This window comes from Capricornis sumatraensis, chromosome 11 (genome assembly GCF_032405125.1).
Source record: "Capricornis sumatraensis isolate serow.1 chromosome 11, serow.2, whole genome shotgun sequence".
Lineage (NCBI taxonomy): Eukaryota > Metazoa > Chordata > Mammalia > Artiodactyla > Bovidae > Capricornis > Capricornis sumatraensis.
The window spans coordinates 56876394-56948482 of NC_091079.1; positions in this window are offsets into that span (position 1 = coordinate 56876394).

Consider the following 72089-nt stretch of genomic DNA (forward strand, 5'->3'; position numbering starts at 1 on the left):
GACAAAGACTAATAGAGTTTTGCCAAGAAAATGCACTGGTCATAGCAAACACCCTCTTCCAACAACACAAGAGAAGACTCTACACATGGACATCACCAGATGGTCAACACCGAAATCAGGTTGATTATATTCTTTGCAGCCAAAGATAGAGAAGCTCTATACAGTCAACAAAAACAAGACCAGGAGCAGACTGTGGCTCAGATCATGAACTCCTTATTACCAAATTCAGACTAAAATTGAAGAAAGTAGGGAAAACCGCTAGACCATTCAGGTATGACATAAATCAAATCCCTTATGATTACACAGTGGAAGTGAGAAATAGATTTAAGGGCCTAGATCTGATAGACAGAGTGCCTGATGAACTATGGAATGAGGTTCATGACACTGTACAGGAGACAGGGATCAAGACCACCCCCATGGAAAAGAAATGCAAAACAGCAAAATGGCTGCCTGGGGAGGCCTTACAAATAGCTGTGAAAAGAAGAGAGGCAAAAAGCAAAGGAGAAAAGGAAAGATATAAGCATCTGAATGCAGAGTTCCAAAGAATAGCAAGAAGAGATAAGAAAGCCTTCTTCAGCGATCAATGCAAAGAAATAGAGGAAAAGAACAGAATGGGAAAGACTAGAGATCTCTTCAAGAAAATTAGAGATACCAAGGGAACATTTCATGCAAAGATGGGCTTGATAAAGGACAGAAATGGTCTGGACCTAAGAGAAGCAGAAGATATTAAGAAGAGGTGGCAAGAATACACAGAAGAACTGTACAAAAAAGATCTTCACAACTCAGATAATCATGATGATGTGATCACTAACCTAGAGCCAGACATCTTGGAATGTGAAGTCAAATGGGCCTTAGAAAGCATCACTAAGAGCAAAGCTGGTGGAGGTGATGGAATTCCAGTTGAGCTATTTCGAATCCTGAAAGATGAAGCTGTAAAAGTGCTGCACTCATTATGCCAGTGAATTTGGAAAACTCAGCAGTGGCCAGAGGACTGGAAGAAGTCAGTTTTCATTCTAATCCCAAAGAAAGGCAATGCCAAAGAATGCTCAAACTACCGCACAATTGCACTCATCTCACATGCTAGTAAAGTAATGCTCAAAATTCTCCAAGCCAGGCTTCAGCAATACGTGAACTGTGAAATCCCTGATGTTCAAGCTGGTTTTAGAAAAGGCAGAGGAACCAGAGATCAAATTGCCAACATCTGCTGGATCATCAAAAAAGCAAGAGAGTTCCAGAAAAACATCTATTTCTGCTTTATTGACTATGACAAAGCCTTTGACTGTGTGGATCACAACAAACTGTGGAAAATTCTGAAAGAGATGGGAATACCAGACCACCTGACCTGCCTCTTGAGAAATCTGTATGCAGGTCAGGAAGCAACAGTTAGAACTGGATATGGAACAACAGACTGGTTCCAAATAGGAAAAGGAGTACGTCAAGGCTGTATATCGTCACCCTGCTTATTTAACTTCTATGCAGAGTACATCATGAGAAACCCTGGACTGGAAGAAACAGAAGCTGGAATCAAGATTACCAGGAGAAATATCAATAACCTCAGATATGCAGATGACACCACCCTTATGGCAGAAAGTGAAGAGGAACTAAAATGCCTCTTGATGAAAGTGAAAGAGGAAAGCGAAAAGTTGGCTTAAAGCTCAACATTCAGAAAACGAAGATCATGGCATCCGGTCCCGTTATTCCATGGGAAATAGATGGGGAAACAGTGGAAACAGTGTCAGACTTTATTTTTGGGGGCCCCAAAATCACTGCAGATGGTGATTGCAGCCATGATATTAAAAGATGCTTACTCCTTGAAAGAAAAGTTATGACCAACCTAGATAGCATATTCAAAAGCAGAGACATTACTTTGCCGACTAAGGTCCGTCTAGTCCAGGCTATGGTTTTTCCTGTGGTCATGTATGGATGTGAGAGTTGGACTGTGAAGAAGGCTGAGCGCCGAAGAATTGATGTTTTTGAACTGTGGTGTTGGAGAAGACTCTTGAGAGTCCCTTGGACTGCAAGGAGATCCAACCGGTCCATTCTGAAGGAGATCAACCCTGGGATTTCTTTGGAAGGAATGATGCTAAAGCTGAAACTCCAGTACTTTGGCTACCTCATGCAAAGTGTTGACTCATTGGAAAAGACTCTGATGCTGGGAGGGATTGGGAGCAGGAGGAGAAGGGGATGATAGAGGATGAGATGGCTGGATGGCATCACGGACTCGATGAACGTAAGTCTGAGTGAACTCCCGGAGTTGGTGATGGACAGGGAGGCCTGGCATGCTGCGATTCATGGGGTCGCCGAGAGTCAGACACGGCTGAGTGACTGAACTGAACTGATGGGCTGAATGGCTTCTTTCTTTACCAGGTTCTTAAATATACTATTTCTGTGCCTCTAAGCTTGGCTGCCTCTCACCTGAAATAGAACACCTTGCCCGTCCATTTAATAAGTGACTTCTCATCTTTCAAGGTCTTTTGCAAATGTCACTCTTCTCTGAAAACGTGCTTTATTAGGAACTGGAAGGACTGTCTTACCTTTTATAGATCTTTGTTTTACTCCTTCTATAGCATGCATCACTGATAATTTGGTATTAATATTATTGTTAGTTTAAAAATTGGGATGCTTAAAAAATTCCTGTGATATCATGTGTGCATGCTAATTTGCTTCAGTTATGTTTGAGTGTGATCCCATGGACTGTAGCCTGACAGGCTCCTCTGTCCAAGGGGATTCTTCAGGGAAGAATACTGGAGTGGGTTGCCATTTCCTCCTTCAGGGGATCTTGCTGACCCAGGGATTAAACTGGAGTCTCCTGTGTCTCTTACGTTGGCAGGTGCGCTCTTACCACTAGTGCCACCTGGGAAACCTACATGCTATCATGGATCCCCTTACATATGGAATAACACCCTATCACTTTTGTGTACAAAGGCTCACACGATGTGGCTCTTTTCCAGCTTCTCTGATGTCATAGAGATGATTGTCTCCCCTCAGTATGCCGCAGCCTAATAGGCCTTACTTACATTCTTCAGAAAACCCAGCTTTTCCTGCTCTTGATCAGCCATTGTCATTTGCCTATGAGACCCTGGTTCCATATCTTCCTATGGTTGATCTCTGCTCATCATTCATTGTAACATTATTTATCTAAGGTCCGTTCTCAAAGACCTGCCCTGATAGTTAAGTTGGTAAAGAATCCGCCTGCAATGCAGGAGACCTCGGTTTGATCCCTGGGTCAGGAAGATCCACGGAAAAGGGATAGGCTACCCACCCCAGTATTCTTGGGCTTCCCTTGTGGCTCAGCTGGTAAAGAATTGGCCTGCGGTGTGGGAGATCTGCATTTGATCCCTGGGTTGGGAATATCCCTGGAGAATGGAAAGGCTACCCACTCTAGTATTCTGGCCTGCAGAATTCCATGGACTGTATAGTTGTAAAGAGTCAGACATGATTGAGCAAATTTCACTTTTTCTCAAAGAGGCCTTTAAGGTCATCCTACCTAAATTAGCCCCTACCCTCACCCTGGAACCCCTATCATATACTATGTTATTTTCTCTGTAGAATTTTCAAGTGTCTTGCATTACTATGTTTATTTGTTTCTGCTTGGATGTCTTTTCTGCCCCTTCTCCCAACTGCACTAGATAAATAGTTCAATGATGGGCAGGATCATTTTTGTCTTGTTTCATACTGTATTATATCACATAGAACAGAGGCTGGGCTTCTCTGGTGGCTCAGAGGCTAAAGAATCTGCCAGCAATGCAGGAGACCTGGTTTGATCCCTGGGTCAGGAAGATCCCTTAGAGAAGGGAATGGCTACCCACTCCAGTATTCTTGCTTGGAAAATCCCATGGACAGAGGAATCTGGTGGGCTATAGTCCACAGGGTCTCAAAGAGTAGGGTACAACTGAGTGACTAAGTATGCATGCATGCACTGTTCTAACTTTAAATTCATATTTTACTAGACTTCAAGCCAACTAGTCTGCATTTCCTGAGAAGTCTGGGAATTGAGCTCAATAGGTACGGTACTTGATGGAAGGAAACTGCTGTGATGTACTACAAATAGTGAAATAATGCAAGACTTAGGCCACTTGTCTTTAGGACATGTGTCTTTCGTTTATTTTTATTTTGCTATGAAAGTGGCAGATTTATGAATATATAGTTTTATGGCTTTATAGGTCTATCTTGAGTTTCATTTAATAAGGGTGTATCATGGATATACAGGGAAGCCTGGCATGCTGTAGTCCAGGGGGCCTCAAAGATTCAGACAGGACTGAATGACTGAACTGAACTGAACTGAACTGATGGATATTAAGCTATTGATGAAGAGCATATGCATTTAGCAGCTGATAAATAGGCTGGCTCACTTTTGGTTTCCTTTTGTTCTAATCTTTGAACTACTGGGGCATAAAACAAAAAGATTGCATGAGAGAGCTATGTGAACATTATGGCCATGTGCTAATGAATGGAAGTAATTTGAAAAGATTAATGAGATGGGGCTCATTATAAAAACAAAATTGGCACAAACTTTGTAATAGTTCTTACTCTAAATGTTTCCCATCGAAACATCACAATTTCTACATTTTGTTATTCTAACCCCAAGTTGGAATTATCCTTATCATAGTTTTTAGGGATTCATAATTTAAATTTTAATACAAGAATTGAAGCTAAAGTTATGTTCTAAAGTAGGATTTCTGTTGATGGGGAATTATGAATCTTTCTAAACGATTTAAGGCTTGCTATGAGAATTTTACTCACTGTGAAAAATATCTCTGTTTAACAATCTTTCAGTTGTGTTACCTTCATTCATAGATGTAACTGCTATTTAAACTCATACACTCTCACACCCACCCACCGTATCTTGATTTATCAGGTTGAAATATGAAGTGGTAGAAGTATACTTTCCTATTTAAAATTTCAGAGTTCTTTCTTTTTGTTTAAGTTCCTTCATCATGTCCTGTAATTTCATGCTACCATTTTAAAACTTATGTTACAGATTAAAAAAAAAAAAACAAAACTGAGCAAAATAAGTTAAAGGATCATTTTCATAATAATGTGTTACCTCCGGCTAGGATAGCTGCATTTCAAAACACAAATGGTGATGCCCACAGTAATCACAAAGGATGAGTCTGAATGGGGGGGAGTCAGGCACTTTTGAAGGGATGTGGGGCATTCTGTGGCTATTCAAAGCCTTAGTTCTACTCTTGGCTACATGCTACGTCCAGTTTTCCCTTTCTAGTCTTATGCTGTGGTGCCTTTCTCTCCCTCTACATTTACTCTACTGAGGAGTCAATGACATGCAGAGCTTCATCTTTAGGTTTTTCTCACACTTCTTTAACTCCAGTGAGTAGTCCAGTATTGAACTTCAGCATTTTTACTGCTCAGTTTGCTTAATGTTTAAACTGTCAATTCCATTCCTGAGGCCACAACTTGATTGAGGACCCAAACTTTTCACTAATTGATTCCTTAAATGTGAAATGGAATATCTTCTGCCTTCTCAATAAATAAGGATGTAACAGCCATCAGTGATTTGGGGTCTCCAAGTGTAAATGAGGGCTCCCCAAAGGGAAAATAATACCTGGGATCCAGCAGATACTGGCAAAATGCCCCTCTCTCCCCACCCCAGTGATTGCTTGGGGGTGGGGAGGGTGGGATGGGGAGAGGATGTGAGAAATTAAAAAAACAAAAAAAACAAAAAAACCAGGATGCTGGCTACAGATAGCTGAGATGCATATGACAGGAATGACTTCAATAATCCAGACTCTTCCGTAATTCCATACATATGCATAGAAGAGCACTAAATTCCTTAACTTGAGCTATCTGGTTTTCCTTAGTGTTAGTCCTTCCTTCCTGTTTGACTCTTTGCGACCCCATGGACTATAGCCCGCCAGGATCCTCTGTCTATGGGATTCTCCAGGCAAGAAGAGTGGGTTGCCATGCCCTTCTTCAGGGGATCTTCCTGACCGAGAACTAGAACCTGGGTCTCCCGCCTTGCAGGCAGACTCTTTACCGTCTGAGCCACCCCCACTCATTAGCAGTAATCTCTTCTGTTGAAACTGTCTGTCCCCCTTTGTTACAAATGTCCATATCCTGTGACTCCCTCCCTCGGAGTAGTTTCTTAGGGCTACCTGAGATACTGCCTCCCAGGTTTGAAGTCCTAAACATTCCCATTGAATTAAATACTCTTTGCTTTCAGGTTGTGACTTATTTTTCAGTCAACAGAAACTAAGCATAATTTGAATTAGTCTCCAGTGTATCACTACACAATTTCAATATGTGGAGTCCAAGCAGAACCCACTGCCCCAAACCTTTGGGTATGATTATTTATTTAGAGAATAAGCTGAGAGAGACTTCTTAAAACAGTAAGTTCTCTGGTGATTACAACTGAAATATTCGAGGTTGTGAAAAGAGCAGACATGAGCACAGGAGAGGTAATGTAAAGGTAAAATAAGGGAAGAAGAGCCTAAAGTCGTAGGCTTTAGGAGAAGTAGCAAAGGAAGTGAAGTGAAGTGAATTTGCTCAGTTGTGTCTGACTCTTTGTGACCCCATGGACTGTAGCCCGCCAGGCTCCTCTGTCTATGGGATTTTCCAGGCAAGAATACTGGAGTAGATTGCCATTTCCTTCTCCAGGGGATCTTCCCGACCCAGGGATCAAACCTGGGTCTCCCACGTTGGAGGCAGACGCTTTAACCTCTGAGCCACCAGCAAAGGAAGGTTGCATGCAAACATGCAGAGTCAAAAGTTCAAAATGTGTGCATTTTTCAGATTATCCAAGCACTAATGTGGCAAGTGGTGTATAGGGTTGCAATTAGCATGTGGTCATCAAAACTCTCGGATTTTACCTGTTTTGTCATCCTTTCATTGTCCATTCATCCACTGAAGCAAACAGAACACCTCATTTGATCTGGATCTCTGCCAGACATTTGTTTTAAAAAGGTATTTTTCCTCTTCAAGGGCTTAGGGCCAGTTTATAAACATGAAAGCAGGGGTTGATTTATTTATAGAGAAACAGGGTGATTTCCTATGTGGACTGGGGGACCAGGGAGAGGCTTGGTAGTATAGGAAGAAGAAAAAAGCCTAGTGAGCCTGGAATCTTTGCCTGCCAAGTCAAGAACAATCTTAGAATAATGAGTGGATTATTGAAGGCTGGCTTTTTAAGTGTTGGGTTTGGGCAAAGGGCAGATTGTAATGAACTTTTTGTTAGACTAGTGCAGTGAGAGCTTCAGTACAGTGAACTAAGTCAATTTAAGGAACTGTCTTTCCACCCCCGCTCCTCCATTGGTAATAGGTCTGTCTCTTCTACTTTTTAAAAGACAATGGTGATAGGTAGTTTAAAAAAGATTTTTGAGAAGAGTAGTATCATCAAAATGGCGATATAGAAGACCTAGTCTCTGTCTTCTGATGAAAATCAACACTTATCTATCCACAAATAAAAACAGCTCTGAGAAAACTGGAGAGAAATTTTAGCAACACAGAGGAATAAAAAACCCTGAGAATAACTGCATAAGAAAAAAAAAGACAACTCCATTTTGCAACTTCATCAACTTTATCACCCCATCCTCAAAATCAGAACTGCTCAGCAGAAGGAAGGAATTTCCCAGCTAGAATGACTTCCCCTCACCAGGAAAGTAAGAAAGAAGTACTGCACGAAGGTCTCATTTTGGTTCACCCCACCCAGACCAGCAAAGTTGAGAAATAGAGAGCTAGGAACAAGGAAGAAAAGCAGGGGCTACCAAGAGCACTTGCACAGCGGGAGGGATCACGGTTCACAGTGACTTGCTCTGCAGACAACCCTAGCAGATTTCACCAGCTCGGGCTGACTTTTGGCTGTGCTGGGCTTTCACTGTTGCTCAGGTGGGCTTTTCTCTAGTTGTGGCGAGTAGGGCTACTCTCTAGTTGCTGTGTATGGGCTTCTCATTGCAATGGCTTCTCTTGCTACAGAGCGTAGGCTGTAGGTGCATGGGCTTCAGTAGTTGTGGCACATGGGCTCAGCAGTTGCAGCTCCCGGGCTCTGGAGCACAGGCTCAAGAGTTGTGGTGCATGGACTTAGTTGCTCCGCAGCATGCTGGATCCTCCTACATTAGGTATGGAACCTATGGGTCCTGCATTGGAAGGCAGATTCTTTATCACTGAGCTACCAGGGAAGCTCTGCTTCTTGCACTCTTGAGTTTATAGCCAAGATTTTTATCAAACATACACACACACTTCAGCATATCGATGCCCTTTCCCTCTCTGCTGACACAAGGTTATTTCCACCTTTAATTGAAGATATATTAAGCATAGATGCAGCATGTGGCATTTAGCACGGTCTGGTCTTTGAATAAAACTGCCAGAAAACTTCTTGAGATGAGGGATGAAATCTACATGAGAATTCGGGGTTGGCAGTACTCATTGAACTTCTCCTTTCAGTTCTAGGGTATTACAAGTCCAGAAGAAGTTTCTAGTAAGCCAATACTAACAGCTGTGGTCAGTTGATGGGTAAGAATTGAAAAGAAGAATTAGAGAATGGTGATTTTACAACTAAATAACTTCAGACTTGAATTTTGGTCACATTTATTTCAATTAAAGATCTGTATAATTTCCAGCTCTACACAGTGTTAGAAAAACTCAGCCAAAACTGAAGGGAAAAAACCCCCAAGAAATAAAACATATGTTGGGTTATGATTTTGCATGAACTATTTTGAAATTAAAAGTGCTAAATGATATATTTTAGATGAGTGGCATTTCTTCTTTAAGACTTGAAGTAGAAAAATACTTAAATTAGATTGCAAATTAAATTAGTGTTAAGGATTGGAAATATTTGAGGATATCCTTCAGGGATAAATACATATTCCATTTCCCCTGTTTTTAAAAGGCTTCTACTGATTACTCTTATCAGAAAGCACAAATTGCCATTTCTAGTCAAGGAATACTAAAATGATTAGTTTGCTTCTGTGGTTCTGGATTTCCAGAGAACTGACATATTGACAAATTTCTCTATTGTGTCATAAGAAAATTTATCTCCCTTGTTTGCCTTCGTGTATTTTGGGATGTCAAGTTCAATGTATTTTAGGGTGTCAAAGTCAATACACACGTCTTTTGGGGATCTACATTAAGCTGCAACGAATCATAGAATCATAAGGTTGAAAGGGCATCTAAAGGTAATTTGATCCTATCCTTAACATCCAGGCAAGATTTAAGAATTGTGCTTTACCCTGTTTATAAAATCTGAAAGAAGAAAATAAAATAATCTAGAATAGATGATTTTGAAATATTTATCATAAATTGTTATTGTTGAATCTCTTATAGTCTTTTTTTTAATAATCAATATTAACAAATAAAAAATAGGTGAAGTTGTTTGATTTCCTTTGCAAACTAAAGAGTTAACATATTAGCTTGGGTGCTTCTTAGCAGTCCATTTAGCAAGACAATGTCCTAGCGTCTTCAGCCAAGCCAGTACTAACTGCCTAAAACCCATATGATCATTGCTGTAGTTGAACAGTCCACATTCTTATCTATATACAGTCAGTTTTCCTTTAGATAGTTTATAATTTTTCCTACGTACTGATCCTATACAAACATGCTAATTTACACCATTTAAAAAAAAGACTAACAAAATTTTCTCCATCATTCCAGTTACCTCTTTAATATTTTCATTTTCTCTAAAAGAAAATTGATTGAGAAGAGTAACTAAGGACATATACCATTTGCTATAACCCACAGAAACTGAACATTATACAAGTAGATCTATATAGACTACAAGATACTTTGTAGTCACTACAGTTTAAGAAGACACCAAATCAGATACTGTTCTGAATCAAAGACAGTCTTGAGTGTCAGAGTCTTTTCAGTGTGACATTTCAACATGAGTATCACATTCAGTTATGTTGAATGAAACAGAGGTATTAAGAACAATTTTAAAAGCAACTTTTATCCATTACCCTTTAGAGGAAAGATGCTGGTTTTTAGATTCAAAAGAACTTTAAATTTCTAATCAATTTTTTCCAAAAAAAAAAGTCAAAAACCCATCTGACTTGAATGACTGAAATAAGTCTCCTGCTGGTCCGACCCTGGATAGATCCATTACTGTAAGAAGACCGTGACCCAAGTAGTGGATTAAGACAGATGATTGCAACACCAATGTCCTGGAGACTTTCAAAGGAGCAATTTCTTCTTTTTTAAAATGCTTTGATATGTAAATAACATGAAAAATAGCCCTCACTTTTTTCTAGGGTATTTCTTTGGGTAACAGGGAAATAATAAGACAATGGAAAAAAAACAATCAATTTTCCCCCTCTATTGTGATGCACTTCTTGGCATCCAGGGATCTGGAATTTGTAATGTAGAAATGCTGAACTATCTGTGATGGGTGCTTCATGCCAGAGAGTATGAAGTATCTACTTTTTCAGACCACAAAGCATCATTTGATAGAATTTATTCTGAGGAAACTTCTCTTAGAAAGAGTTTAGCTTGTCATGTAAAATCTCCTGAAAATTGACATTAGAGTACCTGCTTTATAGATCAAAGTTATAGCTTCATTAAAAACCTATCTACATATGGAATAATTCTCACTGAAAACTAACTGAAGACTGGCAGAAATCCTTCCTATAACCAAGGCTATAGGAAGGATTCACATGGAATCAGGTAGGAAGGGAAGAGAAACAATCAGTTCAGGACCTATGCCCCTAGGAGGGGACTCAGACAAAAAGGGACATTATGCAGACAGAGAACCTCCTTGGGGACTGAGCGGTTCAAGTCACATATGGGGTGCCCCAGCCCTGGAGTCCTACATAGGGAATATAGGCCCTTTTAGCTGATTGGAGGGCCTGTGGAACTAATAGGAGGACTGTGGAAAGCCTGGCCTCTACCTCTGAGGCACACATGCGTGCTTGCTCACACCTGAAGCAGGGCGAGAGGGTGGATTGAAAACCGGAGTGACTGGTTGGCCCTTTTGTATCTGCCCCAGTGCCTGCCCCAAGCTGAACCAAGCAAATTCTTCAGCTCCAATTGAGAGCTTGTCTGTGAGACACAGAGGCAACTCAGACCTGAAGTGTCATCCAAGGAGGGTGGGGACTGCCACCGCTGGCACTTACACAGGCAGTACATCAGAAGCAGATCTCTGTCCACAGCTGGAAAACCACAGCCTAGGCCCCAACACACACCTAGTGCTCACACCAGCCCCTCTTGTTCCAGCACTGCTCTCCTCTGGGGCAAGGATGCTGGTCAGGGAGAGGGAGAGCACACATTTAAAGGGAAGCCCCAGCTCACACCTGGTTGCAGCACCAGACTCTCCATCCTTAGCACCATCTCCTACCAAAGTGATAGTTGCTGGTACACCCTGAGAAAGACCTGACTTGTGTTTACATCATATCCAGGTCTCCCACCAAAGCCACTGGACATCTGTAGACTGTATAGAGACACTCCCACATAAGGACACCCCTTTAAGACCACAAGAGGTAACTGCTTACCATAGAGATAGTAAAAGTTAAGCAAAATGGAGACAGAAGGATTTGTCTCAGTTGAAAGAGCAAGAGGAAATACCTTAAAAAAAATAATGAAACAGAAACAATTTATCAGACAAAGACATTACAGGAAAGAAGCTTATAGGCAAATATCTCTGATGAATATAAATGCAAAAATCCTTAACAAAATATTAGCAAGCCAAATTCAACAATGTATAAAAAGAATCATACACCATGATCAAGTGGGATTTATTCCAGGTATGCAAGGACTGTTCAATATCCAGAAATCAATCAATATATATGCCACATTAACAAAAGCAATAGCAAAAATTATACAATCTTGATAGAAAAGGCATAGCTTTTATTCATTCAGGATGAAAGCTATCATGATAGTTGATATGAGAGATACCTCAGTGAAACAAAGGCCATTTATGATACAGCTAACATCATATTCAATGGTGAAAAGCTGAATGTCTTTCCTCTAAAATTAGGGAAAAGGCAAGGTGGCTCACTTTCACCATTTCTATTTAACATCATATTAGAAGTCCTAATCAGCAATCAAGAAGAAAAGAAGCAAAAGCAATTCTTTTGGAAGGGAAGACTGGAAGGCAAGAAGTAAAATTGTTACTATTTGCAGATGATGTGATATTCTATACAGAAAATCCTAAAGCCTGCACCAAAAAGCTATTGATATAGATAAATTCCGTTAAGATGCAGGATATAATATTAATATACAGCAATCTGTTGCATTTCTATTCCTGAATAATGAACTATCAGAAAGAGAAACAATAAGACAATCATGTTTAAAATTGTATCAAAAGGAAGAAACTACCTAGGAATAAAATTAAGGAGGTGAAAAACTCACTGAAATCTATAAAAGATTAATGAAATTTGAAAATGATACAAAGAAATGGAACAATATTCTGTATTCTTGGACTGGAAGACTTTTGTTAAAATGTCCATACTACTCAAAGCAATTCATAAATTCAATGCAATCCCTATCAAAATACCCATGACATTTTTCACAAAACTAGAACTCATAACACTAAACTTAAAATGGAACCACAAAAGATGCCAAATTGCCAAAATGATCCTGAGAAAAAAGAACAAAGCTGGAGGTATCATGTTCCCTGAATTCAGACAATACTACAAAGCTACAGTAATCAAAACAGCACAGTACTGGCACAGAAAAGACACATAGCTCAGAGGGACTGATTAGGAAGCCCAGAAGTAAACCTATACCCTATGATCAATTAATTCACAGAGAAGGAGTCAAGAATATACAATGGAGAAAAGACAGTCCCATCAATCTGTTGTGCTGGGAAATTGGATAGCTACATGTAAAAGAATGAAATTAGAACGTTTCCTCACATCATATATTAAAGACCTAAATCTAAAACCTGAAACCATAAAACTTCTAAAGGAGAACACAGGCAAAATACTCTATGACACAGATCATTGCAGTACTTTTTTTTGGGATCTGTTTCTTAAGGCAAGAGAAATGAAAGCAAAAATGAAAAGGCAACCTACTGAATGATAGAAAATATTTGCAAATAATGTGACCAATAAGATTAATATCCAATATATATAAACAGCTCATACAACTCAACAACAATAAAGCAACCTGATTAAAAAATAGGCAGATCTGAATAAACATTTTTGCAAAGAAGACATATAAATGGTCAATAGGCACAGTAAAATATGTTCAACATCAGTAATCATCAAAGAAATGCAAATAAAAATCATAATGAGATATCACCTGACACCTGTCAGAATGGTTATCATCAAAAAGATCACAAATAACAAATGTTGGCAAAGATGTAAGAAAATGGAATCCTCATACACTGTTGGTTACAAATTACAGCCACTATGGAAGACTGCAAGGATAAACTAAAAATAGGACTACCATCAGTTCAGTTCAGTCAGTCGTGTCCGACTCTGTGAACCCATGGACTGCAGCATGCCAGGCTTCCCTGTCCATCACCAACTCCTGGAGTTTACCCAAACTAATGTCCATTGAGTTGGTGATGCCATCCAACCATCTCATCCTCTGTTGTCTCTTTCTCCTCCTGACTTCAATCTTTCCCAGCATCAGGGTCTTTCCAAATGAGTCAGTTCTTCGCATCAGGTGGCCAAAGTATTGGCATTTCAGCTTCAGCATCAGTCCTTCCAATGAATATTCAGGACTGATTTCCTTTAGGATTGACTGGTTGGATCTCCCTGCTGTCCAAGGGACTCTCAAGAGTCTTCTTCAACACCTCAGTTCAAAAGCATCAATTCTTTGGCACTCAGCTTTCTTAATAGTCCAACTCTTATATCCATACATGACCACTGGAAAAACCAAAGCTTTGACTAGATGGACCTTTGGTGGCAAAGTAATGTCTCTGCTTTTTAATATGTTGTCTAGGTTGGTCGTAACTTTTCTTCTGAGGAGCAAGTATCTTTTAATTTTATGGCTGCAGTCACCATCTGCAGTGATTTTGGAGCCCCCCAAAATAAAGTCTGTCACTGTTTTCCCATCTATTTGCCATGAAGTGATGGGAACAGATGCCATGATCTTAGTTTTCTGAATGTTGAGCTTTCAGCCAACTTTTTCACTCTCCTCTTTCACTTTCATCAAGAGGCTCTTTAGTTCTTCTTCACTTTCTGCCATAAGGGTGGTGTCATCTGCATATCTGAGGTTATTGATATTTCTCCTGGCAATCTTGATTCCAGCTTGTGCTTCCTCCAGCCCAGCATTTCTCATTATGTACTCTGCATATAAGTTAAATAAGCAGGATGACAATATACAGCCTTGACGTACTCCTTTCCCAATTTGGAACCAGTCTGTCGTTCCATGTCCAGCTCTAACTGCTGCTTCTTGACCTGTATGCAGATTTCTCAGGAGGCAGGTCAGGCAGTCTGGTACTCCCACCTCTTTAAGAATTTTCCACTAAGGACTACCATATGATCTAGTAATCCCACTCTGGGTATATATCCAAAGAATATGAAAATACTAATTTGAAAAGATACATGTATTCCATTGCTCACTGAAGTATTATTTAAAATAGCCAAGATATGGAAACAACCTAAGTGCCCATCAACAGATGAAGGGATAAAAAATGTATGTATATATATACACACAATATAATATTGTTATTGTTTAGTTACTAAGTTATGTCTGACTCTCTTGTGATCCCATGGACTGTAGCCCACCAAGCTCCTCTGTCTATGGGATTTCCCAGACAAGAATACTGGAATGGGTTGCCATTTCCTTCTCTAGGGGATCTTCCTGACCCAGGGCTGGAACTTGAGTCTCCTGCATTGGCAGGAGATTCTTTACCACTGAGCCACCAGGGAAGCCCACAATCCACAAAAAGAATTAAATTCTGTCATTTGCAACAACATGGATGGACCTAGAGAGTATTAACCTTGGAGAAATGGCAAAGATAAATATTTTGCATTATGACTTTTAAGTGGATTCTATAAAACAAATCAGTGTACATAACAGCAAAACCCAGAATCACAGATACAGAGAGCAAACTAGTGATTACTAGTGGAGAGAGGGAAGGAGGAAGAGGTAAGATTGGGGTATGGGATTAAGAGATACAAACTACTATGTATAAGATAGATAAGCAACAAGGATATGTTGTACAGCACAGGGAAATATAGTCTTTATTAGTAATGACTTTAAATGGAATATAATCTATAAAAATATTGAATCACTATGTTGTACACTTGATACTAATTTAACATTGTAAATTAATTATACTTCAATTAAAAAGATCAAAGTACAATCCTGTATTTTCCAAGTTACCATTTTAGAAAAGCTTTCAAATTTCTCTTTTGGTTAAAAAATGAAGAAGGAAGGTAGTATAAACTGAGCAACTATTCTGTGTCAGGCTCACATAAATGTAGTATTTTTGTATAATGGAACATTATTCATTCATAAAATGGAATGAAGTACTATATATACTACAACATGGATTATGCTTCAAAGCATTATGTTAAGTGAAAGAAACCAGACACAAAAGACCACATATTAAATGATTCCATTTGTATGAAATGCCAAGAATAGGCAAATCCATAGAGACAGAAAGTAGGTTAGTAATAGCAAGAAGCTGGGGGGAGGGGGAGTAGGGAGTGACTACTAATGAGTGCTGGGATTTTGGGGAAATGATAGAAAATTTCTGGAATTAATGGTGATGACAGTACAAACTTGTGAACATACTAACAACCACTGAATTCCACACTTAAAAATGTGAATACAACTTTTCTACTTGGGTCTTCTTTCACACTACTAAATAAATTAGCTGGAATGGAAAAAGATTGGACCAGAAAGGAGCTATGTCTTTAAGAATTTAAATATCTCTTATAGGTGATTAACATATAAATTAATTACTTAAATACATGCTAGACTAAGATAATTATCATGAGGGTAAAACACACCAACATTTTATAAAACACTTTTTGCTTTGTGTCTTCCAATTATAGTCTTCAAATAATGTAATAATTTTGTTACAGGTGCCAGTATGTCTTTCTCCTTAACATAGTTATTTCATGAAATTGGCATAAAGTTCATAACTATTCAAGTTGAGAAATGGGTAAATGGAGTCCCTTTTCTATTGCTTGTACTTTTATGTTTATGTGAAATTTTCTGTAGAAATAAAGGTATTACCTATTTGGGAAAAGCATTATTTTCCTAAGTAACTTGGTGTATACTTTACTTTCCTGCATTTTTTTATAATAAAGGTAAGATTTTTTCAGAGAAATGCACAGATCTTAAAATTACTTCCTTCACCTTAGAAATTTCCCAACCAATCATTCTCTCTCATAAGCAACCACTGTTCTGATTTGTCACTGTAGATTTGTTTTTCCTGGTTTTGAATTTTTTGTAGATGGATGTACAATATGTTCCCTTTTATGTCTGGCTTATTTTATTCCGCATAATATTTCTGAGATTTTCCCCAGTTGTTCTATGTATCAGTAGTTCATTTTTTTTTAAGAGTCGGACATGACTGAGCGACTGAACTGAACTGAACTGAACTGAACTGAAGGGGTATTTTATTAAATGAACATGTCATAATTTGCTAATCTGTTCTCCTATTAATGGACATTTGGACAAGTTTTAACGATTTTTTAAGAACTATTATATTTCAGTACTAGTCTTTTTGTGAATATATGTTTTCATTTCTTTGGGTATTTATGATAAAGCTATTCATGATTCTGCAAAGTGTTATATGAACTTACAATCTTACCAGCATAGTGACCGAGTGTTCTAGTTATTCCATATCCTCACTAACACTTAGTTTTGCCAGTCTTACTTATTCTAGCCAAACTAGTGGGTATGAAATGATACTTAATTATGGTTTTACTTTTCATTTTCCCGATGACTAATGATTTTTAATATCTCTTTTTAAATTTTTAGTATCTTTCAATGTACTTATTAGCCACATGAAGTGGCTTTTCATGTCTTTTGCTCAGTTTAATAATCTGTCTTGTTATTTGTAGAAGTTCTTCATATATTCGAGATTAATTTCTTTGATAGATATATGTATAATAAATGTCTTCTTCAACATGTAGTTTGCCTTTTCATATTTTTAATTCTATCTTTTGATGAGTAAAGACTAATTTTTATTAAGTCCAAATTAGCAATGAAAAAATGTTCAGTGCTAAACAATCTTTGACTATCTCATGGTGGCAAAGATTTTCTTGTTTTATTTTCTTCTAGAAGCTTTATAGTTTTAGCTTTTCAGTGGAGTCTAGGCCATTTCAAGTCAGTTGTGCAATGTATTTACTTTCCTCCATCCAGCTAAATTGAAGTCAAGAGATGTTTTAGTTCCAGGTTTATCACTTTCTCCTCTCCTCAGTATATTTCATGGCAAGCCATTTCCTCTTTTCATTTCTGTTTCCCATTTATAAACTGAGAGCATTATAATAGGTGAATACAGTCTGATTATTTTCTAAAAATTGAAGTAGTCCCACATGTAGAAACTATTTTAGCCCTGCACCCCTACCAAGATGTTAATGGAGAAGTTAGATTATAAGGATTGCAATCAGTGTAGACAGTCCTTGCTATCTTACTATCTACTCATATGAAGAAAATACATGTGTAAGGAACTGTTCTAAAATCTCAGGGAAAATGCCTTCTAGAGCCAAACCTGGAAACCAAGATATTTATTAAGTGCAGTATGTGAGTAAGAATTACTGGAGTTAATCAGCTAATTCTGTTTTTGTCCTGTGATTTACCAAATATTTACTTGGCATTTGGGCCTGTGGTTAAACTGTTGTTGTTGTTTTTAAATAAGAGTTGGATGAGGGGAAAGGTTTGCCAAATATGAACTCCTCCTCCTGGGAGGAGTTCAGAGTAGTGAGAAAGGAAGTAGGGTTGGGGGCAGGAGAATCAGAAATGGAAGTGTATGCTCTGTGGATCAGAAGTGTGCATAACTGGGCTTTGGCTTCCAGTGTTTGTGGAAGAGAGGGGCCAGGTTGAAGAGAAGGAGCCAAAGTGTGAGGATTTAAAGCCAGAAGCAAGCTAAGTTTAGAGTGTAGACATTAGAGATGGAAAAGATCCACAGGATAATATTACCAAACTCATTCCTGGCCAGCTCCGGATACATTTAAACAGAAAGATCGGATACAAAAGTGACACAACCAAAGGCCAGTGCTCAGCCATTGCTCTGGGCCTTAAAATAGTGATGTGAATGAAGTTTAGTTTAAGTGGATACTATTCAGATTCAATCTAACACCTCTGCCTTCTTAAAAGAAGCTGGGATAGAGGTTTTTTGATGCTTGAAATCAGGAAAAAAGTATTCTGCAAATGTCTCTACATTCTCTAGATAATATAATTGCCATGTTTTTGCTCCTAATGTCTATTAGGAACAGAGGTGTGAATGAGTGTGAATGTTTGTGCAACAATATCCTGGAAAAGTGATTCCAAAATTGTGGATCATAGATTGATACAAATCCACAAAAGGGGGGAAAATAAGGACAATGTGTATTTTCCATACTTAATTTTACTAAAAGTAAAGGATTAACCTTAATTCTAAGATTAAGATCTCTCTATATTTTCACTTTTAGACTATCTTTTTGGAGAAAGAAGAGATAGTATTGGTATGTGTATTTTTAATCACCTTTCTTGACAAAATGAAAATTGATAAATAACCCTATATAAATCCCTTTGTTTAAAAAAAAAATGAGTCTATGATATTTAAATTCAAGCTGCAGCTTCTTCAGAACAGTCTGAGTGCATCTAAAAAATGAAACAGGAAAGTCATGATGAAAATAGGTCTCTGTTGATGTAAGACAACCTATTGTTTTAGATACAACTAAATTAGAAAACCTAGAAAACATATCAAGTAATTATTCATGCCATCAGTAATAAGGCACATCCTAATATCAGAATTTTTAATATATGAAAACATATGGATATGACCCTAAGTATCTGTGAAATATAGTGTATCATTTGCATAAAGACAATTAATTCATTTAACACATAATTAACGATTATTCATATTCTTCCTGAATACTTATTCATTGTACAAAGTACCTGAGTCCAGGCTTTGAAGAGTTTCTGAGTGATCCATAAAATTATATCCCATATTCTTCATTCATTTTCTAGTGCAAAATTTTCTTCACATTTTGAAGGTATTTCTCATTTGATACCTATATGTTTGGCTTTGCTAATTACCATTCTAGAGTTTCAACCATTCACAGCTCTGTGTACAAATAGCCAAGTGAAAACTCACTGTAATGTGTGATATGCCTCTTAAAGTTTGGCAAGGGGGACCTAGTGCTGCTTGATGCATTCATAAGTATAGTGTTCTTTCTGATAAGCCAAAGTGTAACAGGGGATATGCTTAGGGATCATAAATAGGAAAGATAAATTCAAATTTCTGTTCACCCTAAATATCCCCTTACATATTTCTCAAAAAGAGTTGCTAAAATTCTTTAGAAATCTCTGTCACATTCTTTAGAAAGCAAGGCAATCTTTTCCTTAAGCTCAGTCCTTGAACATTTCTCATCACTATTTCACTTTGGTATTTCACCCTAGTGACAGGCATTTTATTGGTCTTGTGTTGATTTTCAAATTCTTTAGTACAATTACAGTTTTTGGCATTGCAAAATACAAAGAAATCAACTTGAAGTTTATAAAAATTCTATCACTGGGGGAATAGGTGGTTGATAAAGAGGTAGTTTTGGAATTTTTTATAAAGCAATTTCCCTTGTACTTGAAAAGCCCATGTGCTAGTAGACTGTTATAGTGAGGTTTCACTGAACTAAGAACATTTCTCTACTAGAAACATAAAATAGCTATTCATCAATACTTAAATTTCCCCACTGCTTAGTATCCATTGTACAAGTACATAGAAGCAGTGCATGTTAGGTTAAATGAAATTAAGATCTGGATTGAGAAAACTGGGTAATGACCCACACTAGAAAAACTCACTTTGGCCCCTTCTTTTTTTTGTTGTTTTTGGCCCCTTCATTTTTAAATGTCTTCTTTGGATGGTCTTAACACCTCATCAGAGATAGTAGAGAATCACTTATAATGTTTTATGAAAATATTAATAGACATAAATAGGAAACAGCCTTAGCTGTTTCTTGGAGAGAGTTAAAATGAATAGTATATTTGCTGTCAACTGTGCACATTAACACTGAAAAACAACTGATAGGATAACTACAACACAATTATAAGACAAAATAATGATGATTTTGAAATAGTGGTATTGCTTGTGCCACAGGGTCAGGAGTAGGAAAGAATTTTAATATGCTTAGGATACGGGGTTTGATTTGACATTCTGATGTGTGATGAAGCTGAAAATATGTAACTTGGGATAAGAAAATGATCTGCAAGGAGAGGGGAAGGAAATTTGTGGCTTTTTTTTTTTTCCATTTGCAAATAATTATGGTTTCCTTTAGCCAACTCCAGGAGATTTAATAACTTTTTGTATTAGAGAAGGGTGGCCTCTGCCATATGGCTACCCCCTGGCTTCTGTGTTCAAGTTACAAATAGCACAATTTGGGAGCCCAGGACAATTTGTTCATTGTAAATTTATGCTATGATTCTTCTTTATGTCTTAACATTATATCTGAGACCCTTCCTGTCTCTTGGATTGCCTTAAACAATGACAACTGGCCAGTGTCTAGGGCAATAATTTCTAAGTGAGTGACAGAACACTATGCCCTTTCCACAGTCCATTTTAAAACAAGCTTTGATGAGTCCACAATCCATTTTAATTACCTGTGCAAATACCCTATTTCTAATATTGTGACCAGTGAATGAGTGGCCTTGTAACTCTGTAATTGCTTTGCACTATTGCTGCTTAGATATAGTAACGATTTATAAGGGGCACCTATTCAACCACAAGATTAAAGGCCATAGTATTTCAAGTTTTGAACTAAGATTCAGCGATTTAACCTTGGATAATTCCAGTTTTCCTCTTAAATTCTCTCTCTGAGAGAAAAAAAATCATGATTTCAGAATGTTATCATATTGTTTCTAGAATTTATCACATCATTCAATTCATGAATGCAAATAAAAATTGATTTCAACAGATATAATGATTAATGATGTGGTTATAGTATTCTGCTTGATGGAAATAGGAAAGTATAGGATATATGCTAAACATCTTTAGTTTTTAAAACAAATAATATTTAAATAATTTTATAGAGATTTTTGTTTTGTTTCTTTCCCAAAATAGACTCAGGGGAAATTTATGGCTACTTGGCGATTGACAAAAGTGTTTAGTGAATGACCATAATTACTTAGGTTCACTTTGATTCTGAGTAGTGTTTTGGCTAAAAGGCATTATACCTCAGGGATTAGAAACAAATATCTGAAGTTATCAATCTCTTCATATTTATTTTTCTAAACATGTAATAATGATTACCACCAGATTTTCTGTAAAATCCTATGTAGTCCTTGGAAGTAATATGCTACTTATTTGAATTATGGTAATTCCTTCTTGCCAGGAGAACAATAACCTCAGATATGCAGATGACACCACCCTTATGGCAGAAAGTGAAAAGGAACTAAAAAGCCTCTTGATGAAAGTGAAAGAGGAGAATGAAAAAGTTGGCTTAAAGCTCAACATTCAGAAAACAAAGATCATGGCATCTGGTCCCATCACTTCATGGGAAATAGATGGGGAAACAGTAGAAACAGTGTCAGACTTTATTTTGGGGGGCTCCAAAATCACTGCAGATGGTGACTGCAGCCATGAAATTAAAAGACGCTTACTCCTTGGAAGGAAAGTTATGACCAACCTAGAGGAGCCTGGTAGGCTGCAGTCCATGGGGTCATGAAGAGTCGGACATGACTGAACTTCACTTTCACTTTTCACTTTCATGCATTGGAGAAGGAAATGGCAACCCACTCCAGTGTTCTTGCCTGGAGAATCCCAGGGACAGGGGGGCCTGGTGGGCTGCCATCTATGGGGTCATACAGAGTCGGACATGACTGAAGTGACTAAGCAGCAGACAGCATGTTAAAAAGCAGAGACATTACTTTGCCAACAAAGGCCCGTCTAGTCAAGGCTATGGTTTTTCCAGTGGTCATGTATGGATGTGACAGTTGGACTGTGAAAAAAGCTGAGCGCCGAAGAATTGACACTTTTGAATTGTGGTGTTGGAGAAGACTCTTGAGAGTCCCTTGAACTGCAAGGAGATCCAACCAGTCCATCCTAAAGGAGACCAGTCCTGGGTGTTCATTGGGAGGACTGATGCTGAAGCTGAAATACTAATACTTTGGCCACCTCATGCGAAGAGTTGACTCATTGGAAAAGACCCTGATGCTGGGAAGGATTGGGGACAGGAGGAGAAGGGGACAATAGAGGGTGACATGGCTGGATGGCATCACCAGCTCAATGCACATGAGTTTGGGTGAACTCTGGGAGTTGGTGATGGACAAGGAGGCCTGGTGTGCTGCGATTCATGGGTTGCAAAGAGTCGGACACGACCGAGTGACTGAACTGAACTGAATTTTTTCTTCATATGGTACCATCCATTTTCATTAAAAAATTAACTGACCACTGTCCCTAAATGAACTGCTACTATTATCTCTAAAACATGGAGTTGAGAATATCCCTACAGTTTTAAGCAGAGATAATAAACATAATACTGATGTCACATGCTCATTGCTGTTGCTCAGTCCCTAAATTGGGTCTAACTCTTCATGATCCCATGAAGTGCAGCACATCAGGCTTCCCTGTCCTTCACTGTCTTCTGGAGTTTATTCAAAATCATGTCTATTAAGTCAATGATGCCATTCAACCATCTCATCCTCCGTTGTTGCCTTTTTCTCCTGCCTTCGTTCTGTCCCAGCACCAGGATCTTTTTCAGTGAGTGGGCTCTTCACATAAGGTGGTCAAAGTATTGGAGCTTCAGCTTCCACATCAGTCCTTCCAGTGAATATTTAGGGTTGACTTCCTTTAAGATTAACTGGTTTGATCTCCTTGAAATCCAAGGGACTCATATGCTTATGTTTTTTTATTAAAATAGCTCTGTTAATGCATTTTGAACTGCTTATTGAGATGGTGAATTCAAATGAATAACTATACCTTGGCAATTTAATCCACAATATAGGTTAAATTATGTTATAATACTGAAATATTAGTCTTTTTTTAATTTATCAAAAACATTTTATTTTGTTAAATACAAAATCTTTAACATGTGCAATTTGGTGTGATGGTGAATAGGAGAAGGGTTCATAATGGTAAGAAGTTTGGAAACCATTAAAGTGAAGTGAAATGAAAGTTGCTCAGTCGTGTCCAACTCTTTGTGACCCCATGGAATAGTCTATGGAATTCTCCAGTCCAGAACGCTGGGGTGGGTAGCCCTTCCCCTCTCCAGGGGATCATCCCAACCCAGGGATCGAACCGGAGTCTCCTGCATTACAGGAGGGCTCTTCACCAGCTGAGCTTTACCAGGGAAGCCCCCAGAAACCATTGACTTGGAGCTAAAAATCCACTGAATCATGAGTGTACAAACTTCTCCAGTACATTTTCCTCAGGTCTTTCTTGGGATAGGCCTGGGTTTTGTACCTGTGACTCTGGACTGTGGGGAAATATGAGCAGCCTGATTTATGACCTTTACCTTGAAGCTGCAGTTACATGTGAGACTTTCCCTGTAGCCCAATGCTGCAACCCCTGCCTTTGTTATTACCTTCTCCTCCAAAATACACACAAACCCTAGCTTATAAGGGAGAAAACGCCAGGATCACAGCTGGAATATAGCCTATGCCCTGGGGTTGAATGGGAGCATCTCTTCAAAAAAACACGAATGTGTCTCAATTTTGTTAGAGGCAGAAGCCAAGCTGGTGTTTCTCCCCTTTACCAGGGCCTGGGAGACCCCCTGAGAGAGCTGATGGGGAGCGGAGGAACTTCAGGGCAGGCCTGAGCTCCATGGGCTCAGTGGGGATCCTATAATGAGGTGAGCCTGAGAGTCAGGCTTGAGTAGACATGCAGAGATTCATGCTTGAATCTCGAGAGGCAACAAGTTATTTACCTGTGGGTGTCTCTTCCTAAGGCTCTAGAAAACCATACTGATGGGTTCTACCTCATGTCCCGTGTCACAGCAGGTCACTTGCCCATGAGCATGAGCCAACACAGGCATGGTCCCCACTCTCATGTCAAACAGGAGAGATGACACTAACCATTACACAAATAAAATGGAAAATTATAGCTGCAGTCAGCGCTATACAGGAGAGGTCCATAGTGCTATGGGACTGCATATCCGGGTATCTGACCCAGATAAGGAAGGCTTCCTATGAGGACTCATTGAAGAAAAAATGGAGATAGTTAGCTCGAGTCAGAAAAATCTTTTGAGGCACCAGGTGTAACTGCTGTCTTCTAATCTGAGGCTGCCAAGAAAGAGGTAGATAGGACTTGTCCTGGGAGATATCAGAATGTAGCGGAAGCTATAGAGAGTTAATGTTAGGTCACCTAGAAAGCTTACCAACTACAGAATGGTCATGGTGTATGCTAGTTTTGAACTCTTCTTGGGGCCGGACTCTATGTTCAGTTCTATACATGTAATATCTCATTTACTCTTCACTGCAACTCTATGTTGGTCTTCCCAGGGAGCTCAGTGGTAAAGAATCCACCTGCCAATGCAGGAGATGTGAGTTTGATCCCTGGGGTGGAAGATCCCCTAGAGAAGGAAATGACAACCCACTCCAGCATTCCTACCTGGAGAATCCCATGGACAGAGGACCCTGTGGGGCTAAAGCCCATGGGGTTATAAAAGTTGGATATGACCCGCAACTAAACAACAATAATGCTATGTTAGAAATTTATATTTCTCTTCCTTTTTCAGATGACCAAACTGAAACATAGAGGTGAAGTGACTGTCTGAGGTTGCCTAGTAGTGAGTGGGAGAGCTAGGATTTGAACCCAGGTCATCTGGCTCAGGAGCTGTGTTCTAAACTACTGTTCCTTATGGGGTTGGTGTGGGTATTCAAGTTTGGGCCAGTAGACCTAGAGAGGATTCAGGAAACAATGGAAATCCTTGGTCTTTAATGTCCCACGTAGCCTAGAAAATACTCTGCTTCCTCTTCCAGCACCATCAAAAGGGACAACTTTACTGCTCATCTCTTTGACATCCACAAAGTGAAGTGAAGTTGCTCAGTTGTGTCCAACTCTTTGAGACCCCATGGACTGTAGCCTATCAGGCTCCTCCATTCTTGGGATTTTCCAGGCAAGAGTACTGGAGTGGATTGCCACTTCCTTCTCCAGGGGATCTTCCCAACCCAGGAATCGAACCCGGGTCTCCCTCATTGCAGGCAGAAGCTTTACCATCTGAGCCACCAGGGAAGCCACTGGTGACATCCACAAGCAAGTCCTAAAAGAAGGCATTGTGCAGGTAACCATTCTCAATATTAGTCTTTAAACTATGAGAAGTGATCATGGCTAGATCATTTTAAGGCCATAGCACTCTACTTAACTTTGCGATGCCATTACAAATGACACATGCAATGTGAGTACCGTGTTTACAGTGGTTGGCCCCATGACACAGTTACATGTATACACTTTGTCATTAGGATAGAGTGACTATCCTGATTCCTGATTGATCTGACCATGATGAGACAGACAGGGTCTAAGTGAGGAAGAAGTACAAAGTCCAGTCACTACTTAAGGAGTTATTTTATGGGGTTACTTGAAGGAAGATAGCTTGATGAATTAAATTGGTTACCTTGAATTTAATGGGCCACTGTGAAATTTTGAAGACTAGTTCTCAAACTGCACAGAGAACCAGTGGCTCTGAGTTGATATACTGGCTCAAATAGTAGCTCCACTCTTTCCTCCTACCCTTCAAGCCAGGAACTTTGGATATGACCTCATTTGGAAATAGAATCTTTGCAGATATAATGAAGTGCAGATGAGGTCTTATTGGGTTAGAGTGGTCCTAAGTCCAGTGTGACTGATGTCCGTCTTGTAAAAAGAGTGAAATTTAGATACACACAGGGGAAAATGCCGTGTGAAGACGGAGGCAGCAATTATAGTGATGCATCTACAAGTGAAAGCGTGAAAGATTGCATGAAGAGAATGGCTGGGAGTCAATTGAATACAGGAGAGAAGCATTTACCATATTCTTCAAAGCCTCTAGATGATATGTTGATTTCAGACTTTTGGCTTCCAGATGACAAATTTTAGTTGATTCAAGCCACCTTGTTTACGGTAATTCATTACACCTACCCTAGAAAATTCATACAGGTGATCACTGGGTCTGGTAGAAAATTGAACCACTAATGGAAAAAAGAAGTGTAGATAAAAGTGGAGGGCTAAGATGAGAACCTTGTTGGATATGCCAACATTTAGGGGACATAAGTCCAAATGAGGGAGAAGAGATAAATCAGGAAGTTCCAGAGATAATCCAGACAAGCTCTACTTTTCAAGAAAAGGACGTCAAATGTAATGGAAAAGGATGAGGAGATGAGAGCTAGAAAAATGGGGTTGACAAGAAGTAGGTTATTAGACTTCCAAGAAAACATTTCTAAAAGCATTTGTCAATCTTGAATATGAAAAAGGATCATACATAGACTTTGTTAAAAATGTAAGTCCCAGAGTCACTTTTCTGAGGTGCTGATTCTTCAGATGGAGAGTTGAGTCCATGACTCTGCATTTTAATGGGTGATTCTGAGCCAAGAACTTCTTGGACTTTATGAAATGATGCTAAAGTGGTGATGGTGGTGGTTTAGTAGCTAAGTCGTGTCTGACTCTTGCATTCCCATGGACTGTAGCCCACCAGGCTCCTCTGTTCATGGAATTTTCCAGGCAAGAATACTGGAGTGGGTTGCCATTTCTTTCTCCACGGGATCTTCCTGACTCAGGGATCGAAGCTGCATCTTTTTCATCACAAGTGGATTCTTTACCATTGAGCCACCAGGGAAGCCCTAGGTCAGGAGAAAATCCAGGGTTTGTGAAACCTGAAACTAATATGATTTGGGAGCTTTTTTTGTTTTTAACAAAAAGAATATAAAATTATAAATACCAAGTTGGGAGAAAGGCAATATTTATTTATTGATAGAATAATCAGAAAAGAAATAATTAGTTATACATTTTAAATATTATAATTATCTCAAACTTTAAAGACATTTTGGAGCTTCTATCAGTTTTCTTTAGTTTACATGTTTGGCTTCCTATTAGCATACTTCTTCAAAGATATTTGATTTTTAATATTGTCACTGATTCTATAAAATGTGCAAAATTTAAAATTAAAGCTTCTTAAGAGCCACTTAAATGCATTTGAAAATCAGTGTGAGCCAAAAATTGTGAACAAATTGCTTTTATATCACAGCTGGATTGGATGACTTCCCAATGTACATGTGTAGGAATTTTGTCTTTGGAACAAATGTCTTTTCAGTCAGTTCCTCTGTGTTGCTGGCAATTTTATGCATAGCTTTGAGTGGAATACCTAGTCTTTTATCAGGATAAGATTATCAGATATGGTAAGATGCTATTTAATAACATGGGATACATAGATCACATTAATTTAAACAGAGACACATTGGCTATTTGTAGTTCTGCTATATATGTATGCCTAACAAATGGAAAGTTTGATTAATTTCATTCGTTATGACCTGCATTAAAAAGGAAAAATATATAGTGTATTATTGTATTTCTTATAGTCATCAAGAACTTTTTGACAAAAGAGAACATTCTGACTAAGTATCAATGAGAAATGAATTTATTTTCCATTTGTAACTTCCCACAGACTAACTTCTGCTTCTCTTTCACATCAACATATTTCTGGTGTCAGATGCCATACTGCAATACAAGTTCTGGCCCTGCAACTTCACGCTGCAAATTTTATCAAAGCATATGCCTATATGAACATATTGCTAGGGCCACTCCCAGGGCCCTGGATAATAAAATAGAAGTTCTGAAGCTTGAGCTTTATTAGCTTAATGGAAGCTCTAACACTAACAGGTACCGAAGCTGACTTGTAGGGCGCAAAGAAGAGGTATCTGGTGGACAGGCCGTGGAGAGCTTACAGAAGACTGATGGTTCAGAGGTATTTAGTCGGGAAGAAGGAAGAGATGGAGTGGTGGTTAGAAAGAGGGGTAGTTATTATTACATGAAAAAATTCTGTCTGTAGAATCACAGATTGTGTTTTTAAATTCAGGGATATGAATATACAGAAAAGGCAGAAAGGGGACAACGAAAGGAGAGGAAGGAGAAGGAGAGAGAGAAGGAAGTGGAGGAGGGAGAAGAAAAAGAAAGAATTCGGGTAGCAGTTCTGAAATTTCTAGTCATAGACGCTAGTCTCTTCTTCCTTCCTTTAAGTTGATCTAAGTTCTTGATGGGTTCCCAACATGGCTTCCACGTGGTCCTTGTATCAAGGGAGGGTATCCCCATCCTTTCTGACTTCCCCTAAAGAGCATCTCTGACCAGCACCCTGATGTTATTTCTTTTCCCTCTGCATCTCAGGTTGTTGCCAAAGCTTTGTTTCATTTTGGCCTCTGATGTCAGACCCTTAAAATTTTCATTCTTCTGCTCCCAGTCACAAAGTATGTTTCTTTCCCACATCCCTGAGAAACTTCTCAGACAGTAAGGGAGGGATTAGAGGAGGCACAATAACACAATGAATTCAAAATAAGAAGCTGAAGACAGATGACCTCAATATGGATATTTTTCCTGGAGAGTAGCACATTACTGCTACGCTTTCTAAAATCTATTGAGTCAATATATAAATTGACTTAATGGGCCTTGATATTTTTGCCATGATAAGTGTTAAATACAAGTTATTTTTCAAAATGAATCACAAAAAATTGTATTCTAAATAGGTTTTTTTTTTTTTTGATATTGAATAGCTAGGTCTTTTAAGACATTTTAGAACTTGACACTTAGAAGGAACAACACAGTCATAAGTGCCACACTTGACTGTGTTCACATGCTGCCAAAACAATTCAGAAGAAAGCTGAAAAATTCACTCATTCATTTGGAAGTTTCCAAAGATCCAGATGTTTGGCATCATGCAGATTGTTATGTGACTGCTTGGGCTGTTCATATTCCGTATATTTGGCATGTATAGGCAGACTCTGGTTATGTTTTCAGATAGGGAAATGCAACGTGTTTCATGTGCTCTCTTGGGACCCCACAACTAATGGTGTCAAATGGCTTTTCCCCATTTGATCCCCATGAAGACAGTTTAATTTCACTCATTTTTCTAGTCCCACAAAAATGCAGGTGCAGATATTTCATTGCTTCTAATCTCAAAGTAATAAAAGATTTGAATAAGAAAAAACAATTCTGTTCCAACAGAAAGCATTTCATCCCAAGAAATAAAATTTTCCTTTCTTTATTCCAGCAAATGAACAATAAAAATACATGAAATCATATTATCACTGAGAATAAACATAAAAACTTGACTGCTTTCTTTAAGGCAGATCTAGAGGATGATTTTTTTTAATCTTTCATTTAAATTGTATCTAAACATACTTTATTAGTTCGGCACATCAAGATTTAGAAGAACTAGGAGAATGGCTGGCTAAATTTCACTATAAATAGTGACTCTTTGAAATCTTTTTGCCTAGAATTAAGTTTTTTGTCAAGTATTTCCCAGCTTGACTGTGCTATTCATTTTAAATTGATTGTGTGCTCTATATGGAGCTATAATAGAAAACTGGGAAAACAGATCAATTTAGGTTCCAGAGAGCTACCACAAAGAGATATTCACATTAAAAGAGACTTGCGCTTGTAAGACTTTTCTTCAATATGTCTAATGGCTTAATTCAACAAATATTGACTGAGTTGTTCCCATTTGAAGAACACTTGCCTTAGTATTATGGGGACATAGAGTTGAAGAGGGGAAAAGCCTTACATTTCAATTGACAAAGTCAGAGAATATTGTGTTGAAGCAAGAAATTTGATAAAGAATACACTGTAGGGATGAAATGGTACCTACTAAATAGAAATTAACGATCAATTATTAATATTTTGAGAATGTTACTAATATATCCTTAAGGAAAAAGCATAGAAATAAGGAATATTTAAGAAAATTTAATTCTTCCTGCTTCTATATGATACAGAAACCATTAAGGAGAAAATAGAGCAAAATAAAAGTAAAGAATGAGGATTGCAAGATTTCTCTTATACTTGAGTGGTTTCAAATCATATATCAATATTAAAACAAGTCTTCAAGAATTCTAGTAAATTAGCAAGCATTTGAGTGTTACAAGTACTAATAGTGTGACAAGTACAAATCAATACAAATGATAAGTTGATGGACTGATTCATTCAGAAGGGATCAAATTATTGAAAGATCAAATGCAAAGGGGAAAATCCATAAATATTGATGTGTTCTGATACACTGAGGAAAAGACCTGCATTATAACAGGTGACAGCTCATCTATGTGGCAGATAACTAGTACAGTCCACCAGCCCTCCCTAGCCACAGGTTCCACATCCATGGATTCAATCAACCCTGGGTGGAATCAGAGGTGTGACTGTATCTAGGTCCTTTTATATAAGGGACCTGAGCATCTATGGAATTTGGTTCCCTTGGGGAGAGGGATCCTGGATCCGACCCTTTGCAGATACTGAAGGACGAATGTAATTGCAACTGGTACATAATTAAGACAGTAAATTGTGGCAAATGAGTAAATAATATTTCTTAGATTGATCCTCAGTTGGGGACTGGGACAAATTAATGTAGTACAGTGAGCATAACTTTAAAGTATTTCGGAAGTGAACTGCTAGGTCGTGTACTGGCATGCACCCAGAGCAGATCAAAGTACCATTGCTGCAGAGCCGTATATTCTGCTACGAAATAGTTTTAATAAAGCAGCGGAAATCGTCCCCTCCCTTCCACCAACTGTCCTATTTAACAGAAATAAGCATAAGAAAAATGTAGCTCTTAGAGAAGGACTAAACAAGTGTAGAAATAGGAGCATCAACATTAAAACGGCTGCTATTCCCAATGATAAGAAACCACTTCAGTAATTGTAAGAGTAAGCAAAACTTTCCTAGTGCTTCATTCACTTATACAACTAGAATCTGCGGTGCATAGGTACAGATCAATACAAATGGCCAAATGTGGCTGTTTGCTTCAGTCAGTAGAGACTGAATTATTGAAAGATTGAGTGAAAAGGGAAAATCCATAAACATCTATGTTTACTGCTACAGTGACAGAAACATCACAAAATAACTAAAGGCAACACGGAGCAAATCTTCAGTTCTAGTGTGGAGTTGAACTCTTCCAGAGAGGACGAGGATAAACCTGGTACAAAGATAAGGAGGCTCTGATAAACAAAACAGGCTTGGTGGATGCGTTCTGAAGCCCCATATGTGAAGAACCCTTAAAGGGGTAGATAGCACAAAATACAGTGACAATAGAGGAGTGTTAAACTTCAGTTTAATTTAAGATACTGAGATCCAAATTTGAATTGGTAAGCGGCCACAAAATTAAAAGATGCTTCCTCCTTGGAATAAAAGCTATGAGAAACCTAGACAGTGTATTAAAAACACATCACTTTGCCAACAAAAGTCCATATAGTCAAAGCTATGGATGTGAGAGTTGGACCATGAAGAAGGCTGAGCCCTGAAAAATTGATGATTTCAAATTGTGGTGCTGGAGAAGATTCTTGAGAATCTCTCGGACATCAAGGAGATCAAACCAGTCAATCCTAAAGGAAATCAACCTTGAATACTCATTGAAAGGAGTAATGCTGAGGCTGAAGTTCCAATACTCTGGCCACGTGATGCAAAGAGCGGACTCATTGGAAAACATCCTGATGCTGGGAAAGGTTGAGGGCAGGAAGAGAAGGGGGCAATAGAGGATGAGCTGGTTGGATGGCATCACTGATTCAATGAACCTGAGTTTGAGCAAACTCTGGGAAATAGTGAAGGACAGGGAAGCCTGGCGTGCTGCAGTCCAAGGGGTCACAAAGAGTCAGACACGACTTAGCGAACAATATCAGTAACAACAAACCATTACAGTAGAGGGACTCAGGCTTCAGTAAAATTCAAACTCAGGAAATTGTTGCTTCATATTATGGTGGTTTGATTAGTTTGCCGTGGGATCCCCAGCATTGGTTATGTAATAAGGATAATGTTCAACCCTAAAGGGAAACAATTGGAAGGGCTTGGAAGGCTGCTAACAGCCAAGTAAAGCAAGTTTGTTTTCAAGGAAAAGTCTGGAGAGTAAAAAGCATATGTTTCTCTTTGCTTCCATCTAAGCACCCAAATACTGGTTTTACGGCAGCAAAACTGAATTTTGTGCACACTAACAGATGGAGACCCTTAATGTACTGCCTGCCTTGGCAGGATGCATTCGAGTTGAGTTTGGATGAGACTGTTACCCTAAGGGTATTTAGTGTCGATAGTTAAGAACTCAGTAAAATGAAGAATGAAGAACCAGGCCACATTTAGGGAAAGGGATACTGATTTCACATTCAAACCCAAATGTCAGCCTACAGTCACTGATTGCTTGTTTTATAAACACCTTAAGTTGAAAATATCTAAATCTAAGTTTCAATATTCTCCTTTAGACTGCTGCTGCTGCTAAGTTGCTTCAGTCATGTCCGACTCTTAGCGACCCCATGGACTGCAGCCTACCAGGCTCCTCTGTCCATGGGATTTTCCAGGCAAGAGTACTGGAGTGGGGTGCCATTGCCTTCTCCCTCCTTCAGACTAGTTCCTCCTTATCGTCATTTCAGGCACCTAGTTGCTCAAGCCAGCAATTTAAAAGCCACCTTTGATACTTCTATCTCCCTTAGCTCTTGCATTCAGTCCATCACCAAACTTTATTAATTTTGCCTACAAAATACTCCTGGTCTCCATGCATCTCTATCTTGGCTGCATCTCTGGTTCAAGCAGATGACTGCCTGTCAAATTCTCCACTTCTTCTCCTTTCCCAACCTGTTCTCCATGGAGCAGCTTGATCTTGTAAAACTGTATATCAGATCAAATTACTCATCTGTTTCAAATAACTTCAAAGATCTTTCATTGCTCTTAAAGTTGAGTTTCTCAGTATAGCCTATGATCTTCTGCATGACTTGGGCCTTATATGCCTCTCCAGGGTGATTTTTGACCATTTTCCCCCATGTTAACCATGCTTCAGCCTCACTGGCTTGTTTGTTTGTTTTTTCCAGTTCTTTAACCACACCATTTTTTTTCTCAACTTAAGGCTATTGTATTCTGTGCCTAATTTTTGCACCATACTTCTGGCCAAAAGGAAGACCTGACAATTTTATTTATTAAGTAGTTATAGCCAAAGAACTTGACAACTATTCATGTCCTAACAACTTAGCAGCTACTTAAAAAAGCGTAAATCAGGGCTTCTTTGGTGGTCCAGTGTCAGGAGTCTGCCTGCAAATGCAGGGGACATGGGTTCAATTTCTGATCCAAGAGGATCCCACATGACACAGACAGCGAGGCCCATGTACCACTACTGAGCCCATGTTCTAGAGCGTGTGCTCTGCAAAAAGTGAAGCCACCACAACAAGAAGCCTGTGCACCACAATGAAGAGTATTCCCCGCTCGCCACAACGGGAGAAAAGTCTGAGCAGTAATGAAGACATAGTGCGCGCAAAAATAACTAAATAAAAAAGGAAAAGCAAATTCAAAGAAAAAAAGGAAAATTCTTAACCATAATTATTATGAGTGGGATGTCTGTACCATTTGCCCATAGCACAAATACTCAAACTTTGGAATTAGATTAAATACTGCCACACTTGTTTTCTCGTCCACATTGGTTTTTATGTGGTATTTGCTTTTTATTGTAGAGAGTGCTGAAAATTCTGTAATTCTGCTTTAAAAAGATATCACATCATGAAAAGAAGTGTATCATGATTTCATACTAAAATTATCAACTACTTAGAATTAGTAGCTCCCCTTGTGTCTCTCCCAAATGCTGAATATCTCTGTATTCCTCTCTCTAAAATATAAGCTATCTTAGAACACACTAGTGACTTCACTGTGGTGCTCCAGGGTGCCTTGGCACACAGTTTGGAAACCATGGCTCTAGAGAGTTTGAGCAGAAGAGTGACCCAATTTGACTTAAATTTTAGTAGAATCCCTCTGGTTACTGCAGAGAACATACTGAAAGAACAAAGGTAGAAGCATGACCAGTGAGTAGTACTGCAGTGATTGAGAGCTAATAGTGTGGAAATTAGACTGGAGTGGTGATAGCGGAGGTGATGAGGAGTTTAGACATATTTACGATATGAACTTACAAGAGTTGCTGATAAATTGGATTTCAGCTGAAGAGGAAAGACAGAAGTCAAGGACAACTCCTAGTTATTTGTCTATGGAACTGAGAGGATAGACAAGCAATCTTCATGAGGGTAGGGGAAGATTAGGGATTCAGTTTTCTATGAGTTAAATTGATCCAAGCAGAGAATAGGAAATCAGGGTCTGGAGCTCAAGGGAGAGTCCTAATCTATATATATCTTTGTGAATCTTTATCATATATTTAGAGGCAAGAGAACAGATGAGATTTCCAAGGAAATAAATTATATAGATAGGAGTTTCAGAAGATAGAACAGCATGTTTACATATAAATTAAATATATATTTATTCAGATAGAGGGGAAAACTCATGCTGGTGCTGCTGAAAAGAAAGAATTCCTGGAACAATAATATATAGGAGATGAGAGATCATGCAATCTAGTCCAGAGTCTTAGTTAAGGGCTGGCATTTGTTTGGAGCACAGAAAATTTATTCATAGTAAGAGGGGAGAAGGTAGAGAATATATGGATAAACAAAAGTGTGGTTATATATGAAGACTGGAAGAGCTCTCTTTCTATTGTTCCTATCTTTCAGAAAAAATATAAGCAAAGTCATCAGCTGAGAGTAACAGTGGTGGGAACTGAGTTGGAAGTTTGAGGAGAGAGAAGTTATGGAACAGCTTTATAAGAGAGTGGAACAACAAATAATATAGGTCATGTTGCCTTGCCGGGGAATATTAATGGTCTACTGGAGGTTTGTGATCATGAATTAAAATGAGAACATTAAGCAGAGTTGTAGAGTTTTCTGAGCCAGGTTCAGCTTCCCTGGTATAAATCTGGAGTAGACAGCTAGACAGATAGACAGCTAGATATAACCAATGTTGTGTGTATTTTTTAAAGCATGATGAGGAAAAAGAGGTCAAGGGAGCAATTATAACGACCAGTTCTAGGTTGGTCATTATAATTTTAAGCTGGTTAATAAGGCTAGTGAAGACATTAGGGAGGTAAGGATCAATGAAAAGAGGTAGAATCAATAGTTTGTAGGACCTGATGGGTTCAAAGAGTTGTTGGAGTGAAGGTTACTAGAGGTATTTCTGGTCGGATTGAAATGGAGATTATGGAAAATTTGCAATTGTTGACAATTACAAGGTAGAAGTATATCCATGGAGTAAATAGCTAAGCTAGGGAGTTTAGAAGAGGGGCAGTCAGGGAGTTGTAAAATCAGGGTGTTGGGATGATCACTAATCAGTTTTGCTTTTATGATCTCTGGCTTTTTGGGCCATTCTTAGGCCTTTTGCATTCCACTGTTATAAAAGCAATTCTATGCTTTCTTTTGTTACTTTTAAGATTTCATTTTCTACACTGAATTATTTCATCTTTTAGGATTTTTTTTTTGAAAAATGATTTTGAGACAATACTTAGTTTTTCCAGACACATACCTAGTTGCCCTAATGTCATTTATTGAACAGTCCTTTTACCATTGATTTAACACCTTTATCATATATTAAAATTTCATCTGTATTTGGGCCTACTTTTGGAAATAACTATTCTATTATAGTCTTTGGGTCTGTTTATATACTGGTACAGTATTATTTAAATTATTGAATTAAATTAAATTAAATTATTATTATTTAATATCTGTTGAAGCTAACCTACCCACTCTCATTGCTCTTCTGCTTCACTGATTTCCTGCTATTCTTACATATATTTACCCATATACTTTGGAATTTATCTATTTTAGAAAACTATTAGTATTTTAAATGCAGTTGTGTTATGCTTGTAAATTATGAATAACTGACATCTTTATGATTTTGAGTCTTCTTGTTTAACATGTCCATTTGTGGCCCTTGCCGATGCACTAGTTTAACTGCATAGGCCTGATACATTTTTTGTTAAATTTATATTAAGTAATTTTACATTTTTTTGTTGCTAATATGACTGTGGTTGTTTTACTCATTATATATTCTAACTGGTTGGCATTGGCTTTTGCAAATGTGAAAAACAATTAATTACCATATATGAATTTTTTACCCAGCTACTTTAATCAATTCTCTTTTTGTAGTAATAATTTTTAGTTGATTCCCATGTATTTCAAGGTATGTGTGTGTGTGCTAAGTTGCTTCAGTCGTGTCCGAATCTTGATGACCCTATGGACTTTAAGCCGCCAGGCTCCTCTGTCCATGGGATCGCCCAGGCAAGAATACTGGAGTGGGTTGCCATACCCTCCTCCAGGGGATCTTCCTAAAGGAGGGATTGAACCTGTCTCTTACGTTTCCTGCTTTGGCAGGTGGGTTCTTTACTACTAACACCATCTGGGAAGACCATTTCAAGGTATATAATAATAATATACTTTGAAAAACTAAGTTTATCTCCCTTTTTCCAAATTTTATATTTCTCCATATTGTTCTTATATCTAATTGCAGTGGCTGTTAATTCAACTACAATGTTAAAAAATAGACATGCTCATTATATTTCTCTTGCTCTTGTCTTTAATGGGAACAGTTAAGCATAATGCTGGGTTTAGGCAAAAAAATAATATTCTCATCTATACTTATGAATTATTAAGAACCAAGAATAGTTTTAAATTTCATTTTTTAGTATTCCAGGAGATGATTCTAAAAAATTTCTCCCCAGATACATTAATATGATAAATTATATTACTAGGTGAATTATATTAACAGATTTCTCTAATTCTGAACCATTCTTACATTACTGGAATTAACATCCTGCCTTATCACTCTTTTAAGTGTACTGCTTTTCATATGCTATTAATATATTACATAGGTAATTTTATTATATTCATAAGGAAGTTTAATCCTTTTTCTTTTCTTTTTTGTAGTATCTTCCAGGTTTTGCTGTATATGTTTGCTCAGTCATGTCCAACTTTTTGTGACCTGATGAACTGAGCCTGCCAGGGTCCTCTGTCCATGGGATTTTCCAGGCAAGAATATTGGAGTGGGTTGCCACGTCCTCCTCCAAGAGATCTTCCTGCCCCAGGGATCAAACCTGTGCCTCCTGCATCAGCAGGCAGATTCTTTACCACTACACCACCTGGGAAGCAGGTTTAGGTATCAATGTTATATTTGTTTCATTAAAAAATCCTTGGAATATTCTTCCTTTTTAATCCTCTGAAACAGTTTGTGTCATTTAGATTATTTGGTCTTGATGATTTGTTAGAATTCTCCTGGAAACCTTTTCAGCTTTATTTGAGGGGGTTGCAGGTAGCTTTTAGCTCCCATCTTTATTTGTTCTATAGATATTATCTGTTTAGGATTTTTCTCCAATTGTGAAGAAATTATGCTTTCCTAGAAAATTATTCATTTCATCCAGTTTTTAAAATTTATTTGCCTAGTGTTGAGTAGTTTATTAAAATTCTTTTAATTTCTTCTGTTTTCAATGGTTTTATAGTTTTACTCCTTATAATTTCATTTAACAATATTTTCAGTTCATCTTTTTCCTGATTATCTTTGCTAGCAGTTTACTTATTGATATTTTAAGATTATTTTTAAATCATTTTTGTTTCCTAGCTCAGAGTAAATCCTTTTAGTTTTATTAATGTTTTTCCTTCTGCTTTTTTGGTTTATTTTGATATCCTTTTTCTGAACGTTTGAGTGAGATTTTCAATTTATTTTTCACTGGCATAAATTCTTAATCACAAAAATTTCCTCTAAAAATGTTTTAGATGCATTTTATAGACTTGATTTATAGTGTTTTTATTTTTATTGCTTTCTAGAAATTCTGAATTTTACATTTTTAAGGTAGAAAAGCCTTCCATTATTTTACTTTGTATTTAATTTTCTTCCTTGCATTTGAAACAAGGTGTATTCTCTATTTTTGAAAAAAGTCTTTTGGCTGTACCACAGGGTATGTGGGATCTTAGTTCCCTAACCAGGGATCAAAACTCTGCTCCCTATATTGGCAGTGCGGAATATTAATCACTGAACCTCTAGGAAAGTCCTGGTATATTCTCTATTTTTAAGGTGAAGAATTCAGTATATATTAATCAAGTCTACCGTAGAATTATGTTCAGTTCAGTTCAGTCGCTCAGTCGTGTCCGACTCTTTGCGACCCCATGAATCGCAGTACGCCAGGCCTCCCTGTCCATCACCATCTCCCGGAGTTCACTCAGACTCATGTCCATCGAGTCCGTGATGCCATCGAGCCATCTCATCCTCGTCGTCCCCTTCTCCTCCTGCCCCTAATCCCTCCCAGCATCAAAGTCTTTTCCAATGAGTCAACTCTTCGCATGAGGTGGCCAAAGTACTGGAGTTTCAGCTTTAGCATCATTCCTTCCAAAGAAATCCCAGGGCTGATCTCCTTCAGAATGGACTGGTTGGATCTCCTTGCAGTCCAAGGGACTCTCAAGAGTCTTCTCCAACACCACAGTTCAAAAGCATCCATTCTTCGGTGCTCAGGCTTCTTCACAGTCCAACTCTCACATCCATACATGACTGCTGGAAAAACCATAGCCTTGACTAGAGGGACCTTAGTCGGCAAAGTAATGTCTCTGCTTTTGAATATACTATCTAGGTTGCTCATAACTTTTCTTCCAAGGAGTAAGCGTCTTTTAATTTCATGGCTGCAATCACCATCTGCAGTGATTTTGGAGCCCCCCAAAATAAAGTCTGACCCTGTTTCCACTGTTTCTCCATCTATTTCCCATGAAGTAATGGGACCGGATGCCATGAACTTTGTTTTCTGAATGTTGAGCTTTAAGCCAACGTTTTCACTCTCCTCTTTTACTTTCATCAAGAGGCTTTTTAGTTCCTCTTCCCTTTCTGCCATAAGGGTAGTGTTATCTGCATATCTGAGGTTATTGATATTTCTCCTGGTAATCTTGATTCCAGCTTGCGTTTCTTCCAGTCCAGCGTTTCTCATGAAGTACTCTGCATAGAAGTTAAATAAGCAGGGTGACGATATACAGCCTTGACGTACTCCTTTTCCTATTTGGAACCAGTCTGTTCCATGTCCAGTTCTAACTGTTGCTTCCTGGCCTGCGTAAAGATTTCTCAAGAGGCAGGTCAGGTGGTCTGGTATTCCCATCTCTTTCAGAATTTTCCACAGTTTATTGTGATCCACACAGTCAAAGGCTTTGGCATAGTCAATAAAGCAGAAATAGATGTTTCTCTGGAACTCTCTTGCTTTTTCCATGATCCAGTGGATGTTGGCAATTTGATCTCTGGTTCCTCTGCCTTTTCTAAAACTAGCTTGAACATCAGGAAGTTCGTGGTTCACGTGTTGCTGAAGCCTGGCTTGGAGAATTTTGAGCATTACTTTACTAGCGTGTGAGATGAGTGCAATTGTGTGGTAGTTTGAGTATTCTTTGGCATTGCCTTTCTTTGGGATTGGAATGAAAACTGACCTTTTCCAGTCCTGTGGCCACTGCTGAATTTTCCAAATTTGCTGGCATATTGAGTGCAGCACTTTCACAGCATTATCTTTCAGGATTTGAAATAGCTCAACTGGAATTCCATCACTTCCACTAGCTTTGTTCGTAATTATGTTACTTAGGTGATATTTTATGCCCTTTCCCCCCCTACTTGGCTTTCATGGATAGAGAAGGGAAATTAAAATCTCTTATTTGTAAGTGTTTCTGTTTATCTTTGTATCTTTTACAATTTCTCCTTTATGAAGTGTTGCTTCCGTGTTGATTAGTATTATTATGTGCAATTTTTAAAGCATTGCATGGAATCTCCATTTATTCTTTTTAGCCTCAGAGCAAATTACCTTAAAAGCTAGTGCCTTAAAACAACCACTATTTGTTTAGTTCTCCATTCTGTGGGTCAGTTGGTTGATTCTTGTCTGGGCCAGTTCAGCTGATGCTGCTGGGGGTCTCTTCTGCAACAAGCTGATGGATTGAGTGGCAGCTGAAGCAGCCCACACACCACAAGGAGAGAGTCACCTCTGCTTGCTGCAACTAGAGAAAGCCTGCATACAATAATGAAGATTCAGAGCAGCCAAAGGTAAATAAGTAATAAAAAAAAAATCTACTCGTTGACTATGTCAGCCTTACCCAGTAAAGTTCATGCCTTATTTGAGGTATTTTTCTTAACTAAAAATGATTATTCACCTGTACCAGTTTAAAAAATTTCTGTCTTTTTATCTCTAATTCTGTGTGTGTGTGTGTGTGTGTGTGTGTGTGTGTCTGTGTTGTTATTCCAAACAAACATTCATTCTGGGCAATAACATCTTTTTTTCTAATAAGTTGCTTACCCCTGTGGCTTTGTTTTGGTCGGATTATATTTAGGCCACAGTTCAGATCTGCTCATTATTCTGGAGGCAGAAACTAGAAATTGGCTCCTTAGCATACTATTAAATAAAATAAGCTTTTCTTCTTTTGCATAATTGTTCTCTCAATAATACAAAACATGAATGCACAATAAGGAGAAGAGAAAAAAGAAAGCTTGAAAAGCGCTGGATAAAAACCCAATCTTTTGTTTGTTATGTTCGGTGGTGGAAACTGATTATATAACTTGCTATCATTTGTTTCAAACAAACTATAAAAAGGAACAAAACAATGGGGATTTAAACATGGGAGGTTGATCTCTATTAGGGGAGCCTAGAAAAGAAAGTTAGTGTCATGGAGGTTGTATTTTGTTTATCAAGTGGTGAAAGGGGAAAAAAGGGGCAGGATAGGGGTGGAGGTGAAGGGAGTTTTCATTAAATTTTCCAGGTGTTTCTCAGACTAAACTGAGGTGTACTGGGAATGATCTTTTGTTCCGGGATCAAGCTTCTTCATATTGATACTATTTGTCTTGTATTTTTAAGTGTTTCTCAACTGCAACATCAAACTTTTGGAGGCCAGGATGCTTTTGGGTAAAAGTGGCAGAGCTCACCTGACTAGAAATACTTCCCTGATATTTGGCCTCCGTGAATATGTTAGCAAATTATCTGTAAGCAGCAATCCAATGGGTTCTCCAGAGGCACATCCACTCCTCCCCACATTTCCTCTCTTGTTCCTGAAGAGTCACTGGGGTTTTGTTTCATTTACTTATTTTCACACTGTATTCCAGATTCTGTCTGTGGATGGACAGGGCATCAATGGCTTATGTATTAAAATGTGTTATGAGGCATGGTTGCAAAATGAAAAAAAATAATTTAGATGAATGAATATCCCTTTAATAGGTATACATCCAAAAATACTATCTGGCCTAATTTTTCTTCATTCTTCGCAAAGTTTCTCCTTTGTTAGTATGGTTTCAAGATCTCTCTCTCTACAACATGTGCATATGGTGGCCTCTCTTTCATCCTGAGAAAGATGATCTCACAGAACAGAGTAATATCTTTGGGACTGCGCCACTGGGCAGGGCCAACTCTTAACAGAACTTTGGTTTGAGATGATCCACTTTTCATCACAACCAGCTGTTCTCCTGCACGCTGTGACTACAAGTAAGTACTCCATGCTTTTTATTTTTTTATTTTTACTTTATTTTAGTTTACAATACTGTATTGGTTTTGCCATACATTGACATGAATCCACCATGGGTGTATACAAGTTCCAATCCTGAATCCCCCTCCCACCTCCCACCCCGCATCATCTCTCTGGATCATCCCCATGCACCAGCCCCAGGCATCCCGTATCCTGTATCGAACACAGACTGGCACTTCATTTCTTACATGATAGTATACATGTTTCAATGCCATTCTCCCAAATCATCTCACCCTCTCCCTCTCCCTCAAAGCCCAAAAGTCCGTTCTATACATCTGTGTCTCTTTTGCTGTCTCGCATACAGGGTCATCATTACCATCTTTCTAAATTCCGTATATATGTGTCAGTATACTGTATTGGTGTTTTTCTTTCTGGCTTACTTTACTCTGTATAATCGGCTCCAGTTTCATCCATCTCATCAGAACTGATTCAAATGTATTCTTTTTAATGGCTGAGTAATATTCCATTGTGTATATGTACCACAGCTTTCTTATCAATTCATCTGCTGATGGACATCTAAGTTGTTTCCATGTCCTGGCTATTATAAACAGTGCTGCGATGATCATTGGGGTACATGTGTCTCTTTCAATTCTGGTTTCCTCGGGGTGTATGCCTAGCAGTGGGATTGCTGGGTCATAAGGCAGCTCTATTTGCAATTTTTTAAGGAATCTCCACACTGTTTTCCATAGTGGCTGTACTAGTTTGCATTCCCACCAACAGTGTAAGAGGGTTCCCTTTTCTCCACATCCTCTCCAGCATTTATTGCTTGTAGACTTTTGGATCGCAGCCATTCTGACTGGTGTGAAATGGTACCTCATTGTGGTTTTGATTTGCATTTCTCTGATAATGAGTGATGTTGAGCATCTTTTCATATGTTTGTTAGCCATCCGTATGTCTTCTTTGGAGAAATGCCTATTTAGTTCTTTGGCCCATTTTTTGATTGGGTCGTTTATTTTTCTGGAGTTGAGCTGCATAGGTTGCTTGTATATTTTTGAGATTAGTTGTTTGTCAGTTGTTTCATTTGCTATTGTTTTCTCCCATTCAGAAGGCTGTCTTTTCACCTTGCTTATAGTTTCCTTTGTTGTGCAGAAGCTTTTAATTTTAATTAGATCCCATTTGTTTATTTTTGCTTTTATTTCCAGTATTCTGGGAGGTGGATCATAGAGGATCCTGCTGTGATTTATGTCGGAGAGTGTTTTGCCTATGTTCTCCTCTAGGAGTTTTATAGTTTCTGGTCTTACATTTAGATCTTTAATCCATTTTGAGTTTATTTTTGTGTGTGGTGTTAGAAAGTGATCTAGTTTCATTCTTTTACAAGTGGTTGACCAGTTTTCCCAGCACCACTTGTTTTTTTTTTTTATTTTTTATTTTTTATTTTTTTTATTTTATTAAATTTTAAAATCTTTAATTCTTACATGTGTTCCCAAACATGAAACCCCCTCCCACCTCCCTCCCCATAACATCTCTGTGGGTGATCCCCATGCACCAGCCCCAAGCATGCTGTATCCTGCGTCAGACATAGACTGGCGATTCAATTCTTACATGATAGTATACATGATAGAATGCCATTCTCCCAAATCATCCCGCCCTCTCCCTCTCTCTCTGAGTCCAAAAGTCCGTTATACACAGCTGTGTCTTTTTTCCTGTCTTGCATACAGGGTCGTCATTGCCATCTTTCTAAATTCCATATATATGTGTTAGTATACTGTACTGGTGTTTTTCTTTCTGGCTTACTTCACTCTGTATAATCGGCTCCAGTTTCATCCATCTCATCAGAACTGATTCAAATGAATTCTTTTTAACGGCTGAGTAATACTCCATTGTGTACATGTACCAAAGCTTTCTTATCCATTCATCTGCTGATGGACATCTAGGTTGTTTCCATGTCCTGGCTATTATAAACAGTGCTGCGATGAACATTGGGGTACATGTGTCTCTTTCAATTCTGGTTTCCTCAGTGTGTATACCCAGCAGTGGGATTGCTGGGTCATAAGGTAGTTCTATTTGCAATTTTTTAAGGAATCTCCACACTGTTCTCCATAGTGGCTGTACTAGTTTGCATTCCCACCAACAGTGTAGGAGGGTTCCCTTTTCTCCACACCCTCTCCAGCATTTGTTGCTTGCAGATTTTTGGATCGCAGCCATTCTGACTGGTGTGAAGTGGTACCTCATTGTGGTTTTGATTTGCATTTCTCTGATAATGAGTGATGTTGAGCATCTTTTCATGTGTTTGTTAGCCATCCGTATGTCTTCTTTGGAGAAATGTCTATTTAGTTCTTTGGCCCATTTTTTGATTGGGTGGTTTATTTTTCTGGAATTGAGCTGCATAAGTTGCTTGTATATTTTTGAGATTAGTTGTTTGTCAGTTGCTTCATTTGCTATTATTTTCTCCCATTCAGAAGGCTGTCTTTTCACCTTGCGTATATTTTCCTTTGTTGTGCAGAAGCTTTTAATTTTAATTAGATCCCATTTGTTTATTTTTGCTTTTATTTCCAGAATTCTGGGAGGTGGATCATAGAGGATCCTGCTGTGATTTATGTCTGAGAGTGTTTTGCCTATATTCTCCTCTAGGAGTTTTATAGTTTCTGGTCTTACATTTAGATCTTTAATCCATTTTGAGTTTATTTTTGTGTGCGGTGTTAGAAAGTGATCTAGTTTCATTCTTTTACAAGTGGTTGACCAGTTTTCCCAGCACCACTTGTTAAAGAGATTGTCTTTACTCCTTTGTATATTCTTGCCTCCTTTTTCAAAGATAAGGTGTCCATAGGTGTGTGGATTTATCTCTGGGCTTTCTATTTTGTTCCATTGATCTATATTTCTGTCTTTATGCCAGTACCATACTGTCTTAATGACTGTGGCTTTGTAGTAGAGCCTGAAGTCAGGCAAGTTGATTCCTCCGGTCCTTTCTTTTTTCTCAAGATTGCTTTGGCAATTCGAGGTTTTTTGTATTTCCATACAAATCTTGAAATTATTTGTTCTAGTTCTGTGAAAAATACCGCTGGTAGCTTGATTGTGCTCTTTCTTCTAGTTTAATAAATACTCATAAACTCAGTATGTTGTAATACTTAAAAGAATGGAATTTGCAGTCAGAATGCCTGGGCTTGAATTGTTCTGCCATTTCCTGACTGTGTGACCTGAACAAGTTACTTACCTGCTCTAAGTCTTGGCATCTTAATCTTGAAATGAAAATGACATGTCACCTATTTCATGACATTGGTAACAATAGATCAATGAGATTAGGGAACTCGCATTCTGCTGGACAGGTAGTTAAAGCTCTATTAATGTTAATTATTGTCAGAAATTAATGTGTGGATCACAAGAGACTGGAAAGTTCTTAAAGAGATAGGAATGCCAGACCACTTTAACTGTCTCCTGAGAAACCTGTATGCAGGTCAAGAAGCAACAGTTAGAACTGGACAGGAAACATCAGACTGGTTCCAAGTTGGGAAAGGAGTCCTTCAAGGCTGTATATTGTCACCCTGTTTATTTAAATTTTATGCTGAGTACATCATGCAAAATGCCAGGCTGGATGAATCACAAGCTGGAATCAAGACTGCCCTGAGAAATAACAACCTCAGATATGCAGATGATACTACCCTAATAGTAGAAAGTGAAGAGGAACTAAAGAGCCTCTTGATGAAAGTGAAAGAGGAGAGTGAAAACCTGGCTTAAAATGCAGCAATCCAAAAACTAAGATCATGGCATCCAGTCTCATCACTTCATGGCAAATAGATAGGGAAAAATGGAAACAATGGCAGATTTTATTTCCTTGGCTTCTAAAATCAGTGTGGATGGTGACTGCAGCTGTAAAATTAAAAGACTCCTTGGAAGAAAAGCTATGACAAACCTAGACAGTGTATTGAAAAGTAGAGACATTGCTTTGCTGAGAAAGGTCTTTCTAGTCAAAGCTATGGTTTTCCCAGTAGCCATGTATGGATATGAGAGTTGGACCATTAAGGAGGTTCAGCACCCAAGGATTGATGCTTTTGATCCTTGGTGCTGGAGAAGACTCTTCAGAGTCTCTTGGACTGCAAGGAAATCAAACCAGTTAATCCTAAAGGAAAGCAACTCTGAATTCGTTGGAGGGAGTGATGCTGAAGCTCCAGTACTTTGGGCAACTGATGTGAAGAGCCAACTCATTGGAAAAGACTTTAATCCTGAGAAAGATTGAAGGCAGGAGGAGAAGGGGGAGATAGAGAATGTGATGGTTGGATGGCATCACCGACTCAAAGGACACTGAGTTTGAGCAAGCTCTGGGAGATAATGAAGGACAGGGAAACCTGGCATGCTGTAGTTCATGGGGTTGCAAAGCATCAGACATGACTTAGCAGCTGAACAACAGCAACAAGATATACACTCAATAACAATATATGATGGAAGTAGACAATTAAGTGATTGTTTTTTAAGAAAAGGCTTTACATACAATCTAAACTTATGCTGAGTATTGAAGCCTAAGTACCCTTTCAAAAGCATCCCTTTTTCTTCCTTACTAAAGTCTACTCTCCAGAGTGTTATATAAACACCTAGATTGGTATGTGTTTTTTGAAAAACATCTTTATAGAATTACTTACCTTTAAAACACTGTCTTTAGTTATGTTGTAAGAAACTTCATACTCAGAGGCATTACTGAATAGTGGGTAGAGATAGTTTTGCGGTAGAAGGATCTTTCTAGAATTCCTGGAATGATATCTATCTATCTATCTATCTATGGTGGTGGTGGTAGTTTAGTCGCTAAGTCATGTCCAACTCTTGTGACCCCATGGACTATGGTCCACCAGGCTCTTCTGTCCATGGGATTTCCCAGGCAAGAATACTAGAGTAGACTGCATTTCTTTCTCCATTATCTATATCTATATATTACACATATATACATACATGTATATATATATTATATTAATATATAACATAAATACTGTATAAAATACATTATATATAAATATATAATATATCAGCATATATGGAGTGTGGTTAGTTAGCCCCAGTCATATAGAAAGAATGGCTTCCACTTAGAAGTTGGTAAGCTAATTCTTCACTTTTGTTGAACTAGAGCTAGGCTCTCTTTGAAATGCATTGATTGCTCCTTCTGCTGAGGGGTCTTTGTCTTGAGGCCATGTTAAGGGATAGTAGGGCTTTTTTTTTTTCACAGGGGTCATAGGTTTCAATAGCAGGAAGTGACTTAGGGTCTGTTATTAGGAGGAGTGCATGACTTTGTTCACAAATGCTCGGGCATAGCTGTGTTGTCTCTTTTACTTTGGAGGGAAAAGAAAATTGAGATCAATAGGCAATTGTGCAAGATGGTATTTAGAATATGTACTAATGTTTGTTTTAAAATTATTGATTAAAATTATTTGATATAGATATTTTCTACATAGAAACAGCTCATAAAAACTGGAAGATTCTTAAATATGAAGTCAGGGGACCTAACATTATACCATAAGCTGAATATTCCAATTAAATTCAGGTTGAATTTTGGATGTTATTTCTCACTGGGGAACACTGGCAGGCTGTATTGGTATCAGTCAGCTTAGACATCTATGTAAGTCGCTTTGTAGGACTGAGCACAGATGCTTTCATTCATACATGGCTGGACACTATAATAGACACTTGCTAGGCACATAAAAGAATTCTGCTGTGTGTACTTTCTTTTCTTTTAAGGATATTAGAAAAGAATACCAACTTAACATCCCAGAACACATTACTGATTTCTGCATAGTCTTATGACAAGCAGTTTTGAAAGACAGAGAGTTCTGCTTGGCTTGGGTAAGCAAAATTAGCCATGAAATGAGCCTGAATCATGAAATGAGAATACACTTCTCCTACCCTAGAAGAACCACATCTATCAATGGGCAGCGTCTAGAAGATAACTGAAACTAGAGTCACATTCCAGCTCCTAGTTTGGGTTTTTTTTTTTTTTTTGAATACTTGAATACTGTACTTGCTTCCTGGTATAGGAATCTCTAGCCCTCCCCATAAATACTGGAAAATTGCAAATATGAATTTGCTAAGAAGATAACACATGGAGGAACAGTAGGAGGAGTCCAGCTCTTTGGATTTCTGCTCATTATTTCTGTGAGGCAAACTTCATGATTCTGAATACACTCATTGATTTTTCTGTTGAGTCCTGAAAGTCAGTCATCTTGCATCCTCATTCTTTCAACACCCATGCAATCTATGAAATCTGTACCATATCCTGTTGCCACTGACTTTGTTCAAGCCCTCATCATTTCTTAGACTATAGCGGCAATTGTCTAACATCTCCTTGAATTTATCTTCAGACTTTTCAAATTTATGCCTTACCATTTTAAACATAGACACGTTTATACACAAGTTGACCAAATCACCATACTACTTAAAAGTCATCAAGCATACTCCACCACATACTGAAAGTGAAAGTGAAAGGGTTAGTCCCTCAGTCGTGTCTAATGCTTTTTGACCCCACAGACAGTAGCCTGCCAGGCTCCTCTATCCATGGGTTTCTCCAGGCAAGAATACTGGAGTGGGTAGCTTTTCTCTTCTCCAGGGGATCTTCCCAGAGATCAAACCTGCGTCTCCTGTACTGGCTAGCAGATTCTTTATTGCTGAGCCACCAGGAAAGCCCACTATTACTCAGCCAAAAAAAAAGAAAAAAGAAGGAAATAATGGCCATTTGCAGCAACATGGATGGATCTAGAGATGGGCATATTAAGGGAAGCCCACATCTACTGAATATTTTGTTTAATATTTTAATATTTTGTTTAATATTCCCTTTATAATTCCTTTCTCTTGGCTGCCACAAATTAAAGTACTATCTATCTCCCTCTTACTATCTGTATTTCAGTTATACAAAACTGACAGCAATCCTTGTGACACAATTGTGCAACCAAAAAAATTTTTTTACCCCAAAGATCTATAGATAAAGTCCTATTGGAGAATAGTGCAGACTTTAATCAAGAGGTGATTATTGACCTCTTGAGTGCTACACTAGGGACCGTGACAAATACAAATAATATGGGGTGACCATTAGTCCTGGTTTGTCTGGGACAGCCACGGTTTATGTCTGAAATCCCAAAATAATTGTGAATATTCTTTTTTCACTCTTAGCTTAGGTGGTAAATTAGGAGTATCCCCACAGAATAAAAGGCACAGATCTTGCTGTTATGAAGGTGCCACTTGGAAAGGCACAGCAGAACAGACTAGAGAGTAATGTAAGATTTGATGCACTCAGGCACTTAATTTCCTAATAGAGCCTAAAGGGTTATACTCAGAAGGGACAGACAGGGAGCTGACGTCATTAGGAAAGGGTTTAGATGGGAAGGATCTGAAGGCTGGATAGATCAAGAGGGAGGACTGACTTCCAAATGAGGGAGGAAGAGGAAAACATCATAGAGGTGGGAATATGGGTAACAATTTTGTGTCCCACTAAGGAAACCAACTTGAGTGAAATGGGGAAAATGGTTTGTTGGATAAGGTGTGCCTTTTGATGGAAAAGTGTAGACTCTGCCTGAACTAGAGAAACTCTTGTGGCCTCCAGTATGTTGTTATTTGTTGCTTAGTTGCCAGGTCGTGTCTGACTCACGTGTTTGACTCCGTGGCAACCCCATGGACTGTAGCCCCCCAGGCTCCTCTGTCCATGGAATTTCCCAGGCAAGAATACTGGAGTGGGTTGCCATTTCCTTCTCCAGGGGATCTTCTGGATCCAGAGATTAAACCCAAGACTCCTGCATTGACAGGTGGATTCTTTACCACTGAGTCACCAGGGAAGCCTTGGCATTCAGTACATAGGAATGAGAAAACATGGCAACAATAATGATTTTGGAAAACTGGCCCCCAAATGGGAGATGGACACTTTTCCTGTGTGGGGGAAAAATTGCTGGGATCCTGAGTTCAGGGCAGAAATTCTTCCAGTCCAGAGCCTCAGTCGAGGGAATCCTGTTGAAGGGGAAATCTATAAGCAATGCTCAACGTGGGCTTCTATCACCCCATGGGACACAGTTACATGGCCCAGGTTGATGGTACCCTTATCATGGACAGGAAATCATTTCCTGAAGGAAATAATTTTGCATAATATGACATGCCTCTTTTCTGACATGCCTCTTTTCTGGGCATGAAACCTATAGAGTTATTAACGAAGTAAAAATACAGTCATGTATACCATACAGCTTATTGCCATGTTCTACAATGCACTGCAGAATATCAGTTTATTTCCTTGCCTTGGTTGTATTTTGCACACTTATCACACACTTGGGAAATGCTTCTTTTACTCTTCTAGCTCCCATTACAAATTCTGTGTAGTCAGGATCTCATTTTAATAATATTTTATCCTCATTGCAGAATGTATTCATGAATAAGTTAGTGAATAGGTAGATGATGCTAGAATTTCTGTTTAGATAATTCATTTTTCACTCAAAGAAGTTAAAAGATCCTCAAAAAATGAAAAAAAGAATCCCCCCCCCCCAAAAAAAAAGGCCAGAGAAAGAAATGCAGTGTGTTCCTGAGGGCTAAGCATAATCAAGAAACATGAATGGCTTCCCTGTTTAATGTAGGCTGCTGTGGTTTTGTTATTAACTTGAGTGTATATGATATTATCATTTATGGTTGATAACCATAAGACATCTTTCCTCTCAACTAAAGATATATGATGGTCCTTGCTTGGATGTTAATGTATTTTACTCTCTGCTTTTTCTTTTACTCTTTCTCATAATATTAGTTTCTAATACTACCCAAATTAGCAATCAATAAATATTAACATTTAGATACATTAGGTAGGAAGTTAGGCATGACAAATGAGGGGTGGCCTAGCCAAAAGGATGCAAGCTGATCTCTAAACCCTACCTCAGACATGCCTAGGAGAGCTCACAGATAGGCTACAAAAATAACCACAGAGACTTTTAAACTCCTGCACATATGCCCTGGGCGCACAGTGGATACAAACTAACCACAGGGGTTTCCTCAAGTAACCATAGGCAGCCAGGAGCCCATTAAGGGTTCATAAATATTCTATACATATATACATCTGATTATAACAGATTGAATTATGGGAATACATGCACAATAGAGCCTGTTGTTATATAACCTGCAACTGTCAATCAGTCTTGAGCGTTTGCCCATTTGCATTCCCTTTCTTGATTGTTAGGTACAAGCCCTATTTTGCCCAGGGTACAACCAAAAGGAGGTGACGGGAAGTATAAGAGGGGGGAACCAAGAGGGATCATTATAATGACTCCTTTGTGGTCAGTCTGCTCCCATGTCTTAGGAGTGTCTGTTTAATAAAAGACCTGTCTGCTTGAGCTATAACTGAGCTGTAACCTGCCTGTTGTTTAGTCTGCAGTTCTAAATTTTTAAAAAAATTTTTTTGATGTGGACCAGTTTGAAAGTCTTTATTGAATTTGTTATCATATTGTTTCTGTTTTCTGTCTCGGGTCTTTGGCCACAAGGCATGTGGGATCTTAGCTCCCCGACCAGGGATTGAACCTGCACGTCCTGCACTGAGAGGTGAATTCTTAAGCCCTGGACCACCAGGGAAGTCCCTCTGTAGTTCCAAATTTTTATTGTTATCAGACAAGAACCGAGGGAGAGAAATAAACCAACCTGACAGATATACAATTTGTCCTTTATGGCACATCCTTAATGCTTTTTATTGCTAATTAGAGCAGTAAGATCACAGATAGTTATGTTGCTGCTGCTGCTGCTAAGTCACGTCAGTCATGTCCGACTCTGTGTGACCCCATAGACGGCAGCCCATCAGGCTCCCGTCCCTGGGATTCCCCAGGCAAGAATACTGGAGTGGGTTGCCATTTCCTTCTCTAGTGCATGAAAGTGAAAAATGAAAGTGAAGTCACTCAGTTGTGTCCGACTCTTCGTGACCCCATGGACTGTAGCCTGCCAGGCTTCTCCATCCATGGGATTTCCCAGGCAAGAACACTGGAGTGGGTTTCCATTGCCTTCTCCATAGTTGTGTCAGGAACCTTAACAGGTGTCAGATGGACCTGGCTTAAATTACTCTATTTTGCTAACTAGTGGTGTGACCATTTATAGGTTCTTTCTTTTCTCCAAGCCTCCATTTTTATTCCTTAAAATAGGGATAGCAGTAGAACATATTCTCACAGGGTTGTTGTCATTATTAAATGATGTATGTATTTAAAAGAATATTTAAGGAGATGACATTATTAAGATGGTGACATAGGTTACTCCTGATTTTAGTCCCCCTCACAAGGAGATTACACTAGCAACTATCCAGACAAGCCACCACTGCAAAAATCCCAGAACTGAGGGGTAAGGGTGAAATGCCACCCTGGGACACGGGGACCTAGAAGGACTGCAGGAAAAAGGTAAGGGGGGGTGGTCTCACTTTGAGCGCATTGCCCTCCCTCAGGCCAGCACAGTGCCTCATCCAGGGGATCTCTCTGGGTTTATGGCTTCTCCAGTGGGAAAAGAGAGCCCAGGGTGGACACTTAGCTTCCTGGTCCTTGTGGGACACTTCCTGGGAGGCCTGTTCAGGTTTTGCTTCATAGCAGTTGAGGCAGGAAATACAGGGCCGGGCCCAAGGACAGCCTCCTCGTGCATAGGCAGAAGGCAAAGCCACCTCCTTGTTTGGCACTTAATGAGGCCATGACACATGAAGAAGGGCATCAAAAAGAGAAACTCTGTAACTTCTGAACAAGAAACTCTAACTGTGAAAACTGGAGGAGACTCAACAAAAATGCACAGGTTGCTGATGACACTGTACAACCTTTGCTGTGTGGGGCTTGACTAGTAAGGAGAAATTGAAGGGAAAACAGCTCTTACTATGCTGTCAGCTTCAGGAGACAAATGCATAGGACTGGGGATTGAGGCAACCTGGTACAATCCAGGCCACCCTCAACCACCCCCTCAGTGAATATTCCACCCCCTCAATGAATATTCTACCCCTAATCAAAAGACCCCACCCATTCAAAGGACTAAAGATAAAAGAAGAATCAAAAAGCTGTGCTGCATGCCCCTTATTAGGAAGGACCCACATTCTTTGTGTCCTTTCATGTCTTCCCTAAATAAACTACCTTATTCTTCTCTTTGCTCCTCAGCTTGTATGTGTCTGTGTGTGTGTGTCTCTTTCTCTCTCTCTTTGTATTCCTTGCCCAGATTCTTCTGGACAAGTTGAAAAAGAGCTTGGACTTGATAAAGTTTTTCTGGTATAACTATCAGAGGGGGAATATGCAAGACTCAACCACTGGGGACCAGCTGGGGATGGAAAAGGGGGGTGGGGCTTATAGCAATCAGAATTCATATTTTGGTCAGCATTCCTGCTTGCTGTTGTGCCTAAGCAGAGATTCCAGCTCTGCCCCAGTGTTGAGCTGAGTTGGTATGCCCATCAGGCCAGAGAGCTTGGTTGACAATTCTCCTTGATTGAGTCCCCAGTCAAGAGCCAGCCATATCTAATGGTTGAGCTTAAATTCTATCCCTGCATAACTAGGGAACCTAAACAGTGACAACAGGAGCCTGAAAGTCCAGCCTATGGTATTGTTTAGTTATGGAGTGCAGGCTACAGTGGTCCCCAGCAGTGGAGCTCAACCAATGGCCCTATTTGATTGCTGAACATAGCCTATGGCCTTGCCCAGGCAAGGAGCCTAGCCAGTGATTCCCCCAGCCCCCAGTCATGGCTCCACCCAACCAGGGAGTCTTGACTGACCCTGCCCAACTGTAGCCTCACCTAACTGTGGGATACAGCTGGAGGCCCCATCTGAACAGAGTGCCTAGCCAGTGATCTTGCTTTACAACAGAGCAAAACCAGTGGCCTATCTGATCTCAAAGCAAAGGCTGTGGCCCCACCCAAGTTTGGGTCACAGTCTGTTACCCTGTTTGATCAGAGAGCACAGTCTGAGGCTCTGTCTGATGACAAAGCCCTGACCATGCCTGGCCCTGCATGAACAGAGTCCAGCCAGTGGCACCATTCAGTATGGCAGCAGAACCTAAGACTCCACCTAATCAAGAGCAAATGTAGAGTCCAACCTGTATCCTTATCCAATTCTAGCCCATGGCACTGCCCTGCCAGGAAACACAGTCTGCCATCTCACCCAACAAGAGGCCAATTTGGAATCCACAAGTGGTCTTACAGAACTGACTATAGAACACAACCAGCAGCCCTACCAAATCAGAGAGTCCATCCAGTGGCCCCGCTGGAACATGGAGCCCAGCCATCAGGCCCAATCAAGCACGGCACCCAGACAATAGCATTAGATTACACCCTCAACCTCAGAACACAGGCAATGGCCTCCCCCAATCAGAGACCCTTATATAAAACTACACCTACTTTTGGATGCCACCAGCTGATCCATCCAGTACGCTAATCTGAGTTGACCAGTGAAGGCAAAGTTTTTCCCTGCTGTAGCAAACCTGTAAAATCAGGAAGAAGAAATTGCTAAAATGCATAGGTCATTGCAAGGATACAAGGATCACAAAGAACCAGGTAAGCATAATACCATCAAAGGAAACTAATAAAGGCCCAATAACTGATCCTAAAGAAATGGAGATCTATGAGATGTCTGAATTCAGAATAGTCCTCTTAAAGAAGTTCAGTAAGAATACACAGACGAGCAACTAAACCAAATTAAGAGAATAATACATGAACAAAACAGGTTCAACAAAGAAATAGAATCCATTAATAAAAAAATCAAATAGAAATACTACAGCTGAAGAAAACAATGACTATACTGAAAAATTCAACTGAGAGGTAAACAGCAGATTCAAACAAGCAGAGGAAAATCAATGAACTTAGGATAGGTCATTTGAAATTTTGATGGTATCATACTTCCTGATTTTAAATTATAATACAAAGTCATAATAATGAAAATGATGTGGTACTGGCAGAAAACTACATACATAGATCAATAGGACATAACTGAGAATCCAGACACAAACCCATGCTTATATGACAATTTAAAATAAAGGCAAAAAATGTACAATGGAGAAAGAGTAATCTCATCAATAATCAGTGTTGGGAAAATGGAACAAACACATGCAAAAAATAAAATTAGACCACACATAACAATTAACTAAAAATGGTTAAAGATTTAAGACTTGAAATAAAAAAAATCCCTAGAGGAAAACGTAAGTATACATTCTTTGACATTAATGTTAGAAATATCTTTCTAGATATCTCCCTTCAGGCAAGCAAACAAAAGCAAATATAAACAAATGAAATTGTATCCAACTAAAAAACATCTGCACAGCAAAGGAAACCAGCAATAAAACAAAAATACAGTTTACTAATGGGAGAAAATATTTGCAAGTGATATGTCTGATAAAGAGTTAACATCCAGAATATATTAAGAACTCATATAACATAGCAATAGCAAAGCAACCTGACTGAAAAATGGGTAGAAGAGCTGAACAGACATGTTTTCCAGTGTGGACATACAGATGGCCACAGGCACATGAAAAGATTTTCATCACTACTTATCAAGGAAATGAAAATTAAAACCACAGTGAGATATCACCTCATACCTGTCAGAATGGCTATTATCAAAAAGACAAGAATTAACAAGTGTTGGTGAGGATGTGGAGAATTGTTGATGGGAATGTAAATTGGTGCAGCCACTATGGAAGACAGAATGGAGATTCCTCAAAAAATTAAAAATATAAATATCATTTGATCTATCCCTCTTCTGTGTATTTACCCATAGAATATTAGAATACAATCCCATAAAGATATATCATCCTTATAGTCTTTGTAGATTTATTTACAATAACCTAGATATGGACATAGCCTAGGTGCCCTTCAATGGATAGATGAATGAGTAAAAAAGATATGGTATATAAATGTAATGGAATATTGCTCAGTCATAAAAAGGATAAAACTTTTGCTATTTGTGGCAATATGGATGAATCTTGAGGGTACTATGTTAAATGAAATAAGTCAGATGGTGAAAGACAAATAGTTTGATTTTACTCATATGTGGGATATAAAAAGCTAATAAACAAAAAAAGCCCCCAAAACAAACTAAATTAAACTATAACAAACAGAATAGAATAGTGCTTACTAGAGGCGAGGGGAGGGCAAATGGGTAAAGAGTAGTCACTATATGGTGAAGGATGAAAAATAAACTTTTGTAAGGCTAGAAACTCTGAAACTCTTAGAGGAAAACATAGGCAGAACACTCTGACATAAATCACAGCAAGATCCTCTCTGACCCCTCTCCTAGAGTAATGGAAATAAAAACAAAAATAAACAAATGGGACCTAATTAAGTTTAAAAACGTTTTCACAGCAAAGGAAATTGTAAACAAGATGAAAAGGCAATCCTCAGAATGGGAGAAAATAATTACAAACAAAGCAGCTGACAAAGGATTAATCTCTAAAATATACAAGCAGTTCATGAAGTTCAGTATCAGAAAAACAAACAATCCAATCAAAAAAATGGGCAAAGACTTAAACATTTTTCCAAAGAAGATATACAGATGACCAACAAACATGTGAAAAGATGCTCAGCATAACTCATTATTAGAGAAATGCAAAACTACAATGAGTTATTACATGATACCAGTCAGAACGATCATCATTAAAATGTCTACAAACAATACAGGCTGGAGAGGATGTGGAGAAAAGGGAACACTCCTACACTGTTTGTGAGAACATAAATTAACATAGCCACTATGGAGTTATGACAGCATATTAAAAAGCAGAGACATTACTTTACCAACAAAGGTTTGTCTAGTCAAAGCTATGGTTTTTCCAGTAGTCATGTATGGATGTGAGAGTTGGACTATAAAGAAGAATTGATGCTTTTGAATTGTGGTGTTGGAGAAGATTCTTGAGAGTCCCTTGGACTGCAAAGAGATCCAATCAGTCTACCCTAAAGGAAATCAGTCCTGAATATTCATTGGAAGGACTGATGCTGAAGCTGAAACTCCAATACTTTGGCCACCTGATATGAAGAACTGACTCATTTGAAAAGACTCTGATGCTGGAAAAGATTGAAGGCAGGAGGAGAAGGGGATGACAGAGGATGAGATGGTTGGATGCATCACTTACTCAATGGACATGAGTTTGGGTAAACTCTGGGAGTTGGCGATGGACAGGGAGGCCTGGCGTGCTGCAGTCCATGGGGTCGCAAAGAGTCGGACATGACTGAGAGACTGAACTGAACTGAAATGAACTGAAAATCGAATGATACTTAGCCATAAAAAGAAGCCAAGAATACTGAGTGGAGAAAAGATGAGTCTCTTCAATAAATGGTGTTGGGAAAATTGGATAAATATATGCTAAAGAATGAAACTATATTATATGCTAAAGAAAGATAGGTCACTGTCTTATACCACTTATAAAAATGAACTCAAAATGGATTAAAGACTTGAATGTAATTCCTGAAACCATAAAACCTTTGAAAAAAAACCAAAGGAAAACCTCCTTGATATTAGTTTTGTTAATGAGTTAATGGATACGGCTCTAACATACGTGTTAAGTTGCTTCAGTCATGTCTGACTCTGTGTGACCCTATGGACTATAGCCTGCAAGTCTCCTCTGTCCATGGGATTCTCCAGGCAAGAATACTGGAGTGGGTGGCCATTTCCTTCTCCAGGGGATCTTCACAGCCCAGGGATCGAACTCACATCCCTTATGTCTCCTGCATTGGCAAGCAGGTTCTTTACTACTAGCGCCATCTGGGAAGCTCTCTAAAGCACACTCAAAGAAAGCAAACATATACAAATGGGACTACATCAAGCTAAAAAGCTATTGCATGGCAAAAGATACAACTAAGTGAAAGACAGCCTACAGAACGGAAGTTCTTTATACACCATATATCTGATAAGGTGTTAATATCCAAAATATAGAAATAACTCATACAACTCTATAATAAAAAAACCCCCAAAACCCAAAACTTTTAAAAACAGCTGAATAAACATTTTCCCAAAGATATTCAGATGGCTAATAGTTACACAAAAAGGTGGTTAACATCTGTAATCATTAGGAAATGCAAAACAAAACCACAATGAGATATCACCTCACACCTGTTAGAATGGGTAGAATCAGAAAGATAGGATATACCAAGTGTTGGAGAAAGGAAATCCGTGTGTACTCTTTGTGGGGATATAGACTGGCACAGATACTATGAAGAGTATGGAGTCCCTCAAAAAATTAAAAATAGTATTACGATATGATCTAGCAATCCCACTTCTGGGTATACATTGGAAGGAAATGAAATCACTATGTTGAAGAAATATTGCACCCCCACATTGATTGCAGCATTATTTACAATAGTCAAGACATGGAAGCAAGCTGGGCTTCCCTGGTTGCTAAGATGGTAAAGAATCTGCCTGTCACCGGCAATGCAGGGGACCTGGGTATGATCCCTGGGTTGGGAAAATCCCCTGCAGAAGGAAATGGCAACCCACTCCAGTGTTCTTGCCTGGAAAATCCCATGCTAAGAGGAGTCTGGCGAGCTACAGTCCATGGGGTTGCAAAAAATCAGACATAACTGAGTGACTAAGCATGGAAGCAATCTAAGTTGCTTTATATATATAATAGAATATTATTCAACAATAAAAAATGAGATCTTGTAATTTGCAACAACATAGGGAACTATGAGGGTATTTTGCTAAGGGAATTAAGTATGATAGAAAAAGACAAATACTGTATTATCTCACTTATGTGTGGAATGTGGAAAAAAAAAAACAGAAACAGATATTAGATTGGGGGTTGCCAGGGGTTGGGGTGGGTGTTTAGAGAAATGGGTGAAGATGGTCAAATGGTATAAACTTATAGTTAAAAGAGGTGTAAGTTCTGGGCTGTAATGAACCCACATATTTACTATAGTTTACAACACCATAATATACACTTGAAAGTTGATAAGAGAGTATATCTTAAAAAGTCTCACCACATACACACACACACACACACACACACACACACACACACACAAACACAAACGATAACTATCAGAGGTGATGGATGTGTTAACTAACCTTACTGTAGTAATCATTTCACAATATATACATACATTGAATCATCGTTTCGTATACCTTAAACTTACACAACATTGTATGTCAACTGTATCTCAATAGAGCTTGAAGAAAAGAATCCTGTATAGTACCTGGCATACAGTAAGTCCTCAATTAATGTTAGCTATGGTGTTGATACTATTTATGAAAACAGACTTTTCCAAAAAAATCTCTCTCAACTGTTCTAGAAATGTGGCATTAAAAATGAAGGAAACAATGCAAAAATATACCTTAAGGAAAATAAATGTACATTCAAGGGTGGGGAAAGGCAGGAAAACTAAGATATGTTCTTAGTTTTCTAAAACATTAATTCTTAGAACTTTTTTCTTCCTTTCTGGCTTCCAGTATCTCATGGAGCCAGGATATACTGACTGCATGGAATTAGGACTTCTCTGTCTCATTTGGCAAATGTGGGCAAGTCCTCTAGACCTAGATAGCTGCTTGGCTTACTATAAATGAGAAAAGGGGAAAACTGAATATTTAATACTTACTAAATATGATAGGTTTGCTAGAGGTAGATCTGAAAGCCTGAAGCCAAATGTGAGGTCCATATGTTTCACTGGGTCCGAGAGTGAGAAGTACTGTGGTTATGAACAATTTTCTGGGGAATTCAAGTGGCAGAGAGGTAGAGTAGGTCATTAGTGGGTCATTTAGCCCAAAGGATATACATCAGACTTGCCTCTTTAACTTTGTCTTAGGATCTAGGAATCAAGTCTGGACTAAACTTTGAGGTGCATTGAAAGGAAGAAAGCACATCTTCACTGCAGGACATGGACTATAAGCTGGGAGGCATCACTGCAAGTTACACTTGCCTGGCAGTTTTCTAAGAAGTTCCATCTTGATCCAAACACCCCAGGGTCTTGGATAACAGTGGGGATTTGTGTGCCAAATAACTCATCCAAACTCAGTGAACTTGGGAAATATGCCAGTCCTCACTTAGGTCATTTTCGTTTCAGCACTAGTACAGAGAGAATACTCCTTTGAAATGTACTGCTTTTGCAGCAGTTTTTACAACATATATTCCATTTCTTGTCATTGTAGCGATTCTATTGGTAAAATGTTAGAAAAAGAAGCATAGGATCTAATTACTTTACTTTAAAATTATTTAACTCATTCATTCCTCTACCATGATCCACAAATATTTTGAACAATTAATAATCATAAGAGATTTTACTTTCTCTCCAGAAATTATTGTAAAGAATGTGCTGTGCTAAGCTGCTTCAGTCATGTCCAACAATTTGTGACCCTATGGACAGTAGCCCACCAGGCTTCTCTGTCCATGGGATTTTCCAGGTAAGAATACTCGAGTGGATTGCCATGCCCTCCTCCAGAGGATCTTCCTGACCCAGGGATTGAACTTGAGTCTTTTATGCTTCCTGCAATGGCAGGTAGGTTCCTTATCACTAGAGCTGCCTGGGAAGACTATTGTAAAGAATATATGGTTTTAACTCAAGGCATACATGTATATTTATGTGTATATGTGTATATATGTATAGATATGTATATGTATCCACACATACACATGACTGTTGAATTTTTGTCAAGCTCTTAAGAAATAGAATTTCTAGGAACTTTTCCCTCCCCACTGGAGTTTGGGAAATGTCCTATACTCATCAGTTTTCAGTGTAACTCTCTACTCATACTCGGGTACAAGAAGGATGTTTCTTGGACTTCAATAAAGTCACCATGGCTATGGTTTGTAATAGCAATTCTGTGGACAGAGTGAGTTAGTTGCTACTGACACAGTACATATTGAGTTGTATTTTGGTTACCAACTATTTAATTAGATGTTTGAAAACCATGATTTATTTTGATGCAGTTATCCAACTGATTTATTTGCTTTCTACTCCCAGTTTCTTACATCCAGTATACCAATAGAAGAACAACTCACCTGGTGCCAAAGATAACGGAGGACTTGGCAGAGCTGACGGCTTTGACAGTGCATTCGCAAGAGAGCTGATCTGGCAACTGATGGTTGGGTTCAGTTCAGCAAATCCATTATTAAAATGTTATTAGCCAATGATGAATAAATAGGTTTGGAGCTTTCCTCTCCCTCTATCTTATTTTATGTAATCAGCATTGTGTGAAATTTTCCTGTCTTTCTGATCTCACATTAGTGTTTTGAAAGTAAAGTAATCAATGAATCTTCACAACTGAATTGAACTGTATTATTTAATTGGGCTTCTCTGGTGGCTCAGGTGGTAAAGAATCTGCCTGCAATGCAGGAGACCCAGGTTTGATTCCCAGGTCAGGAAGATCCCCTGGAGAAGGCAATGGTTACCCTAGTATTCTTGCCTGGAGAATTTCAAAAGAGAGAGTTATGGATGTAATTTTGAAAGTTGAGTAGGAAGTCAATGAGCTCAAGCATAAAAGCGTGGTTATTTGGACTTACCAAATATATGATAAATTCAAACTGAAACAGTTTGGCTCAGGAGAAATAGTGGTAGTAAAACACGTAACTTGAGGGATATTGACCAGATAGTTTGCTTCTCAGTAGAGACCTACATCTACCGAGTGATGCATTGTCCTGACACATTTAAACACATGCAATCACAGAGGCTCTAAGTCTTCATAAGACTATGCCAGGCCACGCCAAGCATCTTTTTTTGACAACAGAACAATGCTTCAGGTTGTGGTACAGTACATTTCTCTTTTTACATAATATTTCTAACCAGAGAATTTAAATGACTCATATTTGTTTGGCCATCTTTGTAAACTTTTCTAAATCCTGTCTACCTAGTATGAACTTTTCATCCATTACTTAAGTAAGGCTGTCTACTCTCTACTGACTTATTTAAGAGGAACTCTCAAAGGGGGGAACAAATATTTCCCTGCAATATCTCCTTACCAATTCAGCAAACCACACAATCTAAGCGGAAGGAAAAGACAGATTTTACCAAACCACATACCTTGTATCTGATAAACAAATACACATTTTATACACACTTATTTACTATGTGCAGCTGACAGAAAAGAAATTGCTCTTCCCACACCAGAAACATTTCAGATATTAATCCTGTACTAATTTTAGGGTATTAGAAAACAGCCTTTTATCATGGTGAGAACAACCACTACTGCTGAATCTACTTTTATTAAAACTTAATAGTTTCACAGGGATAGAATTAAGATACAGACAATATGAAAAGGTTGATATAATCTTCTTATATTCTCTTATGATAACCATGATAGGACCCCAAACAAACAATCGTTTCATTGACTAATTTGACACTGTGGAAATATGTTCACTACCATTCTTTGTATTACTTTTATGCCTTTTTATATCATTTGATGATTGTAGTCATCCAAAATCCTAGTTATTGTTATTATCTTTGTTTTAAAGATTGAGAAACGGGGCTTATAAAAGTGAAATGACCTTTCCAAAGTCACCCAGATAGTTCTAGGTGACAGTCCTGGGCCTTGAACCTGCCTTTTAACTGAACTGATGCACTCTTTTCACTGCCTAGTTATGCCTTTCTCTGTCATCATTATTGTCTGTCTCAGCGGACAGTTGAATAAACAATTGTGAAAAATTATACCGTCATTGACAAATAGGCACATGCTTTGAATCAGTCCTGTAAGTCTTCTCCATTAAGAAATTTTCTTAATTTTTCCATAAAGAAATCTCATTTTCATTTAGAACCCATCTCAGATCTCCAAGTATATCAAGATAGTTCTGGGAAGAAAACAGAGCTCTTCATCCAAGTCTGTCTGTATTATTTCAGTCATCATGCCTCTGGGTTCATGAAACAATTTTTCAACACTTCTCAACATTTCTCTTTTTACGTAATACTTCTAACCAGAGCATTTAAATGACTCATGATACTTGTTTGTCTGGCCATTTTTGTGAAGTTTTCTAAATCCTTTCTACCTAGTATGAACTTTTCACCAGTTACTCTAGTAAGGCTGTCTACTCTCTACTGACTTATTTAAGAGGAACTCTCTTAGGGGAGAACAAGTATTTCCCTGAAAGAAGAATCCTTTAATATCTCCTTTCCAATTCAGGAAACCATACATAATGTAAGTGGGAGAAAAAGACAGATTTTTATCAAATCTATTTTGCTTCTCAAAGGGCCACTGCAAGAAGTAAAAAGACATATTTTATTTTTTATTCTCTATTTCTCTTCCTTTCACCAGTCTCCCCTCATTTACTCACTTGTACAATCTACTTTTTTTCAGAATGTGATTTACGGTGGCTGAACACGGTGCACAAAATATAGCAAAGTGACTAATAATTGGGAATGAAGAATAAGAGTGTACCAATAGTAGGAAGAGAGGAAAATACTCTATGGATGAAATACTTGAGAGGAGAAGGCTAGGACCAAGTAAACTGCTTGATATAAATATTCAAATATTACTATCTATGATTTCAGCATGATTATTTTAAAATGAATACATAATATTGACATTCAAAAAGTCCCTCAGGAAATTTAATTTCCAAATTCATGTGCACAAGTATCACTATTCATATCGTGTCGTGTTTATTTTCTAACTTCTTACTAAACTGTGAGCTGTACTAGGAGCTTCCCTGGTGGCTCAGACAGTAAAGAATCTGCCTGCAATGTGGGAGACCTGGGTTCGATCCCTGGGTTGGGAAGATTCCCTGGAGGAGGGCATGGCAGCCCACTCCAGTATTCTTGTCTGGAGAATCCCCATGGACATAGGAGTCTGGAGGGCTGCAGTCCCATGGGGTCGCAAAGGGTCAGATACGACTTAGCGACTAAGCACAACTCTCAGTTAATCTCATACTCTGTACTACCAGTCTGAGTTTTTGCCTCATCTTACCTTGGAGAACTGTGGTTATTAGCCAAGCCCATAGCACGGGAAACCATGGTTTTCTATCCCTTCTCCCTAGGACTTGGGCTTCCCAGGTGGCGCAAGTGGTAAAGAACCTGCCTGCCAGGAGACATGAGAGAGGCAGGTTTTATCTCTGGGTTGGGAAGATCCCCTGGAGGAGGGCTGGGAACTCACTCCAGTATTCTTGCTCGGGAAATCTCACGGACAGAGAAACCCAATGGGCTATAGTCCATGGGGTCGCAAAGAGTCAGACACAGCTGAAGTGACTTAGCACTCCCTATGACTTAGTACTTAGAGCAAATCCTCAGCACTCAGCTGTCTGTTACGCTTTTTGGTGCTACATCTGGCAGTGGTACCTAGCACATAAAAACACTGATTTCTCTAATCGACTTGTCTTGAAAATAATCAAAAGACTTGGTAATGTTAAGCCTGTGATCCTATGCAGCACTAGTTGGCGGATCTGTGTAAACACTCTAGTTTAGTGGAAGGTTTTATTCTCCAGTTTCCTAACCTGTCTTCTTCTTCATCTATGTTACCTGCTTGTCATTCAATCTTGTGATTCCTGGTGGCTTCTTAAAGCTCTCTTGTTCTGTTGTGTGTGCTTTGTGCTGAAAGCTAGGGCGACAGGGAAAAGAATGGGCCACTCCCTCCCTACTGCCTTCCTTCTCTTTAATGGTTCAACATCATCTAAACTTTGAGACCTCTGCCAAGGCTTAAATAGAGTTTCAGTGTAAAAAGGTAGGGGCTGTAGGAGTCAACTAAAAATTAGACTGGATGACACAGATATGAGACAGTCAAAAGACAATACACACTTTTAATTATAGAAAGATATTGTAGTTTGAATGCCACTTCCACACCTGCTGTGTGAAACAGAAAGTACCTTTTCAGGGAACAATAAACCAAATGAAAAGGCAACCTAAGAACAGGAGAAAATATTTGCAAACCATGTATCTGCTAAGGAGTTAATATCCAAACTACATAAGGATTCTTACAGTTCAACAGCAATATAACAAATAATGCAATTTTAAAATGGGCAAAGAACCTAAATATATACTTTTCCAAAGAAGACATAAAAAATACATGAAAAGGTGCTCAACATCACTAATCATTAGGGAAATATAAATCAAAATCACAATGAGATAGTACAATAGTACCTACACACCTGCTAGGATGACCATATTAAATAAAATTAAAAATGACAAGTGTTGGTAAAGATGTGGAGAAAAGGGAACCCTGTACACTGCTCATGGGGATGAAAATGCTACAGCCACTATGGAAGTTTCTCAAAAATTAAATATAGAGCTACCATGTGATCCAGAATTCTCACTTCTGGGTATTTTTCCAAAGGAATTTAAGGAATAATTCAAGGAGTTATCTTGAAGAGATAGCTGAATTCCCATTGTTCACTGCAGCATTATTCACAACAGCCAAGACAAGAAAACAATGTAAATGTCTATCGATGGATGAATGGATAAAGAAAGTGTGATGCATATGTTCATGTGTGTGTGTGTGTGTGTGTGTGTGTATATATAATATGGACTATAACTCATCTATGTAAAGGAAGGAAATCATTCCAATTGGAAATTATTCCAATTGGGAGAACATGGATGGACCTGGATTTCATTATGTAAGTGAGAGAAACCAGACATATACAGTAAAAACAAAAAACAAAACCCAAAAAACAGTGCCCTTTCAGAACTGGCAAACTCTTATCTTTCTTTGTTAAAAACTCCACATTCCAGCCAACTATATCTCTAAAGTAAAGGAAAAGTAAGCTGTCTGCAAGTCCAGCCAGGGCATTGCTTGCTGGTCACAATCACAGTTTCAATTAATTCTTTGAATTGATTCGTAAGAATTTCATTTTCTCTTTTATTTTAATGAAACAAGTTTACCATCTATATTATGATTTTAAGGTACTCTCAAACTTTCTTTGAGCTCATTCATCAGCTTAGTGAAGAACTATGTTTTTCTACAATCTAGAAACCCATATTTTCACCAGTGTTATCAATTCACTGAATTAGGGAATGAGGTAGATTCAGAATAGCTGGATTTTATAACAATGCTCTGTCAGCATCTCCCATGACCTCTTGTAAGACAAGAAACAATTAGCTAATGGGATAGTAAGGCATATTAGTTTCTATTGAATAGATGCTATGGAAAAGTGCTGATAAACTTATGTTAACTGGGAGGAAGATCTCTGTAGACATTTTCTGAGCATTCATATTCATTATATTTTTGCAACATCATTATGGTATATTTTCATATCATGATTATTTTTGCTTAGATAATTATATGGAATAAGAATTGATCTTTTACTGTACTCAGATGACACAAAATTGTGGGTGTATTACAGCCAATGTCAGAATCAGAATCCTGAGAGTTCTTATGAGCATGAAATGAGAGGGTGAAATGTTTAGAATTACATTTAAGGAGGAAATTCTATACCTTTTTATACTCATGCAGAAGTAAAAACATATATGTCCAAAACATGTATGCAGTGGTCATTTTGGATGTACATGTTTTTACTTTTGTGTGAATATAAAAGGGTATAGGTTTCCTTATCCATCTGGAGAAGATGTGGTTTACCAGCCATGTATGTGAAAAAGGTTATAGCTAGCTGAAAACTCAGAATCACCAGTATGATGTGGCTGTATCAGAAAAGTGCAATCCTAAACAGGTTAATGAAAACATTTTTGTCCTGGAAAAGGCAAGGGATATTCCCATTTTGCTAAGTGAAGTTAAGACCACGCTTGAAACTGCTCACTTCGGCTATCATGGCTTAAGTGGGATACTGACAGAGTAGAGTGCGTTTGGAGGATGAAGACTAGACGAGGAAGGCTTGGCAACTATGACTAACCTGTAGATGGAAAGACTAAATAATTGTTTTTAAATATTTCGAGGGCTGCCATACAGAAGTTAGAACAGATATAGCCTGCACTTGGATGGTTGATTGTGATCAACAGAGGACATTAGAAGTAGAGACTGATATTTATCTTTATATAAAGAAATACTTTGTACTAGGTGATATGGATGTTTAATTTTATTTCTTGAAAATCAGATCTGTCTAAAACTGTACTAGGCTGCTTCAGGAGGCATTTCCATGATTACTTGGGAGTTTTTAAAGAAGAGCATAGATATGTAACAGTCACATGATCTCCAAATGTCCTTTAAAGTTCTGGATTTTTAAGTCCTTATAAGCACATGTATTAAATGACCTCTACTTGGTTTGATTTCTAAATAAGATCCAACTTCCAAACAATAATGTCCATTGAGGTATATTCACTCAAACCATTCATTTCCATACTTGCTGTCTTATTAGATCATAATGGCTATTCATTCATCTCTAACTCCATAGTGTGGCAAAGAATGTAGTCTGAATATGTATTTCTTAGATGAATGCAAACATTTGAATTACAGAAATTCTTTGGTAACATCACTGCCTCTATTAAACAGTTTTATAAATTCAGCTGTAGAATGTCTTTTTCACAGACACTTAAAAAAATCATCTTGTTCTCCTGTTCTCTAATATTGTATTGCTCAGTGTGGTCTGGACACTACTGGGGTTCTTGCCTGTGATTTATGTATTATATGTTCCTCAAGAAACTTAGCAGTTTTAGAGCAACGGGTGATTATATAATTTTAGTCATATATGTTACCCATATTTGAAACATAGGAATGCATATTTTCCAGAAAAATTATAATAGTCTTAATCATTTCATTTTTTTTAATCATTTCATTTTTAAGATGCCTATCTACTATAAAGATCATACCAGTCACTTTATTTTACCTATTATTTTCATGTAATATACTCATGTTTGTTAGCTATGTTTGCATATATATTATTATTAGTATTATTTTTATGATAGTCCTTATCCACAAAAATGAATTGGTGGCTCAAAAGCTGTTCATTAAGGTGTAAAAGCAATGATAAAAATAGAAATCCCTATGATTAATAAGTTTTAAACATTACATAAGTAAACAGATTTTGATATCCATAGTAAATATGAATATTTATACACTGGAGTAGATCTGCAAGTGTTACTGTTTTGCACAAAACAATGTAAATAGGATGCATGGTAGATACCTAAAAATGAGATATTGTTACAGCAGGAGACCCTTGTTCTCTGAGTGCTGTTATAAATTTTGTCAGATACAGGAATAACGCATTGAAAGCCTTTCCATAATTATAAACCAAGGTAGGATGGGTTCTCTAGTCCAAAACAAATACAAATCATTGATTTGCAGTAAGAAATGCATAAACTTTGTTGCTAAAGGTAGTGATGAGCCCCAAACTTTCCAAGTAGCCATAATTATATTCACCATGGCAAAGCACTTCTCTAGTGGCTCAAATGATAAAGAATCTGTCTGCAATACAGAGATTTGGGTTCGATATCTAGATTAGGAAAATCCCCTGCAGGAGGGCATGACAACCCACTCCAGTATTGCCTGGAAAATCCTCATGGACAGAGGAACCTGGTGGGCTACAGTCCACGGGGTCACAAAGAGTCACACATGACTGAGTGACTAATACATGCGTGGAAAAATCTGATTTTAAAGATACCATTTCTGAGAAAACTTTAAAATTTGCCACAAAAATAATGCCAATGTCTATGACACAAGAGAAAGCAGAAAAGCAGTTGGCAAAATGCTTTTGACAAATGACAGTTAAAGGTTGTATAATATCAGTGGTATACAGTCTAGAAAGACATGTATGTGTCAGCAGATTCAGGCACGTGAGACGGGTGAGAACCATCCCTTGCATTTATGGGGGAGAAACATCTGAAGACTTTCTGCCTCTTCATCACTATAACCCTGTCTCAGAGTTGAGATTCTGTAAGTTAACGATAATCTTGTGTTCCGTGTTAGAGCCTGGAAAGGTGTTGTGCGATCAAGTGGTAATGGGGAACCTGCTACATCAGGGAAGGGATTAATAAGATAAGTAAGTTCTGTTCTGATTCAAGATGATGACGTAAGAAGACCCTGCCCATGGACACGTGGAATCTATATCTATATATACTATAACTTCCTCAGAAAAAATCCTGATTCTAACTGAGAGCTGAGGAGGTAGACACCCCCATTCTCCCTGGAAAGATGGCCAGGCTGATCGTCATTTCTATGAAATGGCTCTAATGCAGAGGCATTAACCAGCTTGCTGAAGCTTGGGGTTGGGAGTGACAGCTGACCCTCCATGCAGCATGGCTGTCCTACCTGTTGTGAGCCATCTTTGCCTTATACCCTAGTCTGGTTGTTAAATCAGTCAAGCTTGGCTCTGATCCTTTGCACGCTCAGTTGTTCAGTTGTTTGTCTAACTCTTTGAGATCCCAAGGACTGTAGCCCATCAGGTTCCTGTCCATGGAAATTTCCAAGCAAGAATAGTGGAGTGGGTTGCCACTTCCTCCTCCAGGGGACTTCCAGACCAATGGATTGAATTCGCATCTCCTGTGGGAGACTGATTCTTTACCATTGTGCCACCTTGGGAAGCCCCTAAGAAAACCCTAAAAACTGACAAAGCAATCCCTTCTCATTAGGTAAATAAAAGGGAAATCACAATAAAGTGGATAGGAGAGGCTGAGATGCAGACTTTCTATAAACCCTGCCTCTGGCATGGCAACTCACACCTGGGAGGGAACCCAAGCTCCAAAACTTCTCTGCAAGGATCAAAGGGTTTATACCCCTTAACAACCACCACAATTTTTAAGACTGATACTTAAACACAAGCCTGCCCCCAAATGTCTGGCTTTATCGATCAATAGGACTCCTGCCACGAGACCTGTGGGACTGTGAAAGAGTAAGAACTCTTAGAGCGCTTGTACGCAGATTCACCCACCCAAGGGCTCTGCTAGAACCAGCTCTTTCCTTACATAGCAGGGTCTGTCACCCAGGAGACCCCAGACACAGTGGAAGTGACTCTCATCCGTGTGCTTCAGACAGAGACAGCAGAGAGGCACCAATAACCCCAGAGGCACAAGCGATGGCAGCTAAGGTGGGTGAAGCCTCTGTCAGAGGTGGTGGAGGGTAGACAGTGCTGACTCAAATACAACCAGAGGCAACTCAGGTGAGAGAAAAACAAAAAAACTGGTGCTATAGCGTCATCTACTGGAAAATAAAAGAAAGGTTTCTAATTACTAACCCATTGAATGCGGCTTCCCCGGTGACTCAGAGATTAAAGCATCTGCCTGGAATGCAGGAGACCCGGGTTCGATCCCTGGGTTGGGAAGATCCCCTGGCGAAGGAAATGGCAATCCACTCCAGTACTCTTGCCTGGAGAATCCCATGGAGGGAGGAGCCTGGTAGGCTACTAGTCCATGGGGTCGCAAAGAGTCGGACACGACTGAGCGACTTCACTCACTCACTCACTCAAACCATTAAATCATTAGGCCTCAGTTCACGTGCTGCAATTTATGGGGTCGCAAAAGAAGGAAATGGCAACCCACTCCAGTGTTCTTGCCTGGAGAATCCCAGGGACGGGAGAGCCTGGTGGGCTGCTGTCTATGGGGTCGCACAGAGTCGGACACGACTGAAGTGACTTAGCAGCAAAGAGTCGGACACGACTGAGCGACTGAAGTGAACTGAACTGAACTGAATCATTAGAATATGAAAAAAGCTTTGCTTAAAGGTGTTTGCTACTTCAAATGCACCAAAAGAGGAGAAACTCATCAAGCTCTACGAAAAACCACAGTAACACACTGTCATTCTCCAGAAATAAAACTAAACTCATCGGGTGTTACAATCTAACTGCTAGAGAATTAAAAATAGCCGTCATGAAGAAATGTAAGGTGTTGCAAGAAAACTCAGAAAGGCCGTTTAGTGAAATCAGGAATAAAGTTAGTGAACAGAATGAATACTTTAACAAATGATTAAAACTCCAAGATCCAAATAGAAATTCTGAAGCTGAATAAATGAGATGAAGAATGTATTAGAAAATACTGGAAACAGAGCACATATGTAAGACAGAATGAATGAGCTGAAAGATAGGAACCTAGAAATGATACAGATAGAAGAGGAGAGAGGATTAAGATCTAAAAAATAAAGAAATTCTACAGGAATTATCCAAATTCTAGTAGGAAGGGCACTATTAGATAATGAGTATTCTAGAAGAAGAAAAGAGGGAGAAGGCAGGAGAGAACTCATTTAAAGAAATAATAGCTCAGAACTTCCCAAACCCGGAGAAGGAACTGTATATACAGATCCATGGTGCTAAAAGAACACCTAATTACTTCAATGCCAAAAGACCTTCTTGAAGACACATATATTACAACCGTCTAAAGTCGAGGACAAAGGAAGAATTTTAAAAGCAGTGGGGGATAAAGAATAATAACCTACAAGGGACTCTCCAGTAAACTATCAGCAGATTTCTCAGCAGAAACTCTACAGGCTGAAAGAGAGTAGAATGACATACTTGAAATGTTGAGAGGTAAAAACTGTCAGCCAAGAATACTTTATCCAGCAAAGTTATCATTCAGATAAAAAGAAGAAATAAAGCTGTAACCAGACAAGCATGAGCTGGGAGAGTTCATCACTGCTAAACCTGCTTTACAAGAAATGTTGAAAGGAAGTGTTCTACATGAAATTAAAAGGCAGAAGTACACAAAATTTTGAGTATGGTGATGAAAAGATAGAAGTTACAACTCTAGATCAGCATAGGTTGTTGAACAATTATAGCTTAAGATTATAGGGAAAAAAGCAGTAAAAATAACTATAGCTACTTCAATTAGATAAGAAATTCACAACATAAGATGGGATAATTTGAGACAAAGAAGAAAAAGATAGAACTTTTATAGGCAAATGAAGAACAGATGCTATCAGTATAAAGAGGACTATTTTATCTATGAGATATTTTATACAAACTTTATGGTAGCCATAAAACATAAATTTAGAACAAAGATATGAAATATTAAAAAAAAGAGGAAAGAAAAATATTATAGAAGACCGCCAAACTAAAATGGCCGATGGAAATACAAAGGAAAAGAATCAATGGTGGTATAGAACAACACGAAAACTAAAGATAAAACGGCAGGACTGAGTCCTCATTTATTAATAATCACCCTAGATGTAAGTGGATTGAATCCACTAATCAAAAGACACACAGTGCTGGATGAATTAAAAGACAAGACGTAACTATATGCTAACTCCAGAAGACCCATCTCAACTCTACAGACAAGCATAGGCTCCAAGTGAAGGAATGGAAGAGGAATTTCCAAGCAAACTGCTGCCCAAAGAAAGAGACGGTAGGCATACTCATATCAGAAAAAATAGACTTCAAGCCAAAAATATAATAAGAGACAAAGATGGATACTATATAATGATAAAGGGGACAATTAATCAAAAAAGCTTAATAGTAAATAATACATATGCACCTAATATAGGAGCATCAAAAGGTATAAAGCAATTATTAACTGTTACAACCTCACCAGAGCCATGACAGGCTCAGAGAGGTGCACTAGGCCAAACATAATCCCTGAGTCATGCTTCCGGGGCTTCCGGGGATGGTAACTCTGGCCAATCAGAGGGATAATGAATGGCCAATCAGTAAATACCAGGAAACCCCTGCAGCCAATCAACCCTTGCCAACTCCCTGTCTTTGTTCTAAACTTATAAATACTACTGTAAATCTGGGCTCGGGGCTCTCCTCAAGACTCCACTGCGCTGGATGAGACGGGAGCCTTGGCTCGAGCTGGCAATAAAACCCCTTTATGCTTTTGCATTGCTGTGGATGTCTTATTCTCTCAGTTTTGGGGACTCGGACTCTGGGCATAACATTAACAACACTAGCAAGAGAAATCAATGTAACACAATACTAGCAGGAAACTTTAACACCCCACTTACATCAATGGATAG